Raw genomic sequence first — 69533 nt, forward strand, 5'->3', positions numbered from 1 at the left:
CCTCACTCTCCTGCCCTCCATGTGATTGTGCAGGGCACAGCATGCGGTGACCACTGCAGGGACGTTTGGGAGGCTGACACCCAGCCTGGTGAGGAGGCTGCGAAACCTCCCCTTCAGCCTCCCAAACGCCCATTCTCCTGTTCCCCTGGCATGGTTGAGGTGGCCATTGAAGGTGTCCTGGGCAGGGGTGGTGTGTTCAGTATATGGCCGCATGAGCCACGGTTGCAGCCGGTATGCAGTGTCAGCCACGATGCCAGGGTCGTTGTGATGTCCCTGAGTGGGAGCTCCCCTTGCCCCCCCACCAGGGGCCCCTGTCCCCTTGCCCAGTAGCCCCCTCCCCAGGCTGGGTCCGTGGTGTGGGCCAGGCTTAACTCTACCAGCGCTGCTCCAATGGTGGCCTTGCTGACTCCAAATTGGAGGCCAATGGAGCAGTGGCTGTTGGGGATGGCCAGCCTCCACAGTACGATGGCCACCCTCTTCTGCACTGGGAGCGCTGGCCGCAGCCGGGTGTCCCAGTGCTGGAGGACTGAGGCGAGCCAGTGGCAGAGGTCCTCGAATGTCTGCTGGGGCGTGCGAAAATTCCTCAGCCCCTGCTTGTCCTTTCAGTCTCCCAGCACCAGCCGGTCCCACCACTCGGTGCTGGTGGCAAAGGCCCACTGGCGCCGGATCAGGGGAGCCCGGGGGAGGGGCAGCAGGGCCCTGGCCAGGGCCTGGAGGATGGTACCCGCGTGGGCAACCCGGGCATGCTGCTGGAGCAGTACGGCCAGCTGCATGGCCAGCAGGCTGACCAAGGTACTGAGGAGGTCCTCCTTGGGGAGCATCTAGCCAGGCATGGTGTGCAGCTCTTCTCCCTGCCGTCTGCAGGCTGGAAGCCTTGAGCACCTGCAGGGTGGGGGTGTCAGGAGGGGCCCTTTAAGGGTTGGCAGGCTGTGAGCCCAGAAGGGCTTTTCGGCCATGTGACCCCTGCCTGCATCGTACCCTGCCCCCTTACTTCGAAGTAGGGGCTATTGGTGTGTAGACACTTCACTTCGAAGTAGAAGGACCCTACTTGGAAGTAAGGGAGGGCTGCTTTCTGTGTTTAGACACTTTACTGCGAAGTTGCTTACTCTCAAGCTGTACGTTGAAATTATCTTGTAGTGTAGACGTAGCCAAAGTGCCTGCAGGAGGATACGCAAAAGTGGGGAATGGATGAGGAACGGTAGCTATGGCAGATGTTTTCAGTAATGGAGTGGGAGGGAGATAAAGGATAATTGTTGGGACAGATGGGTTCAAAGACAGCTGCCTGTCTCCGTCTGTGGGATGAAATCTTAACAGAGAGCAGATTGGAATTCCTCCTCGCTTACTGATCATGTAACCTGGAGAAACCAGCAAAGAAATTCTCTAAGTAAGAGGACATGTCATGCAATTAATCATGGGAAAGTATTTTCTCTTCCCAGTGGGATTTCTTTGCATCACCCCCTGTAAAAAGGCAGAGATCTATGGTCTGAAGAAGTGGGTCTGTCCCACGAAAGCTCACCTAATAAACTATTTTGCTAGTCTTTAAAGTGCTACTTGACTGCTTTTTGTTTTGATAGAGATTTAGGGAATTAGCGTGGGGAGTACGAACTGCCAGCAACCCACCGGTTATGGAGAAGAGCAACCCAGAGGCCAGCTCTTTGCCATACACCGAAGCTGGTAGCATACCCATTCTTCCTCTGTTCTGCATAGTTCTGTCTCTCATTTTGAATTACTGAGCCCTGGGTCCCTTTGCCCACACACCCGCTGTTGGTAGGCCAACTACAACGAGCAGAGGGACACCAAGGTTTGAATTAACAGGGAGACTTATTTCTCCCCTGACCCACGGACACAGGAGTTTCTCCAGCACAGGGTGCTGTAGACTGAGTTCTTTCAGACACCCAAGAGATGGGGGGGTTGCTCTGCAACAGCAGGATTCACAGCTTCTGGTAGAAAAAAGCAGAGAGGGGATGCGCAGGTTTGAATGACACAGGAGATGAAATAGTCCTTGGGCTCTTGAAGATGCTAGCCTGGCCCTGCGCTCTGCATTGGGGTCCAACAATTGGAGAAAAGAAGAACCTGCAAGAACGGTCTCCTCACTGAAGGGCGTAGGAAGCATACGGAGGACGGCTGCATAGGTAGCCAGTGTTGTGTCAGTGTTAAACCAAATCTCTTCCTCTGTAAATAACACGAGCAAGATTAACGAAAACCCCAGAAACATTTTATTTGTGTAGGAAGGTCGATACCGTTTAAAAATCCCTCATTGCGAAACTTGACGTTTCTCTGGAAGCCATACAATGTGTGCATCTCTGGCGGTTCAGGGCTCCTCAATGACACGAGAGAAAGGTTAGCAGTTTCACAGTATACGGGAGGTGACTTTACACCAACTGGAGGACCACGTCTGGTGGCCTCAAAGACACGATCTCTCCAAAAGCAAGTCTTCTCTTCAGCCATGTTGGATTGTGTTCGGGCCAAGCCTATCAATCAGGACTCAAAATCAACCGCAAAACAGAGGGAGAGAACACAGGAAGCCTCTAGCCCCATCAACATGGGTGGAACAACACAGTTTAGGTTGTGGCCACCTCAGTTCTACCGTAGTTTGACCACTCCGTGGGGAACCCCAGCTATTACACTTGACTCCTTTGACCAAGTCACTTAACCCTTCTGCCTCCATTTCCATGTCTGTGAAATGGGAACAGCAACATCTACCACCCACCAATCCCAAAGGACTAAGGTGAGATTTAATTCATTTGTGGATATTTGTCTAAGCCCTGGGTGACAAAAAGCGCTATGCAAGCCCAATCTTGCGAGTTGCTCAGCACCCTGGTTGGACTAAACCATGATGATCTTACCCTGGTGTCAAGGGAGTAAGGCCTGAAAAGGACTAAGAAATCTCTCTCTCTCGAGCTGTGTAGGAGTTTGCCCCTCACTGTGGTATCTCTTTGGTATGTGATGTCTGTAGGACACTGGGGCTTTTGCTGGGGTTTGATTATAGCAGGGAAAGCTGTTGTGACCTGCACTCTGCCCCTTATCTGCCCAGCCAGCGAGGCTGCTCTCTGGTGTTCCTGTGGGGCGTGGGGGTCTTTTCGCTTTGATTCTGTACATGCTAAGGCTGAGGCGGTGTTTTGGCACCGGCTGCCTGTGGGCCTGGCTCCAGTCAAAGAGGCTCCTTTGTTCAGCTCTGTTACTGTCCCGGGGGCATTGTCCGTGAAGTTTCTCAACAAGGCGGATTTGTGCTGTTTGCCCATCTGGGCCAGATCTACAATAGGAGACACTGTGCCAAGGCCTGGCCCCCTTTTGGGAGCCTGGTGCTTGGCCCCAGGCAGGCAGAGATTTAAAGGGGTGCCCACTGCTCACTCTGCTGGGGCTCGCACTTGCCTTTAAGGTGCTTCTAGACAAGTGCTTCTCCTGACAGACTTGTCCCTGTTCACCTGGGAAACACCGGCTTCTCCTCCCGCCCCCCGGGCTGTCCAGCCGCAGTGCCAGAGGACAGGAACCCTGCTTTGGGTACTCTGGGCTAGTTATGTGAGGAGAGCCTAAATGACAGAGAGGGAGAATAACAGCACAACCATTGTTGACGTGGGACCTATATAATGATGCCCGTTGCTTTTCTGTCTTGGGGGAAAGCAGTGGATTTTGAAAGCCATTTCAAGTCGGTTTCCCCCCAGATGATTAGCATCCTGAAGATTTAGGTCTAAGTTACATGCCAAAATCACCCTGATAATTCCCCTGACTTAAACAGCGTTACAGCACAGTGAATTTGATCCAGCATAAAATTACCCAGATAGCCTTGTGGTATTGGAAAGGGAAAGCAGGTGGGAAATGGCAGGAGATAGGTGTGAGTTGGTATTTCTTCCTCCTGCCCCTCTGATGGTTGAAACATGTTCACCACCCTGTCCTGTCCCAGCAGGATTTCAGCCTGCGCTCACCATGGCTGGAGGCAGCTCCACCGGAGAGCTCCACGGTGCTGACCCAGGACCCTTGCCATCCTCACCCAGTATCCTCTGGAATCTGACAAGAAGGCCCTTCCACCTTTCTGGAGCCAATAGCACCTCAGAGAACCTGGCTGCCCAACAAATCCTTTCAAGAGATCAACTTTGATCTTGCCAGTTACTAAGCAAATTCTCTTTGGCTCCGAGCACCATTAAGTTCCAGTTTAACCAGCAGGATCTATGGGTGCTCCCCACCCACAGGACCGGGCCTTATTTACTCTGATTTTTTTTTTAAACTTTTCCTTTTCGCTCCCCCCTGGAAACCTACACTGGAGCTCTGCGTCATGTGCAGCCTCAAGGGCTCTGTTCACTTCAGCGGGGGAAGAGCAGGGGAGTGGACTGGCTGGACTGTGAAGAGAACGGGGAATGTTTCTTCACAGAGTAAGTCTAGGACACAGATGCGCCCTGTAGACAGACCTTGGAAGCCCGGTCAGCAGATCAGCTCCAGAGCTGGCTCCAGGGCTCTCTGCATTGCTGCCCTTTTCACGCCAAGAGGATGAGAGGCGCCTGATGCTTGACTTCGACATACTCACCCCAAGGGGTCCCCCAGCAGCACCTCTGCCCCGTGGCCATAAAGCATCAAGGATCAGAGCGAGGATGAGGACGTGAGTACCAGAGGACAAGTTGATTACCTGGGGTGTGGTGTTCATTGCAGCCCGGTCTGGTTGGCTGAGCTGGGTGGGCTTTGCCAGTGTGCCCAGAAGAGCTCAAGATCTCACTAGAAACATGAGCAGCAGCACAGCGGCCCCCTCCCTCCCCGTGCTAGGCGGTGGGAAGACAGGATGGCACACAGCACTCCCAGCAGCACGGGGCAGCCGCGCGTCGGGCTGGGGCTGTGGAGGGAGCGTTGGTTTGGTGACTCTTCAATCCAACCAGACCATAGAGCGACTGGCCCACAAGTCCACGGAGGAGGACCACACCCCAGTAGCTTGGCATTGCCCTGGTGGGGCGTTGTAGCTGGGTCAGGGAGGACACCACTTCCAGTGGCTAATGCTCTAGCTGTGCGCTGGAGGGTGCTGGGAAGATGGGGGCCAGCTTTGGCAGGACAGCATCCCCCATTGCCCTGCTGATCCTGTATCGGCAGCGGGAACACGTACGGGGTTTGAAGGCGGCATAGCATCCTCTAGCGCTCTAGGGGGGAGCAGCTGCAGTGCAGCCCTCCCTCCCCCCAACTCTGTGCTGGGAGGTGGAGCCACACGCAGCACGGCGGCCCTCTAACGCCATGCTGGGGTCGAGCGGGCGGCGTGTGGTCGGGTTCTCATGGACAGCCTAGCGCCCCCTAACACCATGCAGACTGGGCCCAGGTTTCTCAGCTGGTACTAGAAGACAAGGTCCTGGCAAAGCTACTAGTGTCCTGGCTGGTGCTGGTCCAGCCGCTTCAGCAGTGCGCACCCGAGCCCGGGAAGAGGGGGTGGCTCCCCGCCTGGCGCCGTGTCCCATGTTGCATCAGGGTGCCTGGGGGATGTCCTCAGACCGCAGCACTTTGTAGATCACCCAGTAGAAAACGTTAAACACCAGGAAGGTGAAAGGGAAGACGGCTCGGGAGATAGTGTCGATCCGCTTGGCTCTGTCGACGGCGTGCCTGAGGATCGCCTCCCCCTCCCTCAGGAAGGGGGCTGGTGGAGGAGGGTTGTAGATCCTGGGGTCCTCCGTGGCTCCGCCATCCTTCACGCGCAGGCAGTGGCCTAGGCCGTAGCCACGGAAGTAGAAGCGGCTCTCGCGGACAACCTCTTCCTCCTGGAGAGATGCAGGTGAGAAGGGAAGGGAAGAGCGCATGAGTGGCACTGGCTATACAGGGATTAGGCATCTGCCTGGCTTGTGTTGATCATTTCCACTGCTATAAGGTGTGCAGCAGAACCCCGAGATACATGTATGCAGGTTGCGCTAATCTTGGGTTAATGCCACTCTGAGTGGCGGGGAGCTGGTGCCTGGCTCCGGGCTGCCTGCCACTTAGATAAGCCAGGAAATTGACCAGTGGAGCAGCCCTGGTCAGTGTCCCAGCTCTTGTGAGTTGGGAGAGCCAGGTATCAGCTTTCTGCCACTCACAAGAGCGGGGAAATGACCAGGGCAGCAGCCTTAGTCCGCTTCCCTGCTCCTGTCAGTGGCGGCAGCCAGAGCCTGACTCTTGGCTGCTGCCCTGACAGGAGCGGCAGCCTGAGTATTGCCCCCTGACAGGAGTAGGGAAGCTGCACCACTGACAGAAATGGGGAAACTGACCAGCTCAGCAGACCTGATCAGTTTCCCTGCTCCTGTGAGTGGCAGGGTGCTGCCACCTGGTTCCCAGCTCCAGTTCCTGGTTCCCTCCAGTAAGACAAAAAATGACTTACGTGGGGTTGTGCAGGAACGCAACCTCCACGTATGTTGGGGGTCTACTCTATCTGCATTCTGTACGGAGAGGGGGGTGCAATCCTGCATACACGTTTTACTAGCACCGGGGTGTATAGGCTTTAGTAATGCCAAACACCGTCACACACATTTATAAGCCTGGATCGTGCAGGTGGAACGGTCAGGCTAGCAGCCACTAAGGTGGTGCCTAGGGCCAGGGCTCTCATCCCTGCCCGCCTTTGCTGGGCTGGGCCAGGCCTGTGCTCTGCCTGCATAGGCAGCATTGTACATATGCGAGTTGCTAAGACAATGGTTCTCAACGCGCTGGCCTCTTGCAGCCCGGTCAGCGCACCACTGCAGCCCATGTGGTAGCCTCAGGGCCATGGAGGCAGTATACATGTTGTGTGGCTGGATGCGGACCACGTAAGCAGCACGTGTGGCCCACCATGGTAAACAGATGGCAGCTAAAATAATCCATCTCCACATGGTCCACCTGCCCCAAAGACCTGGAGTGGGAATCAGATGTGTGTGGATACCAGGGAGAGCCCAGAAAAGCCAGCAGGTCCCAGTGAAATGACTCCTCAGCCCTGGTAACCTCCTGTGGACTGTCTCCCCTGCCACATTCCCACCTCGGCCTCCGCGCACACAGCCTGCCCCAAGCACCAGGGAATGGCTCTTCTGATCGGCTCAGGAAGTTGAGGGAACGTACTGGATGGGATGGGACGGGACGGCCTGTGTGGCGGCAGGTTGCCGGGGGGCAGGTGTATTTCAGGGCATTGCAGCGAGGGGCTGGAGGTTGATGGGAAGAACGGCACGGTGTGTTGGCAGGCAGTAGGGGGCGTGAGGTGGAGGCAGGCTGGCTTTTAGCAATAGCTGCCTGGGGGAAGGATGGACGTGGACTGGACAGAGGACGCCAGCATGCTGGCTGGTACATGGGCAACATGAGCGCTGAGCCCATCGCACCTCTCTCACCCCAGGCCTTCACCGTGTTGTGTCCACACAGCCCAGCTCACCACCTTCCTCACCTGCCCCCCATGTTCCTCCTGCGTAGCCCCTCCCTGCCCTCTGGGACTCCCCCATGCTGCAGCTGTGTGAGGGGCAAGTGAAGCGAGAGGGGTCACCAGAGGCAGAATGGGGAAGAGGGTTGTGCTGGGGGGAGTGCGGGAAGCCACATGTCCCTGCCCAGACCTTATCCTCAGCAGAGCTGCCAGCCCAGGACTTGCTGCGGTCCCTGGAGGGCCAATAGGGACTGTAATACAGAAGAACACCCCTCACACTGGGTGACTACCAGGCCCCCCACATTGGTCACAGATGGTCTAAAGATCCAACCAGCCTCCACGTGGGGAGGGGTGTAATACTGCTGTTCACTGCGAGGGCCGTAGTGACCCACACCCATTGTTGAGTGGCTGCAGAACAGGCCTTATGGACATAAGCTGCTGTAATGTACTGGGACTCCAGCCCATGCTCAGGGCCCCAGAATTTGTGCCCAGGCTGCTGGGGCAGGGTAGAACCCCAGGGCTGGAAGGGACCTCAGGAGGTCATCAAGCCCAGCTCCCTGCCCAAAGCAGGACCAACCCGACCAAATCATCCCAGCCATGGCTGTGTCAAGCCGGGACTTAAAAACCTCCAGGGATGGAGAGGCCACCACCTCCCTAGGTAACACATTCCAGTGCTTCACCACCCTGAGCTGATGTGTCGAACGCTGACTGCTTATATTGCATTATCATCCCACACAGCCCTGCTGTGTCTGGGTCGCTCCATGCGGGGGGGGCGGGGTGTTAGCGTGCTGACCGCCGCGGGGTACTTACTGCAACACAGCGTGACCCAGAGCAGGCGGTGCCTTTGCACCGCGTCATGGGGGTCACCTTACCTCGCTACCCCCAGCATCCTGAAACACCTGCACGTTCAGCCAACAGGGTCATAACTTGAATGGCCCAGCGGGTTCCTCTGGCCCGGGTGTCTTTGTCAATATCATTGATTGAGAGCCCAGAAGGAGATGTAAAAGTGGGTCCCTGATCCTGGCGTCATTTTTCACCTGGGGGAGGGGCAATATTAACCTTTGCGTCTTTGGCAGCTGGGGGAACAGCCACTGTGGACCCTGCGGCAAGGTGGGAGGGGGGCCTGGAAGGAGCTGGGCCTAGGGCAGTCAGCCCTTAATGCCCCTCAAACCGCGGTGCTTGGCCCCTCCCCACAGAGCCGCCTTCAAGCCTGGTCCTGGGCACATTCCAGTCTGGCTAGTGCTGCTCAGCTTCACCGTCTCGCCGCCTAGTGTTGCTGGGTGCTGTTTAACTGCGGCTGTTTGCCCCCAGAAGTGGCTGCATTTCGGTAACGGGTGAAATGAGCCCTGGGCACCTCAACGAGGAGTTGCCAGGCCGAAAGATTTAGTGTGCCACATTCCGTGCAGGCATCCACAGGGTGCAGCTGCCCTTCAGGGGAGCAGCTCCCAACTAATTTGGAAAGATGTATATAAGCTTGAAGTTAAGCCCCCGGACGGGAGCTCATGAGACTTGGGATCAACATATGGTTCCACCACCGACCTCGGGGAAGTGATTTTGCTCCCTGTGCCTCACTCCCCAGGCTTCTGTTTGTACGTAGTCACCTTTCTCCCAGCCACGGCCTTGTCTATTTCGGTTGTAAGCTCGCCCGGGCCAGGCCTGTCCCTTTCTGAGTAGAATGGCTGATACGATGAGGCTCTGCTTCCAGGTGGGGGCTCTGGATGCTACTGTCTTCCAGACAATCATGGAAGTAGTGTAAGGGCCTCGCTGAGCTCCAGATGGAAGGGGCTACAAACATGGAAAGTGTCGGTATTCATCGTTATTACAGTGCCGAGTTCCCACTTCCGCAACGGTCCTCAGCACAGATCTGCTCAGTGCATGAACGAGCAGGGGCCAAATGCCTTCCCCTCCCCGCCGTTAACTTCTGGGGTGGAGATTGGCCAGCTCGAGGGGCTCTCATGCAGAGAGCAGAGTTGGTGCTTTGTTTAACAGGGTAAGCTGCCTGCTAAGCAAGTCCCTGCCCCAGGGGAGAAGCGGGAGCTGGTAAATTATTGAGATTAGTTTTCTTTTGTTGCTGAGATTTATTTATCCCTTGCCTTAGAGTTATGGCGAGCTGCAAAACGCAGGGAAGCAGAGAGCACGCTGAGGAATGGCTCACACGGCAGGGTTGCTAAAGGTGAGCTGTGAAGCCAGACAGAGGGTTGTACCCTTCACAGCTCCTTTAGGACCTGCAATGATGACCTCAGCTTTTCCTTACGCTGTTGGGGGGGGGGGCGGGGAGGAGAGGAAATCTGCTCTTTGCACCCCAGGGGCTGCCAGAAAGCCACAGGAGCGGCACTGATACCAACTGGGCCTGAAGCTGAACTCTGTGTGTGCCTTGTACTGGTGCAGCTATGCTGGGTGCTCAGATCAAGGCAAAGCTTTAGATCAGGCTCCGCTGCTGGACCAGAGAGTGTGTTCTGGGCGGCAGGAGGCTTAGATGGAGATAAGTCACCCTCCATTCAGCATGAAATTCCCTGCCCGGCTGAAATCCTGCTTTGTCAGTGCGTTCTGCAGCAAAGTCCTGCTGTTCTGGGACGTGCTGGTGTAGCCAAGCAGAGCTTTGGTGGCAGGTCCAGGTGTAATATAGAGTGAGGTTTGGATTCACCTAGACATGACTAGTCCAATCACTGGAGAATCCTCTGTTAAACTGCTCTGACCTTCTATTTGTTCTAGGCTGCCCTCAAACTGTAACCATCCAAGGTGCTGCAGAACTGGGGAAGGCAGCTGCGTAACAAGCCGGCAGCAGGCAGCGAGTCAGGCCTGCTTTCTGGGATCCTGACTCTAGCTGGGTGTTAAAACAATCAGCAGCGGAATTATGTTGTCACTGAAATTTGCATGGATTTTAAAGTGAACCCTCCCTCCAGAGGAATGGGGCAGTCTCCGTCTTGGAGAAGACTTTTACAGAACGAGAACAATGGGATTCCCTTCACGCAGGGGGCAGGGGAGGCATCAAGAGGTTTCCTCCATCTTTTGTCTTCAGCCTGCCTTGGATACTGCCTGTCACCCCCCAAGAAACACAGCTGACAAAGCGGCTTTTTGCCCACCAAAGCTCATGCTCCAAAATACTTTCAGTTTACGAGGTGCCACAGGACTTCTTGTTGTTCTTAAGAAACACAGAGAACTGTACTGCAGACCCAGGTCAATGTAAGATCATTCCCGCCCTGAAGACGTCACCGGTTATAAAGGCAGGTGCGCGGGGTAAGAACTCACAAGAAAAGGATTAGCCGTTGCGGTTTGCTCTTTTGTTTGATTTGCTAACTCATTCGGATCTGCCCGTTTGCCTGGCAGCACTTCAATCCGACTGTTTTGCTTAATAAATACTGTTTGGTTTATAATCGATCTCAGTGTAAACTGGTCTGACCTACCACTGGGCACCTCGCCCTTTCATTAACAAAGGGGCTTTCCCTAATGAGCCCGCCTGTCAGTCTCCTTCACAGAGGTGGATTTATTTGGGGTTTTGGTCCCTTCTGGGGGTTCATTTCCTGGGTGTTGTGCCCTAGAACTGCATCCACCCAGAGCTGTGGTTAACCAGGGTCCACGTTGCTCTGCAGGGGGCAGTAACCCCAACTCTGGGAGAACCCAAAGGTGCTGGCTCAGCAGGACGGTGTGGTGGGAAGGCCCAGAGCGCAAAAAGGTCGCTGGCGTGACCTGCATCCCGGGGAGCACCCCGAGGGGTCTCCTGTCACCACACTCTGTCAGAACGAGGCTTCCTGTGTAAAACGACACCCCAGTGCCACTTTTTGTGCCACTCCCCACTCCCGGACTGCACCGGTGGTTGCCTCTGGCTGGAGGGCTGTGCAGAAAGCAAGCCTCTCTTCCTGGGCTCGGCAGGGGTTGCACTCGAACAAGGGACTCTGTGGAGCAAGGCACTGTAGGGTTCTCAGTCTGGTACAACCCCCGGGCCAGCCAGACTGTGCCCTGTTACACCGGGGCAGCCCCACACAGCAGCGCCTGCACCAGTAAAAGTCAGCAAATGCACACGGCAGTGGCTCCATCAGCCGTGCTGGCTCTCGTGCAGTCCAGGGGCTGAGGTCTGCTAAGCAAGAAGCTGTCAGTTTTGCACAGGCACTTTTCAGAATGGAGCTGTGCTTGAAACAGCTTCACCAGACACCACCGTGTCAGGGGACCAGTGCCGGTACTGCAATGCTGCCAGTTGCGTGCACAGATGGACCCCTCTGTTGTAAACACCTTGGAGTAGGCAGCCGGGCTCTATTCTACTCTGTGCAAGGCGGGTGTTACTCTCCGGAGTCAGTGGGGCTGCCCCAGATTTACAGTGGAGAATGTCGCCTTTTGCCTTCCAGGGGAAGGACTGCACTGCTCAGACGGCACAAGCTATGCCGGCGCGTGTTTATGCAGGCGGAAAACCAGGAGCAGCCAAATCTCACGTGGTTTCCGTCGCCCCTTTGGAATTACGGAGCTGGGATTCAGAGGGGAGGTGGTAAGAAGCTGGGAGATGAGCGGGGCTGAGGCAGCGCCGAGGTGAGTGGGGGACAGCCCGGCCTGTGGCGGGATGCAAAGAGGGGCCGGGCAAGAGGGTAGAGGCAGAGCTGCGGGGGGCGGGAGGCATGCAGGGCTTTGGCCTCAGTAGCAAACATGGGCACGTTTGTGTGTGTGATGGCACAGAGCTTTTGCAGCATATCAGGAATTCCAAGAGCAGCACTCACAAAAGTACAGGCAGGCGCTCTGCCCTGCCCTGAGTGTGACAGCCCTGATTGCACACCCACGTACACCCTCACCGCTCTGACCTGCCCTGAGTGTGACAGCCCTGATTGCACACCTACATACACCCTCACCGCTCTGACCTGCCCTGTGTGTGACAGTCCTGATTGCACACCCAGGTACACCTTCACCGTGTTGACCTGCCTTGAGTGTGACAGCCCTGATTGCACACCCACGTACACCTTCACCGCTCCAACCTGCCCCAAGTGTGACAGCCCTGATTGCACACCTACGTACACCTTCACCGCTCCGACCAGCCCTGAGTGTGACAGCCTTGATTGCATACCCACATACACCTTCACCGCGCCGACCTGCCCTGAGTGTGACAGCCCTGATTGCACACCCACGTACACCTTCACCACGCCGACCTGCCCCAAGTGTGACAGCCCTGATTGCACACCCACGTACACCTTCACCACGCCGACCTGCCCCAAGTGTGACAGCCCTGATTGCACACCCATGTACACGCTCACCGCTCTGACCTGCCCCAAGTGTGACAGCCCTGATTGCACACCCACGTACACGCTCACCGCTCTGACCTGCCCCAAGTGTGACAGCCCTGCTTGCACACCCACGTACACCTTCACCGCTCTGACCTGCCCCGAGTTTGACAGCCCTGATTGCACACCCACATACACCCTCACCGCTCTGACCTGCCCTGAGTGTGACAGTCCTGATTGCACACCCACGCACACCTTCACCGCTCTGACCTGCCCTGAGTGTGACAGCCCTGATTGCACACCCACGTACAACCTCACCGCTCCGACCTGCCCTGAGTGTGACAGCCCTGATTGCACACCCACGTACAACCTCACCGCTCCGACCTGCCCTGAGTGTGACAGCCCTGAATGCACACCCACGTACACCTTCACCGCTCCGACCTGCCCCGAGTGTGACAGCCCTGATTGCACACCCACGTACACCCTCACCGCTCTGACCTGCCCCGAGTGTGACAGCCCTGATTGCACACCCACGTACAGCCTCACCGCTCTGACCTGCCCTGAGTGTGACAGCCCTGATTGTACATCCTAACTCCCTAGTCCTGGCCTGAGTATAGCTGGCCTGAGTGCCCCCCCACCCTCCCCTATGTGCTGTGACCTGCCTGAGCGTGACAGTCCTGTTTTCACACCCCGGTACTCCCTCACCTCTTGGCCTTGCCTGCGGTTACTATACATATGTCTCCCGCACCCCTTCCCACCCCTCTGACCTGTGCCAGTCAATCCCGGGCTCCTGGGATTTGGCATTCCAGGTCGAGCGTAGCTGACTTTCCCTCCCCCTCCTGCCTTTGCTGGTTGCTCTCTGCTGGACCCTCCGGGGGCTGGATGTTGTTTTTATGATCAGACTGGCTCTGCCCAGGGGTTCCCCAAGGTCGCCATTCACCAGCACCCTCTCAGCACCGGGCTGCCCAGCTGCAGTCCCTCTCCTTGGACTGCTGCCCGCTCCTGGGAGAGCATTTGGAAGCCTTTCCCAGGATCTCTGGTAAGAATGCTCAGCGTGGACAAACTTCCATGGCCCCCCGAGAGCTGCTTTGTCTGCCTGTGGGAAATCTGCAGGAAGTGGCGACTGGCTCACGGGACACAGAATTGCCCTTCTGAGGAGAGAAGCAGAGTAGAAGCCTCAAAAGGGAGAGAGGGAAGTGGCTGGACACGGGGTGGGAGTTGGGGTGCCTGGGTTTTATACCCAGCTCTGCCATTTTTCGCTGTGGGGCTTCGGGCAAGACCCTTCAGCCGTGTCTACACGTGCATGCTACTTCAAAGTAGCGGGACTAACTTCGGAATAGCGCCCGTCGCGGCTACACGCATCGGGCGCTATTTCGATGTTAACATCGACGTTAGGTGGCGAGATGTCGAAGCCGCTAACCCCATGAGGGGATGGGAATAGTGCCCTACTTCAACGTTCAACGTCGAAGTAGGGACCGTGTAGACGATCCGCGTCCCACAACTTCGAAATAGCGGGGTCCTCCATGGCGGCCATCAGCTGAGGGGTTGAGAGACGCTCTCTCTCCAGCCCCTGTGGGGCTCTATGGTCACCGTGGGCAGCAGCCCTTAGCCCAGGGCTTCTGGCTGCTGCTGCGGCAGCTGGGGATCCAAGCTGCATGCACAGGGTCTGCAACCAGTTGTCAGCTCTGTGTACCTTGTGTTGTTTAGTGCAACTGTGTCTGGGAGGGGCCCTTTAAGGGAGCAGCTTGCTGTTGAGTCCGCCCTGTGACCCTGTCTGCAGCTGTGCCTGGCACCCTTATTTCGATGTGTGCTACTTTGGCGTGTAGACGTTCCCTCGCAGCGCCTATTTCGATGTGGTGCTGCGCAACGTCGATGTTGAACATCGACGTTGCCAGCCCTGGAGGACGTGTAGACGTTATTCATCGAAATAGTCTATTTCGATGTCGCCACATCGAAATAGGCTACTTCGATGTAGGCTTCATGTGTAGACGTAGCCTTCATGTCTTAGTCCCTCCAAGGGATTGTTGTGAAATGCTCTGAAGGAATATGACGCAATATTGCTGCATGGCTCTCGTGCTCAGCAATGCATCAGTCAGCCCCTGGCCGGTACTTATCATTGCTCCCATTTTACAGAGGGGAAAACTGAGGCACAGAATGGCCACATGCTTTGCCCCATGTCACATGGGGTCAGAACCCAGAAATTCCTGCTGTGGCCTAGTTACTGTGCACCCCTGCCCTAGCCAGTGACACACCCCAACCTCCACACACACATCCCCCACATACTTTTGTGGCTTTCATCATCCTAGTCTTTGTTTCTACCTGAGGGATGACCGTAGCTGCCTCAGAGGCCTGGCATGACAGAGCAGCTATCCCCAGGGATAAAACTACCCCGTTCTGCTGCAGGGAGTGAGGGGGTTAACATTAGAGGGGGTGGGGCAGGGTTGCTTTTACCCGGGAGCTGGAGAACCCGGAAAGCGTTCCGCAGGTCGGCTCGCGGCTGCGCAGGCCAGTCAGCTGCTCCAAGGACTCGAGGCTTGGCATCTGGCTGGGCAGGCCCTTTGGGAATCCAGTAGCACAGACCAAACAAAAACAAGACAGCGGGTGATTGGTGGCGCGGCCAGCCAGCAGGCGAGCGCCAGGGAAAAGGAGGGCTCACGGGATGGGCGCTCAGCCGGTGGTGCCATGCTGGGGAGAGGGGAGCTGGAAGCGGAGGCGAGGGAGGGAGGTAGCTCTGGTGAGGTGGGACACCAGCGCCGTGTCCACGTCCTATCTGTAAGGGCCAGGCCCATGTCCAGGCTGAGGGGCTGATCCTGACAGGTGCTGAGCACCCAGTTCTGGCATTAACAGCGCCAGGAGCTGCAGACACACAGCCGGATGGAATGAGAGTGTGGCCCTGGCGGCGGTCCCGCCCAGGGGGCCCGATTCTGCCCTGCAGGTTGGCGTTGTGGGTTCACACCTGGCTGTCACGTGCGACCCTTCCGGTGAGAGGCAGGAGAGAATCAGGTCCCTTGTGCAGCAGGCTACACGGGCCCAGTCCCACTGAGTAATGGGGATCTGCAGTGGTTAAGTTCTCCACCGGAGGGCGGCCGCGCAGCCCCTGCCAACGCAAGCCGCACAACTTCATTACCAACTGCGGAAGTCTGCAAAGTGGCAGCCCTGGAGCCCGGCTGTGGCCTGCCAGTCACACGGAAACGAGGCCTGGCCTGATGGCTGCTCTGCTCCTTCGAGGGGCAGCCTCAGCCCCTTTTATTTCGAGCTGCCTTTTGCTCCCGGCGGGCGGGGAGCTGGCCAAGGTCAGGCTGCGGCACGGCTGCCTCTGGGCGGCTCTGCCCAACCCCAGCTCAGCGGCCACAGCCCACGGGCACTTGGTGCAGAGACTTGGGGAAGTCGGTTTTCTGCTGCGGTCGAGGTCGCTGGCCGGTCGTGAGCGGCAGCATATGGGCACGCCCCAGCCTCTGGGGCTAGCAGGCAGGGACCCTTCACTTCAGATCAGAGCTCCGCTATTCTCCAGCACCAGCTATCCGGGCTCCGTCACTAGGCAACCAAAGCGCAGCTCAGTGATGCTGCTTTTGGTTAGTCAGAGCCTATCTGATGCCTGGACCGTGGAGCAGCAGCAGCTCCGATGTCGCCATGACGACATACCGATAAGCCGGTCCAGGGCTGGGGGATGAGGGCTCCCCTCCCACACCAAAACACCCTCCCCTTAAAGCACAGGGAGCAGCTGGCCTGGGCCCCCCTGGGCAGCAGCTGACCTGGGACTGGGCTGGGGACCACCCACGTGCTCCTCTCTCCTGTTGCAATGGGGACTCCCAGTGGCAGTTCTAGGATCCTGAGGAGGTCTTACCAGCTCTCCTGTCTCCACCCACTGAGGCTGGGCCATGGGACTGCGCTACCAGCTGGTGGCACTGCAGCATCTGCCTCATCATCACGGGCCTGATGTGGCCCCAGCCCCATCCACGGTAAAACTCTCCCTTGCTTGAACGAGGGCAGGATCGGGCCCCAGGAGGCTCATCCTGAGGGCGACAGGAGGTTTAGGGGCGATTTTGCAGGAGTGCCGGGGCTGCAGGTTTCCAGAGCTGGCTCTGCTCAAGGCAGCTCCTGGATAGCAGAACTCTCCAGCCAGGCCTGGGCCCACGGGCAGGCCGCTGCCTCCCTCGGCGTGAAGTGCAGCCCTGTAGGGAGGTTCTGCCTGCCCCGAGCGCCTGCTGTAGCCCTGCGGTGGCTGGGACCGAGCTGACCAGGCCAGGTGGCTATTCCCAGCCGGGCCTAGCTGGGCAGCAGGATCACAGAGCAGCGCATCTCGTAACACGCACCCCCTGATCGCCCAGGGGCTGCTGCTTCCCACAGCGCAAAACTGCAGGCTCCCTGGAGCAGAACCCCTGGGACACGACCAAGTGAGGCCAGCTGAACGCCCCGCACCGGGCTCTCCAATTGCTCAGGGCCGCGGGGGCGGAGGGCCCGGTGGGGACCTCTCACGGGGAGCACGCGGGGGGAGCTGGCGGGCGCGGGGGGGACTCACCATTCTGTGGCGCCGCTGCCTCCTGCGCAGGCGCACGAGCTCCTCGTGCTGACGCGAGACGAAGTTGACGGCGGCGTATTCCAGCAGGGCGGCGAAGACGAAGAGCAGGCACACGGCCATCCAGATGTCAATGGCTTTCACGTAGGAGACCTGCCAAGCGGCGTGGGCCGGGGAGGAACGGCTCTGGTCAGAGAGCACAAGCCCTGGGCTGCTGCGGCCTGCAGGGACGTGGCGCCAGGCCTCCCGTACCCCTCTGCTAAAGAGCCTCTCGCCACCTCTACTGGCCTGGCCAGCCCCCTTCACCTCCCCGTCTCCAGCCACGTTCCCCCCAGCACACGCCTCTCCCTCCCTGGCTCTGCCCTCCCTCCTTCCACTGGCCCCTTGCTCCAGAGATGATTGTGCTGAGGCAGTCAGGAGAGCGGCCTGTGGCCATCCTCTCCTGGACCGGCTGGGTGGGGCTGGTGAGGGAGCCAGTGGGCTGTCAGACAAGGGGAAGAAGCGGCTTCATTATGCAGCACCTGGTGCATTTCCCACCGGTCTGCCTCCTCCCGGCTCCTGGTTTTATGAAAGCAAAGCAGCTGTCGCCTCCTGCTCTCGCTGTGGGTGCTTTGCCGAGCCCCTGGCAGAACAGCCCCGGGGCTCTGGTGGCTTGGCCAGCAGCCCTGCACAGCACAGGGCTCCTTCTGAGAGCTGCACAAGAAGGGGCCCTGCTCCCCTCTGCGCTGGCTGACCGTAGGGCAGGCCCGTCCTAGGCTGCCTTCGTGGCCCTGCCCCAGGGCTGGTTGAGTGGGAGCCCCTTGACCAACTTCACAGTAGACCCTGCCAGGCCCAGGCTCAGCTCACAGCCGGGAGCATCAGCGGGGCTGAGCTAATGGATGTGGGAGGTGATCAAACTCAGACGCTTGCGGATCTGTCAGGGCGCTGGGGGTAAGGTGGCTCTGTCCTGGGCTGGAAGTCCCAGCCTCCTTGCCAGCCGGCCCCACTCAGCTGTGCCATCGCTCCTCCCCCTGACCAGCAGCCCCGGCTCTCCCAGCCTTCACTCTCCCCTGCCAGTCGGGCAGGTTTCCGACCACTCAATGGGCAGCAGGACAGAGCCTCCCGAATCACTGTACTTGCTGTCTAAACCAGACACCCGGGGAGCGTGGTGCTGAAAAGCTGGAGTTCTGAGGCAAGGCCCCACGCGTTTGTGCTCTGGGGCAGGGACTGTCTGTAGCAGCTCCGCTGCCCCGGTGCAGGAGAGGCAATCAGACAAGGGGGCTGTGGGGCTGCAGGGGGAACCCAGTGGGGCGCAGGCTGTTGCGGCCCACTGAGGTGTAGGAGGGCCACTCATGAGGCTCGCCCATCACTCCTGCTTTAAAAGCTGGTGATTTTTTCTGGGGTCCGGCCGGACAGGGCCACCCCTCTCGTCTTAGCTCGTCAAGGCCAGATTCACCCTGGCAGCACCCCAGCCTGCGTCTCCATCCCTTACTCCCCCTCACAGAGCCCCAGTGCTGCAGCTGGGATTCCTCTAGCTTCCGCAGGTCCAGGGACACCAACCACCGTCTAGGCAGGGACTCTTGGAGAATGCGCTTACAGGCTAACGACACCATTTGCGGGCCTGGGCTTAGCGGGGGAAAACCCAGCATCCTTCTCGAGGTGTGCTGGGAACCAGGAAGAAACGTTTTGCTTAGGAAGCTACATATAGGTCTGGCGAGCCGGTGGGCTGAACGTGCTGGCCTGGCCAAAAGGGATCTACTCCGGGAGCACGGTGTACCTCGGCCAGTGTACCTCAGCCCTCCCCTGCAGAGCCTGCTGCTGTTCCAGGCCTGGCCTCCCCACCCAGCTCTGCCAAAGCCCCCCCAGGCCAAACCAGCACCCTCTGCCGTTCCAGGCCTGGCTCCTCCGTTCCATTCGCGACTGTAGCTACGGCGCCCTTCTGCTTTCCCGCCCTTGGGATTGCTACTAAATTCACAGCATTGGGAAGCTGACGCCGTGCCTGAGAGCGACCCAGCTTGCTGCAGCACAGGGGAGGAAGCAGAGCTCCAGCCAGGCCCAGAGGGACTCTTCCCCACAGTGCACGCTCCTGCAGGTTTAGCAAGGAACAGGGCAAGCTCCTCAGCTGGTGGGAATGGGCCTTGCTCTGTTGACTTCAGTCGTGCTACATCATTCTACTACAGCAGAGGATCTGGCTCTTGGTTACTGGTACCCGCACGGGGTTCTGTCCCACCCAGGATTTGAGACCTCTTATATATGGGGCCTGGCACGGAGTCACCATCCAGTAAGGGGCATGGGGTGAACATGGGGTACAAGGCCTTTTCTCAGGAGGCTCCCCTGGGCCAGCTTTGCTCCAGATCTCCCTGCACGACAGCGGGTGGAAGCCCATGGAGCGGTAAGAGCAGTGCTGCCCCACCATGGACTAGAGGATACGAAGGCATAGGCCCCCTTGCACTGACCTTTGGCAGAGAGGCCCGGGAGCCCGCACTCTGGGTGGTCATGGTCAGTACCGTGGTGATCCCCAGCCCGACGCGGGCGGGTGCAGCGTCCATATTAATCCAAAAGGAGACCCAGGAGAGGATGACGATCAGCAGGCTGGGGATGTACATCTGGATCAGGTAATAGCCCATTTGTCTCTCTAGGTGGAACTTCACCTCGATGCAGGTGAACTTCCCTGCAAGGGGAGAGACACCAGCCGGGTCAGCACCGCGGCTGGTCACAAGATCTGGGCAGCCCTAGGAGAGCTTGTGGTGACCTGGTCTCCGGTCAGAGCCCTCTAGCACATGGCTCTTGGGCTGGTGTTCGGGGAGACACAAAACCCAGGCACTGGCCAGGCGTGGTCATTGGAGGCCTCTTTGTGCGAGTCAGGGCATTAGCCCTGCTGCTGTGGCAAGTGATAAACCAGGGAGATAATCCCCCTGCTTTTCCACTGGCGACGATCTCCAGCCACACTTCCAGTCCTAAACATAGACTCATGGAACACTAGAACCAGAAGGCACCTCAGGAGGTCACCGAGTTCAGTCTCCTGCCCTCATGGCAGGGCCAAGTACTGTCTAGCATCTCCAGACCATTGCTGAGAGGGCCTCTGGCTAACACATCTGGCACATTGAGCAGCACCATGTTCCTGGAGCGAGGGGGATCAGGACCACCCTCCTGATCACTTGCAGAAGCCCCAGAGTGGAGTTCGGTGTGGGCCTGGGGGTGCTCTACCTGTGCGGTGATGCTGTGGGGGCAGACTCTGACCGGAAAGAGGAGGAACCTGCCTACCTGTGTTGTAGTACTTGGTACAATATCCCAGATCCTTTTCATCCCTCAGAATAAATTGCGGGAGCGTCAAACCCTCTGCCACTTGGACGGCTTCTTGCTCTTCCAGCCACTCGAAGATCAGGTCATTCATGGTGTAGCCAACTGGCGAAGAGCGGTGAGAGAAGGAGGGAGGACGGATGGAGCGAGACAAGGAGGAGGGAGCGAGGGCCCAGCGTGTTCCCACTGGCGTTACCCTGATGGCCCTGGATAGCGCTGAAGGTTTTGGCCCAGTGGAGAATTTGCCCTGGAGGAACCCTGCCCTGTCCGGTGAGCCCCTTGCTTTGGGGGTGGGATCTGCCCTGCAGGGCTGGCTGTGTTGGAAGCTGCCTGCAGCGTGCCAGGTGAGCCCCTGCATCCAGGCCACAGGAGAGCGGGGGAAGGCCTTGGAAGTGCTCCCCTTTGGAAGGTCAGAGGCATCCACGTGTAGGCTAACGCCGTGCGAGAGGTGCACGTGCAACGCACCACGGATGTGCACGCACTAAGCATCTCACGTGCGACAGCAGACCCCAACGCACCCACATCAGGCCATGTGGGAGAGACCCGTCTCCGCAGGAACTCACACTCACGCAACCCTGCAGCGGCGCAGCCGTGCGACACACGCCGAGCGCTCGCACAATCTCACACCGACACTTGACTCATCCCCCACCCCAGCACCGCCTCAGGAGCACACTCGCTCTCAGGCACACTCCTGGGGCTCCAGCATGGAGGGCGAGTCCCTCAGCTGTGCCCTCGAATCCTCGCTTGGCTCGTTTTCACTGCTGCCACCAACTGCCCCTCCTTCCCCCCCCCTCCATTGCACCCCCATTTCCTCCTCTCCCACTTACCCAGCAGCCCCCTCACTTCCAAGCTGCAGGAGGGGCTGCAGGTGCGTGTGCGGGGGCCCAGGCCAAAGGGGACGTGGGGTTACATGCAGCCAGCTCGGGCCGGGGCCAGCCCAGGAGTCATGACAGCTGCTGGCCACATCCTGCTGAGCCCTGTTCCTCTAGCGCTGCGGCAGGCACCCCCCCCTGGAAACAGGGACCAGCCTGGAGCCAGGGTGGGACGTGGCCCTCAATCTCACCTCCATCCGTATCCCCGCCCCATACTCCCAGGGACACTCACAGCTCTCCAGCTGCATGGTGCACGTCTGGATGTCCATGGGGAAGTTCTTGAGATCCATGGGGCAGGAGAGGATCAGCGTCAGCCTGTGGGGGGGACAGAAGGAGTGGAGCAGGTTTGTCTGAGCTGGCCGTATTTGGTAGCCCGGCCTGGCCTTTGTCTGCCCAAGCAGCCCGGGGACTTGAGCTCAGAGAGCTATGCTTACGAGCAGGTTCCACCTGGCTCCTCCACCATGGGCCTTGAACCGGGAAACTTCAGCGCTGCAAGGATGGACTTGTATTCCTGCAGTTAGGGGAGTAACTCCCTGGGCTGGTAACAGCAATAGGCTATTGGCCACTGGGAGGGATGAGTGGCCAGTCAGAGGAACGCACATGAGGTGTGATGGGTTGGAGCCCTCACCCAGGTAATGGAAGGGTTAATGAGAACAGCTGGAGGATGCATCTGGTGTCAGGAAAGATGAGGCCCATCTGAGGAAGGGCAGTGGGGGGAGGCTATACAGAGAAGAGGCTGCAGACAAACAGCTTTGCGGTTACCCTCTGGAAGATGCAGGATGGGAGCTGGTTCCTGCAGCTGGTCCTGACACCACAGCAGGACCTGGGCCTCTGGGGAGAAGCCCTCCGAGTTGCTGCTTGTTATCAAGAGCCAAGGAAGGGCTGTAGGAAAGGCCTGAGGAAAGGCTAAAGAAAGGAGCTCAGCATGACAACCGCAAGGCAGCAGACAGAGAAGACCTTGGCTGCTCATCCAAGGAGCCCTGGAGTAGAGTCCGGTGCAGAGGATACATCTGGGTTCCCCTATCAGCCACGGGGAAGGTGGCGTGAACACCCAGCTGCACGAGGATAAAGATGAACAAATTAATAGTAACAAGTCCCCGGGACCACATGGCATTCAGCTGAGAGTTCTGAAAGACCTCAAACGTGACATTACGGAACTATTAACTGAGGTTTATAATTTAGCCTTTAAATCAGTTTCTGTACCTAATGACTGGAAGACAGCTAATGTGATGCCAATATTTAAAAAAGGGCTCTAGCAGTGATCCTGGCAATTACAGACTGGTAAACGACTCCCTCTAGGGCATCTGGCATTGGAAGACAGGATACTGGGCTAGATGAACCTTTGATGTGACTCAGTACAGCCATTCTTATGTTGCTATGATGATGATGTCAAGTCCTGAAAGAAGTTAGATAATGCCTTGAGAGCTGGCGGCCTGAGGCAAAGGTACTGCATTACCTGTGAGCCTTTGTCATGTTGGAAGGGGTAGAATTAAAACGTGACTCTCAGGGAGTGGAGTAAGAAGAGGCATCACCAGGCCCACTGCTGGGGGCTGCAAAGTGGGCAGTTGCCCCGGGCCTGGCATTTCGACGGGGCTCGGAGCTCTAACTGCTGCCAAAGTAGCAGTGATGGTGCCCAGAGCTCCGGGCTGCTTTGAAACGCCACGGCAGCACTGTGCCACTGTTCCATGCACGGCTCTGAGGGAGACGGGGCAGGGCTGACTGCCCTAAGCTCCGCCCCTTCTGTCTCTGGCCCCACCCCTCCCCTCGCTCCCAGGCCCATGGTGGCTGTGGGCACCACCGGAGGACCAGAGCGACCTGTGGCAGTGGGTGCTTAGAGAGGGAAAGGAGACAACGTGTCTGGCCGTGCCGGGGGAGCAGGGCGGAGGATGTGCTTGTGGTGGTGGTACCTTCCGTGCGAGTCAAAGGATCCAGGGTTGAGGGGAATGTGGTCCAGATGAAATCGCTGTACGGCGGGTGAGGACTGTTCATAAAAATGTACCGGCACTCGTGACCAATGGCCGGCTGCTGTCCAGCTGGGACAGCATATCCGGATGGGTCCCCCCAGACCTGCCAAGAGGTGGGGGCAAATGGGGCCACTGCCCCCCCGGTTTCTTTGACTTGCTGCAGCTGTAAGGCGGGGGCAGTGCCACACTCCAGGTGGCGCTGAAGGCTGACTGCCATAGGCCCCGCCCCGTTTGAAGCCACAGAACCAGACCCCATCGACTTTGTCCCCAGGGCCCATATCGACTGTCAGCCCCACCAGGTTCCCCAGAGGTACAGCCTGGGTTTGGCACTATTCAGTATGTTCGACAAGGACATGGGTGATGGAGTTGGCAGTATGCAAATAAAGTCTGTGGCCGACACCAAGCGGGGAGGGTAGGAAGCCCTTTGAGAAATGGAAGAGCTGAGCTGAAATCTACACGAAGAATTTCAGTGAGGACAAGTGCAAAATAGATAAGAAAAAGGCAAAAGCAGAGCCACACAGTGGGGGGATTACTGGCCAGGCGGTGGTTTTGTCGTAAAGGAGCTGGAGTTCAGAGTGGATCACAAACTGAATACGAGCTACCAATGTGCTGCAGGTAGGAAAAGGCACATGTTGTCCTGCAGTGTATTAACAGGAGTGTCGTAGCAAAGACAGCGGAGAGGTCTAAGCTGCAGTAGCGTGTCCGGTTTTGGGCACCTCACAACGTGGACAAAGGTGCAGAGAGTCCAGAGGACAGCCACAAAAGTGGTCTGAGACTGACAAAATGTGACCTGCAAGGAAAGGTGGAAAGAACTGACCATTTTTCAGCTGGGGAAGAGACGACCTGAGAACTCTTCAGATATGTTAAGTGCTGGTATGAAGAAGCTGGTGATCCACTGTTCTTCGCATTCCCTGAAGGTAGGAGAACAAGCAGGCTGGCTGCCGGAGAGAACCTTTCTAACTACAGGGGGAGCTGGGCACCGCAGCAGGTCACCTGGGGAGGTTGTGGATTCCCTGTCACTGGAGGTTTTGCAGAACAGATTCCCAGGCAAACTTCTGTCTGGGATGGTCCAGGTGCATTTGGACCTGCCTGAGGACAGGGGATGGACTAGTCAGATGGCCTCGAGATCCCTTCCAGCCCCATGTGTCTATCATCCTAAGATTCGTCTTGACCCCATTTTCCCGGATGTTGCCCCCGTCTTCTCCTCCTTCCCCTCCCACGGGCGCTGTCCCGGTTGCTCCCTGCCCCGTGGGTACCTGATGCTGTAGAGCACGTTGCCGTTCTTGAAGATGCGCAGCAGCTTGTTGTCGGTGGTGACCTCGTGGAAGTTGGCCCCCTTCTCGTTGGCAAAGAACAAATCCGGCTTCCAGATGGAGTCCAGCATGGAGGGGTCCAGGTCTAGTGAGTCATCTGGGTACTCCCGGTAGGCCAGGCGGGGGTCATTCCACTGCTGGCGCAGGAAGACGTTCACCCGGTAATCCTAAGGGGGAGAGGTGCACAGGTCACAACCAGCTGGGGAAGGGGATATTCCCTCCCATCAGGCAGCCCCCCCCGCGCCTTGAGGGGCTCAGCTCCAGTACGGCGAGTGGGGAGCTGGAGAAAGAGGACCAGATGTGGGAGGGAAGAGCAGTCCATCTGAGCTGAGTTCTCCTTCCTCCACCAAAGGGCCAAGAGGCATTGCTGGGAAGTGGGGCGAAAGGGGGCGGCCAGGTGTCACGGTGTCCTGGGATAGTCGGACATTGGAAATACTCTGGAAATCTCGATGCTCTGGAAATGCTCAAGAACTGGGGGTCACCAAATGAAACGAACTGGCAGCAGGTTTAAAACAAACAATAGGGAATATTTTTTCACTCCACGCACAGTTAACCTGGGGAACTCCTTGCTGGAGGATGTTGTGAAGCCCAAGACTATAGCAGAGTTCTAAAAAGAGCTAGATAACTTCATGGGGGTTAGGTCCATCAATGGCTATTAGCCAGGATGGGCGTGGACGGAGTCCCAAGCCTCTGTTTGCAAGAGGCTGGAAATGGGCGACAGTGAATTGATCACTTGAAGATCACCTGTTCTGTTCATTCCCTCTGGGGCACCTGGCATTGGCCACTGTCGGAAGACAGGAGACTGGGCTTGATGGGCCTACGGCCTGACCCAGTGTGGCTGTTCTTATGTTCTAAGGTTCTCAATGGCGTGTCAGTGACTGTGTTCCTGGCTCCATGGAGGATGTCAATGGAGGTGACTCATGCAAGCCTCCAACTAGGGAACCCTATGCAGGTGACGAGTCCTTGTAGCTGGGAAGAGGCCCTGGCAGACAAGGCACTTGGGACCAGGGAGGGACGGTCCTGATCCCAGGAGGTGGGCAGGGTCTCACCTTCAGGCCACGAACGGGCAAGGGTCTATGACCAGAGCCAGCCCCAGTGAGAGCGTTTGGGGTTGTTTCAACCTCCCAGGGTCTCCTGTGGAAGAGTGGTGGCCACCTAGTGAGCCTGGCCGGGCACAGACTGTCTGATGTCGTACAGACCCGTGGCGGAAGTGCCTCGTCCCTCGGTTGGTGCTGCCTCTCACGGCTGTCGACACCAACCGTAAACTCACCGCTGTCCTAGACACCCTCGGGCTGGCAGCAAACAAGTTGCGGTTCCTGTGCCAACCGCACCTCTCAACCCACCTCCTCCCCGTCTCTGCGAGGGCCCCGTACCCAGACTGCAGGCCTCCAGCCAGCGGGTGGGGTGAGCCACTCCACCAGCCGGGCTTAGCCAGGGGCCTGGGCTACCTCGTTTTTCAATCTCTGCAGCACTGACTACAGCGGAGGCTGGAATAATTTTTGGAGTGGGGTTGCTGGGAACCCTTGAACCAAATGGTAAATCTTGCATATAATGGAAAACCCTCCAAGGCAGGGGGTGCTGCATCCCCCCACTCCAAATTCCAGCACCTCCGGACTACAGCTCAGCCCGGGCAGCCCTCATCTTTCTGGTCACACGCCAGGCCCAGTCAGCCCCCTGATGCAAAGCTCGGTTTGCTCTGCCCGGCAGCAGGGCTTCCGCCACCATGCCTGCTGCTCCTCACGCACCTCCGCCCCCCTTTGGTTGCTGCACGCTCCACCCTGCGCCCGGGTGTGGGGAGAGAGGACAGGGTAACCGGCCGCACGCGCGGCGGTGCGGACAGGGAGCTCGGTGAAGAACGGACCCAACCAGGAGGAGGGCTTTTTAGTCTCATGATTTTGGGGGTGGCAGACGGTGGTAGGACCGGGGCGGTTGGCCCTGGAAGGTTCATCTCCTCTCCTGGCAGAAGGTGTCCCAGGGCCCTCAAGGGGCCTTTCAGCTCAGCCTCGTCTAAAAGCCGGGCAGCGGGGCTGGCCGCAGGATTGGCTTGGCGAGTCTCAAGGAAGTGGTGAGCCTCCGGGGCCTGCTCCAGCTGAGGAAGGCAGCGTGTACTTGACTGGATGCTGACGCTCCCCACAGGCGAGCTGAGTCAGGCAGCCCGGCCCACCAGCTCCGAGTGACCTCCCAGACCCCCCGAAGGCTCCAGCTTCTCACAAGGTTCCTGCCGTCCACCTCTCCTCGCCGCAGTGTGGTTCCTAGTCCATTCTCACCCTCTTCCCTGCCAAGCCCCCACCGGCTAGCCCCTTGTCCCACCACTTCTCCATACGTCTCCGGGCACCATGGGCAACAGGGCTCCAGGGTGAGCTCTGGAGAGGTCTGACCTCAGATCTCCTCACGCTGGCCCACTCCAGGAGCCTGGTGCCAGCACAGCAAAGAGGCCAAGTTCCCAGGCCGTGAAGGGAAGCACCGTGCCCAGATGTCCCCTCCGGAAAAGAGGGAGGGGGCAGAGAAGGAGGATGGGCCGGCTGGCCGAGTCTTACCATGGTGGTTTCCGTGACAGAGCCGAAGCTGTTGATGAAGATGTTGCACGTCACGTTGACAGGAGGGCCTGAGAAACAACCAGACAAGGTGAGTCCTCCTGAGAGCGGCTGGTCCGAGGGGAAGAGAAGATGTGAACTGGGCTATTGCTTCCCCCTCTCGGCCCCAGCAAACACCCCTGCACAGACCCACATGCTCTCGCCTGGACAGAGTCACACACTCACAGATACAACCCCCCCCTCCGCCCCGCCATGTGCAAGCACAAATGCTCTTTATTCACGTGTCAATTTAAGGGGATGGGGGATTCCAGCCCCCAGCCCTGTGGGTTCATTTCCCTTATAAGCTCTGTACCTGCGGGTGTCTCCAGGGGATGGAGAAATGGCCCTGGGGGCAAAAATCTGGCTTGTGCTTCCAAACTTCAGTGAGGGCCTTGGGCTGGGAGTCAGGAGCCCTCAGCTCTGTGGCTCTGCCGCTGCCCTCCCATACGACCTTGGCCACTTTCCTCTTTGGCCTGAGCTACCACTCCCTCACTGTCTATCCTACCTGTTACACTGGGAGCTCTGTGGGGCAGCGGCTGCCTCTGGCGGTGCACGTGTACAGCCCCAAGCACAGCAGGGATCCAGGCAACACTCTGATCCTAACAATGCAAAGTAGCATTGGAAGGAGGCCTGGACTGCAGGAGTGGCTGCAGGGCAGGTTGGAGGGGTTATGGCAGAGCAGTGGCTGGGGGAACCCCCAGGCTGGACTGGCAGGGTGAGGGAGGTCAGGATGAAGGGATGACATCAGGTTCCCTGGAGTAGAAAATCATGGGGCAGCAGATGAGGGGCAGGACGTAGGCAGGCTCCCTGCACTGTTGTCCCCGGCTCCAGTCTTTGAGCCGCTGGGTTTCTCACCGATGGGGTTTCAGGCCTTGTTTGTCCCCGTTTCCCACCTTTGAAGTTTGGGCGAATCCGGGCGTCATACCCTGACGTTTTCCCCATGAGCTTGTCCAGGAAATCTGAGGGTGACATAGACTGGCCCGAGCCTCTGGAAGTGGATTTAATCTCCTCTTTCCCTGAAACCAGCCTAAGGAGAGAAAGGATGGAAGTTACCAGGCTGAAGTCCTCCCTGATGGGCCATGAGCGCCTCACTGCTGGACAGAGGGCTGGGAAGCAAGAATCTTCACGGCATGGCCAGGCTGGTGCTCCCGGAGCCAGAGGCCTGCCTGGCACAGACCCGATTAAAGAAGCTCGCTGTGATTCTGGCTCGTATTGCCAAGGCACTGCTTTGAGGAAGCTCACAACCCGCTGGCATGGGGGTTGCCAATGGCAGGAGTATTGTAACTGTCAAGGAACCGGACCAGCAGCTGGGCCCCCTTAGCTCTGCTGTGCAGCGTGCTGGAAATACAGGACAGTCATCTGCAGCTGGGAATTGTTCCGCCAGCGGCAGAGAGGCATTCACTCTGAGCTGGCGCTGCTTCTTATCTACCTCCTGGGCCTCCCTTCGAATGTCTGACCTGGGCAGAAGGCTGCTGCAGCAGGAACAGAATAACCTGTGGGACTCTGCACTGCTGGACTTCACAGAGAACAGGCGCCTTCCCCGCTGCAGCAGCTGCCTTACCTATGCCTGGGGCCAGGCTCCTGCTGCGGCTCTGTGCTAATGGGCCAGTGACCATCTTGCGCCTGGCTGGCTGCTCCGACGCTCGTGTCAGTAGCTGGAGTTGACCCTCGGCCTGAGATCTTTAGCCCTGTCTGTATGTCGCTGTGTGGAGCCTCAGGCAACTCCTGTCAACACGCCGGCCTGACTGCAAGCCGAGCCTCTAGAGTTCTGCTAGCTCTGACGTGCGCTCGCTGAGCTTTGGCGGACCCTTCAGGCTCTGGTACGCACCATGCCAGTCACACAGGGCCATTGGCCTGGCTGCGTGCAGCTAGTTGGCTCGAATAATAAATATGTCTTCAGATTAACGGGGCTCATTTGCTAGAGCAGTAGCCCCTATAACGGTGGCTGCTTCAGAACGGGTTGGACACCCCAGCTTTAAGGTCTGAAATTAACCGAACGAAAATCTATACATGGCCGGCCCTCGGGAAGGAAAAGCCGAATGCTCGGCTCCAAGCTGGGACATAACTGGCCCAGGCGTGTCCTGGTGGAATGGATCTGGAGATTGCAGAGGATCATAAACAGAGTCAACAGCCCAGTGCTGTTAGGAAAGCGGCAGGTGTCATTTTGGGGTGCCGCACAGGTAAAGCCACAGCTGGAGTACCGGGTCCAGTTCTGGGGACTCTGCGCCAGGAAAGATGTGGCCAAACTGGAGAGCCACAAAAATGACAACAGGTTGAGGAAACCCGGCCTAGGATGAACGGACCTGAAAACGGGACGAGTTTTGTTTTCAGAAAAGCCTTCAGATGCATTGAGGGCTGTTCGGGGGAGGCTGTCGATCCTTCTTCCTGTCCCCAGAAAGTGGGACCCAAACTCATCGGTCAGTCTGCAGCAAGGGACGTGTTCATTGTATTCTAGGCCAAGTCTCAGCAACCCGCAGCACAGCTGCCAAGAGGGGCACATGAGCCAATTTCCATCAGCACACGAGGTGGGAGCTCAACCCCCTTCCTCCCCCATGCAGCCAGCAGCTTGCGCAAAGCCAGGCCGCCTGCGGATTAACAAAAGACCAGCTCATGCTACCAGCCACCACCACCACGGTAAAGCTCTGCAACTTCACTGACTTAGTAATGAACCCATTGTAGGACTATTTAGTGACTTGCAAAGGTACCACCGGCACTCGGCCCGTACACAGAGGTCAAAAGATCACATTTCAGCCTCAGACAGGCTGCTGCCCCCTGCTGTAGGGTCTCCCCTTTCCCTGAGCGAAATCCAGCCTCCAGGAGAGCCAGCAGCCAAACTCCCATTGACTTCAACGATCCAGAGTGTCGCTCTACGTCTCTGCTGTCCCGCTTGTACGTCTCCAGTACCTCTGCCATGCTGACCTGCCTCCCAGGGCACCAGGCTGGCCCGGCTGCCAATACATTAAGCTCTAGCAAAGCTGTCTACCCAGGCCGTGCAGTCAGACACACAACCAGGACCCGGTTCTGTCACACTGGCTCTGCTGGACTCCCGGGCTGTGGGTCCTTTCACCCGCAGGGCTGTGAACTGCCTCCTAGCCCTGCCGATGGCAGCAAAGTGGTTCAGTGTGGGCGCTCTGCTGGTTCTGGCTGGGCCTGCAGCAGAGCGGGGAGAGGCGGTTAGGACCCGAGTTTCCCCCAGGGCACAGATCAATCATGCGAGGGGGGCAGCACAGGGTAGGGGCTGAAAGTGACGAGGGGCTGAGGAGACAAGAGAGCGATGGATTAAGCCTAGATCTGGGTCCAGCAGGCGTCAGCTGGAAAACACACTAGTTAGCCAAAGAGACGGGCTCTGTTGCCGCTGCTCCTGTGTCGGCCCTGCAAAGGAGGGAGGATACCACGAGCCTAGCGCCTGACAGCTGGCGGAGCTGTGCCAGTGGTGGGCTGCGGGTAGCTGGATGGGTGCGAATAGAAGGATGAAAATGTTTCACCTGCACACAAATACACTGGGGACGGCAGAGAGGAGGTTGCGGCCTTCCCCCTTACCTAATTTTTGTCCCTTATGAAATACCAGCACTTCCCCGCTCGGGGGGGCGGCCAACATCCAGGGTTAAACCTTCGCTGGGATTCTGCATCCATCCACCTGCCCCTCCAGGTGGCTTTGAAAGATCCTGCCGCACACCCACCCCTGGGCCCTCCCCTCCCTGACGCACAGCTCGTCAAGGACCAGCCAGGTCACTTGCCCACAGTTCAGTTGGCCAGTGGTAGCTTAGTTTGGTTTTGAGTTCTACAAAACAGAGACCCATGAGAACCAGAAACTGGCTTCTGACCCCTGGCCCTGGGAACTCCCTGCCTGCTTGGAGCAGCTGGACAGCTGTGAGTGTGATCTGAGGGAGGGGTGGCCCCCCGGGGGGACATGACATTTCCTAAAGGGGGTGCAGCATCTTCAGCTGCTGGGTCTCAGGCTTGTCCATCTCCTTAACAGTACTGAGCTCTGTGACGGTTCTTGTGGCTGTGTATACACACTTTCACTCCCACCACCACTGCTTCAACGTGCCACGGGCTTGTTTTCTTACATCGGCCAAAAGGGCTTTTTTTCACTATCTCAGCAGAACTGAAATGCCCGTCGGTTTGGACGATGTTAGACAGGTGGGGGCGGGGCTGTGCTAATTGCAGCGACGAAAACTGAGGCCCCACGAAAAAGTTCGCTCTCCCCCTCTCCCCCCCGACCTGAGGAACTCTGGAACTAGGCTGCTTGGGAGGGAAGGGTGAGATTCAGTGCTCGAGCTGTGCCGGGGGGTGAGCTCCGGCCCGCTGGGCCTGGCAGCTCATAGTCCTGCTGCCTCGGAGCCTGCCAGGTCCATAGGGAAAGTAAAAAATTGGCTTGACCCGTGGCATCTCTTCCATTACAAATCAAGCACTTCCCGGGCACGTGCTCGTGTAGCTGGAGAGGCCCAGTGTGGCTAGCTGCAGAGCTGTGCCGCGTACACTGTGTCAGTATCAGGGCTCTTCGGAACTCCTGATCCAGCTGCAACCGCAGTGATCACGTAGGTGTGTGGTTGAAAGAGATGTGCCTACGTGGAGGATGCTCTGTAATTCCTGAATGCTTCTCCCAGCGAGAACACCAAGAAGTCCCGTGGCCCTTTAGAGACTAACAGATATTTTGGAGCATCACCTTCCGTGGGCAAAGACCTGCTTCGTCAGCTGCAGCTTATGCTCCAAAATATCTGTTAGTCTCTAAGGTGCCACAGGATTTCTTGTTGTTCTTGAAGATACAGACTCACACAGCTCCCTCTCTGATACTTCTCCCAGCTCCTGGGCACCCTGCTATTAGTGGAATTGGGATTGTGGTCATGCTTTGCGGTTTATAACTGATTGCCGGGCAGGGGTGGGGTGTAAGACAAGGCCGGGTTTAAGCCTCAGGTAGGTGCAAAAACCATTGATAGAATCTGAGCACCTTGCGGCCGATTTGTGTTTACCCCCAGGGAGGAGGGCGCCTGGATCTTGGGAGATGGCCCCCAGTTGGGAACATCGACCTTACCCAGCGCCCCCAGAGGCCCAGCAACTGTTGAGCCAACCCAGAGAACCATGCAACCTCAGAGCCTTTAGAAGAATACACCGTTGAAAAGAAAACTCTTTGCTGTGCTAACTGCAGCAAAGCAGCTGCTCTGCTATAATGCTGCGTAAAATGAATCATGAGCCACTGCATCGCTAATCCGAATCGCCAGCGCAGGGTAAGCCGGAGCAGGGGACACAGGGAGGCTGGAAGTGGTTCCGCACAGCCAGGTGCAACCCTGGAAGTTCAAAGGGGGCTGTAGCGGCCCATTCATCTCAATGAAATGTGCCCAGCAGCCTGAGATGGGCAGAGCCTGAGACAGGGCTCCTGAGCAGATTGGAGCAGCCAGCCTATGTTTCACCGCTTGATTTGTGCCAAGGGTATAGTCAATACGCCGGTGCAACACAGGCTCAATGAGCCACTCAGCTCGGCTGAGGACATCCAGACTCACCTGTCTGCACATGTGCAGAACCCAGGACCTCATGGCTTCCACGTGTCAGGGCTGGGCCTAGCTGAAGAGTAATTCCTGGAGGCAGGGTGGGGACCAAGCCCCCGGGGGGTCCGAGAGCACCGAGGCCACGATCAGAGACAGGGGTTGACCTCCCCGCCCCAGCTGTGCTCCGAAATGGAGGTGGAATCAGCCACGCGGAAGCTCTGCCTGTCCTTCTGAGGCCTGTATCTCAGGAACCTTTCTCCAACGAGGCCAAAGCGGAATCGTGAACCCACCCCCTGCCCCCGTGAGGCGCAGCAAAGGTCAAGGTGAAGGAAGCCTGGGGATTTCGCAGCACATGGAGGAGCTGCCCCTAAGAGAAAGCACTCCTCTATGGTAATTCATCCCTGATGCTCTGTTGTCGGCCAGGAACGGGGATCGATCTCCATCAGTGCTCTCCAGGGTACTTCCACTTGGGGTTGGACAGCGGTCTCCCACCGGATGCTTGCTGATAAAAGGGCCTGATGGGATTATTACTCCAAATGCCCTGCTCTTTGCAGGGCTTCAGATCTGCTATTTGGGTATGTGCTGTACATGGCTCTGGGGGTTCACAGCTGGTTGGGACTGAAATGTTGGCAGGGCGCCGGAGGGGGCTGCAGAAGGGAAACAGCACAGGGCTGAGCCTTTCCCCTGGCACTGACACCCTCGCAGGAGCTGACAGGCAACGTTTCCCAACCTGCCTCCCGGGACGATGGGCACTTATTGGCCCTGACTTCGGCGGGTACAGTTTGATGATTCTACATTTGCCTGTCAGTTTCTCTCCGGCCATCAGTCTGCAACGATCATGTGAGAGAACAAAAGGCACCAGCCAAACGCGTCGCCGGGCAGGCTGTAATACACCAGTAGGAGCTTTCAAACACGAGAGCGCCGGCGCTAACCTGGCGATGCTACATCCTCGCTCCTGCTCACGCCAGGTCTATGCACGTGTGGTAACGCCCCACCCCCACCCCGCTTCCACTCCTAAGAGCAGCCCAATGCTGCATGCTGGGTGTCTTGGCAGATAAATCAATGGATTTACCGCTCAGCCCCACCCAAGGCAAGCATGACCCCGGCTGGGCTGTACAGGCATCCCTCCCTATCAGAGCACACTTGGTTCCCAACTTTCTGCTCATTGGTGAAAACTCGTAAGAGGGGCACTAAATTCCCATTGAAACACATGTAAAAGTCTCTGATTCCTTCCAAAGGCTCATAATTCAGCAAAGGAGTGGCAGCAGGCAGGGCTAATTTTGAAAGGTAAGTGAACCTGGGGTTGGGGGGTTGGGGAGGGTTAAAGGCTGGGGCCAGTTTGGGGCCATGAACAGCACGGAGGGTTAAAACCTGGTGGCAGGCGGGGTCCATGGGGCAGGCAGGGGGTCAGGCAGTGGTGGGTTGGGTCCGTGGGGCAGGCAGGGGGGTCAGGCAGTGGCGGGTTGGGTCCGTGGGGTGGTCAGGGGGGTCAGGCAGTGGTGGGTTGGGTCCGTGGGGTGGTCAGGGGGGTCAGGCAGTGGCAGGTTGGGTCTGTGGGGCAGGTGGGGGGGCAGGCAGCGGCGGGTTGGGTCCATGGGGCAGGCAGACGGGTCAGGCAGCGGAGGGTTGGGTCCGTGGGGCGGGTCTGGGGGCAGACAGCAGTGGGTTGGCTCTGCAGGGAGCAGGGTGAGGCCTGTATTAGCAGGGGGAGTTCACCTGTCTGGTGAACAGAGGTAAGTATATGTGCCCCTCGCTGAAGCAGTACTGGTGAGTAAAGTGCCCGTTAACAAGGGCCGAGCGTCGGCACACGCAGCTGAGCTCGTCGCCCGGAAAAGCCCTGCCTGGAGAGTTGGATGCATCTCTCCTGCGGATTCGCATGCTGTTGCGTGAGCTGCTTGGGTGAGACCAAGGGCTGGGAGAGCAGCTGGGAGGAGTGGGCCGGCCAGTGCCAGGAAATCCCGAAAGCAGGCAGGCAAAGAGGAAAGCGGCCTTTGCCCGACCCCCCGGGGACCTGAGCCCTCACTTTCCAGGGGGCTCGGGGAAGCCAGCAACATGCCTGTCCAACAGACACCGCTCAGCACCGCCTGCTGTCCTGGAGATGAACGTCCACCTTGCAGGCAGACAAGAAGCGCCGCTCTGTTCTAAGCCCTAGTGCTGGGCGTTCACCTCCCGGACCAGGCCCCGGCGGCGATGTGCCTGAGGCTGAGTCCTGAGCCCTGCTGGCTTTGGGCTGACCCGAGCATCAGGCCCAGGTTACCAGCTGCCTCCGAGTTTCTCTCAGTGCATCCGCTGCAGAAGAGGGAAAAGGGGACCAAAGTTTGCTGCAACTCCCGCTGCCCCCAGAGCCCTGGCGTCCCGCCCCCAACGTTGGGCGCATATAAACAACCTCACCCTGCCCCTCCGCTTTGCCTCCTTGGGATGGGCGGGGATCCCACTGCCACCCCCCTTCTCCTGCCTGTCCCTGCCAGGCAGAGCTACCGGGTCCCGCCCCCCGCCCCTGCCCCTGGGGCTGGGAGCCATTAAACCCAACTGCAACTCTGGAGGTGATGGAAACCAGTCCCACCCCCGGTTCCTCCAGCCTCTGCATCACCTGGGTCCGGCCCCCGGGCGGAGGACGGGGCCTACCGAGGGCTGCAGGGCGCAGTCCCAGGCTGTAGGTGGGGCACGGGGCGGGCGGCCGCTGGTGGCTGCACCACCTGGCTGCGGCCCCAGCTCGCCTCGGTCCCCGGCGGAGGTGGGGAGCGGCGGGCGCGGAGAGCACAGGGGGCTGGGCTGGGCTGGGCTGGGCTGGGCTGCAGCAGCCGCGTCCCGAGCCGGCCAGGACTCCCCGGCCCCGGGAAGGCTGCGCCGGCCGGGAAACCGCCTCCTGGCTCCGGGCAAGCTCCGGCCCCACGCCAGGTGGCGGGGCGTCCCGCCGAGCCGAGCCGAGCCGAGCCCTCCTCTGGGCCGGGGCCGGGGCCGTCCCGCTGCCCGCGGACTGACTCGCCCCGCGCCTCCCCGGCACTGTGCGGCCGCGTTCCCCCGCGGGGTCCTGGGCGGCGCCCGGGCACCGCTCCGCCGCCCCGGCCCCGATCCCGGGCACCGCTCCCCCGCCCCGGGCCCGATCCCGGGCTCTGCTCTCCCGCCCCGGCCCCGATCCCGATCCCGGACACCGCTCCCCGGCCCCGATCCCTGCCCGGCCGTAGGGGCAGCAGGCGCTGGGGGGGTCGCAGGTGAGCCCCCCCCCCCGCTCCTCACCTGGGCGGGCCGCGCTCTTGCAAGAGGCACAAGACGAAGAAGGAGACGGCGCCTGGGGCGAGAGTTCTCATCCCGCGGCCGGGCCGAGCGCAGCTGCGAGGGGACGCGGGGAGCCGGAGCGGAGCGCCCCCCCCCGCCTCATCGCAGACATCTCCTCCCCCCCATCTCCTCCCCGCCCCCCCTCGCGATCTCCTCCCCCCCATCTCCTCCCCGCCCCCCGCCGGAGTCTCCCCCCTCCCGATCTCCTCCCCACCCCCCCGCGATCTCCTCCCCCCCGCGATCTCCTGCCCACCCCCCGGAATCTCCCCCCCGCCGGAGTCTCCCCCCCCCGCGATCTCCTCCCGCCCCCCGCCGGAGTCTCCCCCCCCGCCGGTGTCTCCCCGCAGCGGCGCGCCTGGGGGCGGGGTCCGATCCCCGCGGAGTTCCGCGCCCAGCGCCTCTGGCTGCACCGAGCCCGGCCGGGGCCAGGGCGCCCAGCGGCGCAGTCCGGGAGCACGTGGTCGCCGCGGCCGGATCCCCCCCGGCGCGGGCAGCCGCTGGCCGCCAGCCATAGCCCCCAGGGCCCGAGCGGAGCCGCGGGCTCCCCTGCCCCGAGCCGGGGGGAGACACCCGGCCCCTTCCCGCTCTCCGTGACCCCCGCAGCCCCCGGCTCATTGCGGGCCCAGCTGGGCCGCCCCGGGTCTCGGCGGTTCTCCGGGCAGGTTGGTTCAGGGCACGGTGTGGGGCGGACTCTGCAGGCCGGGAGGTGTTTAAATCCGGGCTTGGCAAAGCCCTGGCTGGGATGATTTAGCTCGGGTGGGCCCCAGGGGCGGGACTCGATGACCCCCTGAGGTCCCTTCCCTCCCTGGGATGCCATGAATTCAAGATTGCAGGGAGCCAGGCTGAACCCCCCCTCCGGGCCCAGCGAAGTGAACCCCCCCACAGCCAGAGCTCCCTGAACTCAAGGGACAGGTGCCCAGCGTCCCCAATGGGCTTTGCTGGCTGCTGCCCTCCCAGGGTCACTGATCTCAAAAGGGCCTCCAGTCTGCAGGGGCTTCTTAAAACAGCCACGCTCGGGATTTTGGGTTGGGTGACGGTTACAGGGAAGAGTTAGCGATACAGAAAACTACAGCTCAGAACAACATGCCGGCAGCCCGGCAGCCATCAGCACCTTCTCAACAAGCACTTGAAGGGGAGGAGACTCTCCATTACATCGTAGCAATATAAGGCCTATGCCCCTGTGGATTTTTTCCAATAAAAAGGGAAGAGGTGTAGCTCATTGGTCAAGGTCATCTCATTGGGAGCCGCACGCCCCCCCCCCCCCGTGCTCTGTGCTGTGCAAACAGTAAAAAACAGTTCCTGCCCCAGAAAGTTAGCAATCCGTATACACATGGCAGACAACGAGTGGGGGGAACCATGGAGTGTTATCCCCATTATACAGAGGGGAAAACTGAGGCATAACACCTAATATGATTTGTCCACGGTCGGCCTGGAAACCTGGGACAGCAACAAGCTTTGCACCCAGGTCTGTGCTAGTGGCAGACAGCAAGGGCCTGGCCCAGCCAGGGTCCTGCCTTTCTTTCTTCCTGCACTCCCAGGCCCACATGGGGTGGAAGGAAGCCATGCTCTGGTCCCCAGGAAGGGAGAAGGGTTGTTACTACCCCAGCACCCACAGCAGCCAGTGCTCTAAAAGCATCCCTGACCCCCAGTGGGCTCTTATGCAGAATGGGTTCCAGCCTTAGGCTGTGCAAAGAGGCCCCCCCACCACAATCAGGGACACAGCACTCCCCTGGGCAAGGACGCAGAACAAGCCCCTCCAATAGCCATCTGTTTTATACTCCTGCGCAGACCCAGCCCTGCAGTTTTCAACAGAGCTGTGCCCATGCAATCTGCCTGAGGAGCTGCCCCCCTTCGCTGGCCTAGAAAACAATTGGCTTCCCCCTTTTAAAAAGAGCATCGCTTTTTAATGCAGGCAGGTAAAGGCACCAGGCGCGCAGCTAAAGTGGCTGAGTGGTGAAACGCAGGAAAAACAAGGTTTCTGGAGGAAAACTTGGCAGGCTCTTAAACTGCACAGCTGCAGGCCCTGTGCTGCCCAGGCAATGTGGTGGTGGAGATACCACTGCAAGGTGGAGGCTGATCTCAACAACTGGCCGCAAATAGTTCTGGAGAACCCTCCCCTTAGCCCTGCTGGGTGGGGCCAGGCTGCAGGGGACAGAGCTGGTCAGCGGGATTTAAACAGAGGGGCTCGTTTTCTATGCAAGCGAGGGAGCACTGCCCCTCGGTGCTGACTGTGTGTTGATCTGAGCTGGGGAGAAAGGGAAGGAAGTTTAGCGCAGTGCAGTTACTGGAGGTGCTGGCAGGGAGGGCGAAGCCTCTGGCGTGTCTCTGACTAGCAGGATCTCCCTGGGCTGCATTCAGGGCATTCTTGGCAGGGGATTTTCTCTGCTCAAGGTGGTGTCTCCTCTTCCTTGCCAGAAGCCCACTGCCTCCCAGCAGCCTGAGCTGTGGATTACGATGGGAGACCGCTGCTCTAGAAACGAGGACGGCTGAGCCTGAGCTGGGGAGCTGCTGTGGCAGAGAACTGCACTAGAGCATTTAGAGCAGTGGGACCCACCAAAGGATTTCCACGCTTGAGGGTTAAAGCACTCAGCTCCCTGCAGAAGCCACTGACCTGCTGGCTGGAGTGGCCCTCTCCAGAGCACTGAGGGGCTCCCCCTCCAGAGCGGGGGAGCACTCAAGCCTCCCTGGACATCCCCCAGTGGGTTTCAAAGTGGCCATTCTGCTGCAGAAAAGCATTTGACCACAAGGTTACAGCGGGGGGCAGCTGAGTCGCATTCATTTGCAAATTTGACACCTTTACCCTTGACCCGCATAGATCTTAACTATCTTAGGCACTCCCGGGGTCAGTTCCCCAGCTTTGCTAGTCCCAGAGATAAGACGCACCCGGCATCATTTCCTTGGCCAATGGGTCCGACCAGTGACAGGTAATGCTTTTTCCTCCCCGCTTGCCCAGGCATATAAACCCTGGGGTCTGGTTCTCCTCTCCAGTTTCCATCTGAGGAAGAGGGTTTTCCCCGCGAAAGCTCAGGACCTAATCATTTGTTAGTCTTTAAGGTGCCATGGGCCTGCCTGTTACGTGTCTGGCCAGGCGAGCTCTCTGATACGATAGGAGCCGTAGTTCTCCCCTGCCAGCGGAGGGGACGCAGCCGTCCTCGTTTCTAGAGCAGCGGTCTCCCGTCGTAATTCAAGGATTGCCACCCTAGCGCATATCGTCCTTCCAGTGCCTCCCACCTGCTCTAAATCCACCCCTGCCCCCTCCCCCAGAGGGGCAGCCGGAGCCGTGCCACACTGGGGCCCAAGCCACGGTGGCAGGAGGCCGGAGCTGCGTGGGGGCCCGAGCCACGTGGGGGCCCAAGGCAGGAGCTGCTGCCACCACCCTGCACTTGTCCTACCAAGCGGCGGGGGCACTCACACGTGCGGATCTCAGGAGCCGCCTTTCACGGCGCCAAGACCAGGATCCCGTTCGCCCCATGTGGCGCATGGCGAACATGTTGGACACGGCAGTTCTAGAGCTAGATCTCGCCTGCCTGCACGCCAGGCTTCGGGAGAACAGTGGGGCTTTCGCAGGCCGAGCCTCGGGAGAGCTTTCGTGGCCATCATCCTCTGCAAAGGCACCTCACCTCCCACTCCAGCCCCGGGCATCCAACCCCCCGAGGTGGCTGCACTTCAGAGAGAGGGCTGGCTCCAGTTTTGACGCCGATAAACCGCCTTAGAGGCAGGTGGATTCCAAAGAGCCAGCTGATTGCATGAGCTGTGGTCCAATCCCCCACCCCTCAGGAAGGCCGAACCCCCAAGGGCTGCACTGGACAGAGGAAAAGTCAGGCACGTTTTCACAGTCTGCTGCATGTCTCTGATCTAATCTTTCCTCCAGTGGGGCCAGTTACATCAGGGTCACACCAGTCAGGAACCGAGGCAGAGCTGACGGGAGTGGCTCCTGGGCAGTGAGGCACTAAAGAGATAGAGACCTGGGCTCCAGGCCAGCTCCACCACAGGGGCTTGTTGGGTGCATTTCTTGCTCTGTTCAGAGTCTGCTGCTGCTAGCCATGTTTCCACGCTGCCTGTGAGCAGCATGCCCGGGAGACGGGGATCGTGTGAATTTCAGCTGGGCAGGACACCGCATGGGAGCATTTTGTTTCTCACCTGACTTGAATTCTGATCAGCCATCCTTGCTATCTGCAGATTGTAAATTGCTTTTGATATCTAGCACTCAGAGCAAGTCCTAGACTGCCTCAAAGGAACCAATGGGTAGATGTCACTATCACCCTTTTCCTGGTGGAATGGGAATGGCTCAGCCGTGTGTCATAGGCCCTATACTGCTACTAACCAGTAAAGATTCTCCTGCAGTTCAAGTGCTTCTCGAGAAGGGCGTGCTGATGGCTGTGCCTGGGGGGATGACGGTCTGAGTGTGCAGAAGAGAGACAACCATGAAGTCCTAACTGATCCCAGATTTGTTATGGGTTTTTAACAAGCTGTCCAAGTGATAAGGGTTTGTCCCAAACAGAGGGGGGCCAGAAGTCCAGAGCCAGATCGCAGCTCGTGCACACACTTTGGGTAATGGTGGGGCTTCAACCCTCCCCCTATTTATACTGGAATCCCTCCTCCTTCCCCCCTGGACTTTGGGGATTCCAAATGCACATTTACACCTCCGGCCTCATTTCTGAACTAAACGGGGTTGACGTGCCAGGCCAGGGCAGCCCCAGCGTGAAGCTCCATCCACCACTGAAGTGCAGCCAGCTCTGAGCCGTGGCTGCGCGGGTCTGGCTTCAAAGAGGTGCCTTGAGACTTGCAGGGCCTGACAGCAGCGCGCAGTGAGAATTTCAAATGGCTTCAATTAGACTGTTCCCAGCCTGAGGGAATCGGGTTGGGGAGGGAGCGAACGAGCAATTCGCGAGGCAGCTCGGTCAGATGGTGCAGGCGGTGGAGAAAGTTCACCGAGACCCTTATTCTAGGTCACACGGCACCAGCTTGCATTTGGAATGGCCCCGGAGAGGGAAGAACAAGCAGGCCCGCCACGGACAGGAGAATGGTCGGGCTGTTAATCAGTGTCAGAGGCAGATGCTCCAGCAGTGGCTGGGTTGATTTTAATGAAATGGCAGAGGCACGGCAGGCATAGGGCAAGTTCCTTCGGCAGGCCGGCCTCCTTGGGTGAAACATTCCCCTCTAACATCCCCTCCCAGCTCTCTTCTCTGCACCCTCCCAGTGCCCCCCCCTTTTAGGGGATCACGCCGAGGGGCTGAACCCATTGCCTACCAGGCAGGAACATTCTCCTGCCGCTTGGAACCTGGGCGGTGAGAACCCCGGAGGAGTCTGGTGACCCCTTGTTGGCAGGATGCTGAAGGGTGGAAGAGGTCGCCTCTGGAACAGAAGTTAGCCTCTATGCCGAATAACTCAGAGGCCTTCCTGGGGTCACAGGCAGCTGCACGCATACTGCATTGGCCAAAGGTCGCTACCCATGTGATCTAGCTGGTCCTGATGAGCCCCTGGTCTGGGTTTGCAGAATCTCTATTCACGACTTGCCTCACAGACAACGGAAATTGACAGGGACTTTCCTGGACTTCAATGGATTCTGCACCAAGCCCTAGTGAGAGAAATGCTCCAGCCAGGTTCAAATTTACCCTATAGACAGGCCAGAACCAAACTCTTGGGCCTGAACTTGGTGCGTCCCAAATCCAGACTCAAATCCTGGTGATGCAGCAGGAGCCTGCCTTTAATTAGGGCTCCTGGATGCAATTGCTGAAAAGATTGGGGTTCTGGGCCCCCTGGGAGGCAAATCCCCCTGCAGCTATTCTTGCAGATGTAACGCCCCCTTAAAAAGCACTGGAACATTGGTAACCGATCGCCACTGCTAAGGGGTGGGTGGTTAAGGACATAGTTTGCTTTTTTGCCAGGTATAAAGGAGGCTCAACAGAGCTCGTTTTGGAAGGGCTGTCTCTCAGGTTAGAAGCACGGTCTCTTTCTTGCCCATAGTATGTCTATGGCCCCAAGGCAGGTGAGCAACTCTCGTTAAGAGATTTACGGAGACCACACGGTGGTGGGATCAGGAAGAGGCATAACTCCCATTTTATAGCAGGGGAACTGCAGCTCAGAGAGACCAAAAAACTTACCTGGGCAGAGCAGAGAGCTGCACCTGGGTTACTCATCATCTTGTGCCTTAGTCACAGTTCTCCCTGCTCTGTCTGACTGGGAAACTGAGACTCTGCCACCAGGAACAGAAGCTGGGACCTTGCATCCCTCAGAGGGGGAAGGATCCCAAGGCAGAGTGTTTCAAGGGCTGCATTGAGTGGATTTGGTTTATTATTAAACCCAAACTCCTCGTGAACCCTTGGGAGGAAAGAACCCATCCTGCCCCTGGAGAGGAAAAGCTCCCTCTGCCATTTCATAGCCTGCCTGGGAGGCCTTCTCCAAAAGCAGCGAAAAGCGATTTGATATTATGCATGAGGAAGATCCACAGATCTACATCCCAGAGGAGGAAAGATGGGGCGATTTAACAGCAGGCTTCAACTATCTGATGCAGGGCTCTAAAGAGGATGGTGAGAGGCTGTTCTCAGTGGTGACGGATGGCAGAACACGAGTAATGGTCTCAAGTTACAGCGGGAGAGGTACAGGTTGGATATTAGGAGAACTATTTCCCCAGGAGGGAGGTGAAGCACTGGAATGCGTTACCGAGAGAGGTGATGGAATCTCCATCCCTAGAGGTCTGTAAGTCCCGGCTTGACAAAGCCCTGCCGGGGCTGATTTAGCTGGGGTTGGTCCTGCTTTCAGCAGGGGGTTGGACTTCATGACCTCCTGAGGTCTCTTCCAACCCTGGGATTCAAAGAAAAGGGGAAACAGGTCCCCAGTAATTTCCCTTCCTGCATCATTCATGGCAGGGTGGTGGGCTTCAGCCGTTTAGTTTCTGGGGAGTATCTTTAACTGCCTAGCTCTGCCCCTGCCTCGCTGACAGTCACTAATGAATCCTGGCCTTATTTTAAAAAGGAAAGAGGAAAAATGGGTTTGTGTCAAGAAGTCTCAGGCCGTCCATCATGCTGCCATGGATACGACGACCTCATTCCAACACTGGGCCAGGATGCTGCTCAGATTTGTGTGGGTTTACACCTGCGTTACCCCACTGACCTGATTTACACCACAGGAGGAGCAGAACGGGCCCAGGTCTGTTTTGAGCTATCAGTCCTGGCCTAAGAGCCAGTGGCAAAGCAGGGCTTTATTCTTACTGTGTTGCTGGGTTGTGGTTATCCTTCAGGTCTGCTGTGTTGTGATGTGAAACAGCCTCGATGCCCTGTGTCTCTGTCAGATTCCAGCGTGAGAAGACCAGCAAACCTTTGCCTTTCTCTACGGCCTTTCCGCAGACCACCTTGTGCACTTTACAGGCATTCGTAAGTCTCACAACATTTCCAGCCTCTCCCCATAGGGACGGAGGATATTTTTAGCTTAATTTTACGGATGGGGAAACTGAGGCAGGGAGGCCTGGTGACACTCCAAGGTCACAAGGTACGTGGCTGAGTCTGCAGTAGACTCTAGTGATCCGATTTGCCATCGCTTTGCCTCTTGCGATCGCTCACTGACATGTGCCCTTCTGTGGGCAGCGAAGGGACATCACTGTGGGAACATTTTACCCCCTCACTACATTTGCTCCGCTCAAGTATGAATGCACAATACAAAGTGCACATGAGGGGCAACTCGAGTGCGGTGTCTGCCCGGTGTTCTCACACCCTTAAGCACTGAGCCATTTGCTGTCTTTTCTCACCCCGTGTGAGGGAATCCCTGGGTTAGGTAATAGAAACCGACTTCCCAGTAAGCACGCAGTTGAGCTAGCCAATCGGGTGTAAAATTAATGGTGCAGCAAAGGAAGTCCCGGAGGCTGGTTGTGGGTTTGTTTATTTGTTTCTCTTTCCCTCTGCATGCGCTGCTCTGAGGTGGTTATTTTTAATTTATTTTCCTGGTTTCTCCGAATTGTGCTGATCTCTGTGTTTCTCCAGCCTGGGTAATAATAAATAATCTCCGTGTAACATACTGGTGAGTAAGCGCTTGCAGTTGCTACTTTGGCTTCCTGGAGAATCTGAGGACTTGCAGTGCTTTGCACGCGTCCATTAACAAACAGAGCCCGGCAATGTTACAACAAAGCTGGTCTCAGCCCCCATCTTACAGCTGGGGAAACTGAGGCACGGCGCAATTCAGTGACTTTGTGCAGGGTCACACCAATGGCGGAAGAGCCAGAAGTAGAAGGCAAGAGTCCTGGCTCTGAATCTGATCCATCTAGCACCACGCCATCTCTCCTGGGGAAGGGAAGGCCCGTCGCCTGTTACTGAACATGTGTGCAACGCCGTTATATAATCTCAGCTATCCCTCACTTTTAAGCTGAGAAATTCCTCGTTCGGTGCATTGCTTATCACCCTCTCCCACCCCCATAACAGCTCCTTTGCAACACTGAGCTGTCAGAGATGGGGGGCGAAGCCTTGAACTTTCTCCCAGGTAGAAGGGGAGAAACCATCAGCTAAAAAGGCAAAGGCTCCAATTATTGTAGATTCCCCCATCCAGTTATTTTTAGCCAGGAGCCAGGTACGTGATGTGAAATTCAGCAGCCTTGCTGCACCGTTAGCCTAATAATGCTATTCACCAAGAGCAGCTCTCCTGGGTCCTCAGCCCCGGTTCAGCCACCAATGTGTTTCCAATGTGGCTCATTCTACCAGCCCCACTGGACTCGGTGCTGAAGGTGGCATTCATTCCCTGTGTTAATTCACTCTGGCCTGTGGCCCTCCTTTCCATCCTCTCGTTCCGCCTGGGGTCCAGATCCTGATTATTTCTCCTCTGTATTACAGTAGGATTCAGAGGCCAGAGTCAAGTTCAGGGTATCCGTGCTGGTTTCTGTGCTCCCAAGTGGCTGGTGATTTTGGATGCTCACCTGGAGGTACCTTGCTAGGATCTAGTTTTCAGAGGGATGATACCGCAATGGGGTGTCCTCCCCACACGAGGCCTTCAGGGGCTAATTAATTGCCAAGGCTGTGCTTGGGGGAGGGAGCCAGAGAGCAGGGATTTAATTAGAAGAGGCTCAGCAGGGCAGGAGCCTGCAGGGCCTGTATAAACTAGAGAGCTAGCAGCAGAGGTCGGGAATCTGGAGTCATGCCCTGGGAGGAAGGAGGGACGGCTGTGGGTAGAGGCAGAGAGCAGGTTACTCCCTGCAACGGGGGCGTTTGGTCTGACACACCCAGAGAAGGGAGAGAGCCAGAGGGGGCATGAGGGGAAATCCAGCAAGGACTGGAGTAGGTCAGACCTGGGCTGCCAGTGAGAGGGGCTCCAAGCTGGGACCCGGGACCAGCCACTGGAAGGGTGGCATGGTCGGAGGCTGCCCTTTGGTGTGGAGACGCTTGGCTACATCCCCTGGAGGAAGCAATGAGGGGGCCTCCGTGTAGTGCCAAATGGTAAAGAGGAAGCCCGGAGACTGGGAAGAAAGCTGCTGGAGGAGGGCACGGCCCCTTGCCAGAGCTGGTCCCCCAGGTGGCTGGAGGGAGGAGCCACTGATGGGGTGGGGGGGGTACACGCCCCGCTGAGAACTTTCTGAAGGACGGTCCCCTTCCAGTGTGTCAGTCAATGGGCCGACCACAGGGGAGACCTAGGACGGTCACAAGAGCCCAGAGACATCTGTGGCGCCTTCAGGCCAGTTGCAGGGAGAGGTTAGGAGAGGTTGTGGTAGCCCCTTCCCAGACTGAGCCAGGGGCAGGGGATTTCAGCTGCCCCATTAGTGTACCTAGCTATGATTTGTCCTGAGACGGCCCCACAGCGGCTGCGTCTCCACCATTGCTTTGCTCCAGGTGGGGAAGTGTTTCAATAGGCAACGCGGCCCTAGCAGGGAAAGCCGTGTCCGGACGGGGTCCCTGGGACACTAAACACAGATGAGAGGAAATAAAATGAACACCTGCCTGAGCACAAACAAGTGGTAAGTAGAAAGTTCTGTGGACATGGGGGATTTACCAGGCTCTGAGTGCCAGGGCAAGGCAGCCTGCCTCTTTATTACTTATGCAAGGAATGTGCCAGCAGGAACTCAATGCTGCTGAAGGCTGTCTCCCAGAGCTCATTTGCATGAGAATGCAAAGGTGTGCATATGTGATACCTTGCAAACAAAGCCTGATGGGTAGCCAGGAAGCAACGAATTTTGTCTGTTGTAAACACATTGTTGTAAAATCACAATTTACGCTAACACTCAGTATAATAATCGTGAAATCTCACCAATGCTCCAAGTCATTGTGGGGGACAGGGCAGTCGTCATAACTGCATAAGACATGGATTACACAGGGCTGCCTGGTTTAAAGCATTGTAAAGCAGAAGCGGGAGGGGGTGTGGGTTGGGTCAGTTAGTTGAGTGCCCTGGCCCTGCTTAGGCCTTGGCTGTATAGCTATAAGCCTGGTTTGACTAGACCTTCCTACTTATTAAAGGGTGGAGTTGGTTGCTAGTGGTTTTTATGAGAGTTCAGTTTGGTAGGTATTAAAAGCTGAAATCACAGAGTGGCAGCTGAGGCTACTAAGAGCTGAAATCGCAGGCTTTTGCCAAACCTGCAGGTGGCTGGTAGGAGGTGCAGCGGGTGGCATGGCTGGTTGGGAGGAGGAGCAGGGGCTGGACGGTGAGCAGTGGACAGCCGGTAGGAGGTGCAGTGGGTGGTGTGACTGGTGGATGGACGGTGTGACCGGTGGGTGGCAGGTAGGAGCAAGCAGAAGGCTGGACTGGCACAAAGGTGGCATTGTCTCGGGTTCCATGAGGGAATGCATCAGCGTCAGGTGTCAGTGCCTGCATGGACTGGACCAAGTTGTAAGTGGGGCATTTGAATTGGGGGTGCGGAGAAAGTTGGGTGTGTGGATTGGCTGCTTCCTGTATTGGACAGGTGAGTCTGAGAGGCCAAGGACACTGCTCAATGCATTTGAGCTGGGACAGTTACTTGAGGACTGGTTATGAACTCTGGGCGTGGTGTTTTCCCAAGTTTATGCTAATTGACCTTTCTGTCTCTTTTATTACATGTTCTTTTCTACACTCAGACTCTGTGCTGGCGAGTGGGGAAGCATTGCCTCTCCGAGGCACCCAGGGGTGTGTGATGTTCCCAGGCTACTGGGTGGGGGCTTGAGACGGCTCTGTGTGAGATGGATGAAGAAGAACCCCTAGGTGTTGAACCTGGCCCTGGGTGCTGCCGACTCCTTCCAGCAGGAGAGTTACGCTTACAATGGCTTAGCTGTGTGTCATGAGCCCTATACAGCTAGTAGCTGCTAGCGATCACTCCTGGGCAAGCAGGTGCGGCTGAGAGGCGGCACTGTCTGTTGGCGACAGCCCAGGACTGGCACTCAGGATGTCAGGATCCTTTCCTGGCTCTTCCACTGTCTTTAGGTGCGACTTTGGCAACTTGCTTCACTTCTCTGTGCCTCTATAACAGGTGGCGATAAAGCTACTGCCCTGCCCGGCAGAAAGGTGGGAGATTGAATTCACCACTGTGACGGTGCCTTGAGATCCGCCAGTGGGAGGGGATCTTCCATAGACTGTGTGTCCATGTGTAGGGGTAGCTGCGTGCATGAACAGGTGGGGAGGAAGGCAGCAGGCCGAGGTCTGGGGACAGGCGTAGGCCTAGGTAAGCTTGTGCGTGTGTGTATCTGAATTCACAGGTGGGTGGCCAACCCCACCGGCTGCAAAGCCCCTTGGGCAGCTCTTTTCTTTAGACCTGTGCCTCCCTCTGGGAACCCGAGGTCTGTCTCCTGGCTGCCAGAGCCACCTGGCCTGGGATCCGAGGGCTGCCCACGGGGACTCCAGGTCTTGAGTTGCAGCAGAAGCTACTGCCTGGAGAGCTTTGCTAGCAGGCAGCCCACGCTGGTGCGACATGTGTCAGTCCCTCCCCCATGGGGTGTGTTAAACCCCAGCAATCCCAGGCCCCACTTCCCACTGCTTTTCGTATCTGCCTGGCAGAGGGGGCCCTAGCTGCCAGCCCGGCTGGGCTCTCCCTGGCGCTTGCAGGGGGTCTGGGAGCCTCCGCCCTGCCCCTCGCACACTGGGACATCAGGTCAGCCGGAGAGGCGCTGGCAAGGGGAAAGGAGACTTTGGCCAAAGCTGCATTAAATGTCTCCCACCAAGTCGGTGGCTCTTCTCCAGGGCTAAAAATATCCTGCTGTTGGTATGGGAGCAAGGCGTGAGCGGCGTGCGGGCTCGGGGAGCAGAGCGGCTCATACCAGCTTGTTGCCCCGCTTGGGGAGGGAGCTGAACCCAGGCAGGAGCCAAACAAGAGGGCAGCACTTGCTCAGGTCTTGGACGTCCCCCATGTGCTACAGTCGGGACGTGGGTCTTTGCTGCTGAGCGGGCCCCGCTCTGCCTGGCTGCCTCTGTCCTGCAGCTTCCCTGGGGTCCCAGGAGTTCCTGGTGGTCCCTGACACGCTGTCTCCCATCCGGGTGAGGCCCCCCCAGCTCCCTGCAGTGCTGTGACTGAGCCTGGATCCAGGGCTGTTTCAGCTGTTACTGACAAGCCTGCTGCTGTGGGTGGCGTTCCAGGTGCCCCGTACCTCCAGGAGCAAGGGGTGATGGTTACTGCTCATACTCCAGAATGGGATGGTAGCAGCATGTTGGTGCCTGGGTGTAGCTGGAGTCTGTGTAGGGAACTGAGGCCTCTCTCCCATTTCTCGCAGCTTTGGGACACCTCCCAGATCCCACCTCCTCCCCGCACCTGAAGTCTCCCCGTGCCATTGTCCTAACTCTCCACACAAGCAAGTGCCGCTTCTAGACACGTCCCCTGTTCCACCCGCTCTGGTTCGATGGGCCTGGATACCCCGGGAGCAGCCACGGCAGAGGAGCCTGCGGGCGTGTCGGGCGGGTACCAGAACCATGCTGACCTGGGCGCATCTTCTCTCCGCCTTGCCCAGGGGCTGATGACTCCACCAGCTATGAGACAAAGGAGAACCAGCGCTCCTAGGCCTTCTGGGGGTGGGCTGCTCCCTGTGCCAGCCCAGTGGCTTGGTCCTGTGCCACACCCCCCTTCCCTTCCAGGGTAAGGCCAGTCACCCTGTGCTGGTAATGAGAGCGGTTTGTCATGGCGAGGCAGCGGGATGAATAATTCAGCGCCGGAAGCTCAGGCAATGTTCTTCTTTAGCAGAACGTCCCCAGACTGTGGGGATAAGCCGCGAACAACCGCATCTCATCGGGGAGAGAGGGGACAGCGTGCGCATGGTAGCGCACCAGCAGCATTCCAAGGGAGCTTCGAAAGCCCCTGCTGTCGGACTCCCCAGCCGCCACCTTTGCTGGTGCGAATCCCCAGTAGTCCTTCACCCAGTGCTCTGTCCAGCAAGGAGCTCTTCTCGCTGGTGCCTTCTAGTCTCAATGACGCTCTTTGATTGGCTGCTTGCTGCAGGATGTTCACTTTTGGCCGGGGCCTTTTAAAAGAATACAAGCACTGGGAGGGGAAAGAGCAGAGAGGGCACCAGGGGCTCACTTCTGGCACCTCTTACTGGAGTAACTGAATGCCAGGGATGACACAGCCAACCCCCTTGTGAAACGATTCTCCTGGTTTGCGCAGTGCATGGCCCTACCCCTGCTGCGCCTGAGCACCAGGTTTTACTCCAAGAGGTGCTACCCTGCTGGAGAAAACTCCCAGCTAGAGATAGATCTTACGTGATGGTTCCCAACTGTCCTTGCAAGGCATCCCAAACAGGCACCTCCAGATGCATCACTAGCTTGACTGCTGTTCTAACCGGTATGTGACAACTTGCTAAGTGCCAAAGCTCTCCAGACCTTGGCCTGGCCTGGCCGGCACACCCGGAGCTCACGCTGAACCTAGTTCAGGCTTTGGTGGTAGAGGAAGAATGCAAGTTTAGCCTCTGGTAGACTTCCTCCTGCTGTCTCTCCATGCCAAACGCAAACCCCAGTGCTAGCGACGGCAGAGATGCCCCCGAGGATCTGCAATGCTCGTGGCCAAGGGAGACCAGACTAGTGGGAATCAGGCTGCGTGGACAGGCCTAGATTTACAGAGCCTGGGATCTCGCTTGTGGAGTGAGCTCACTGATTAAGGTGGCGGGGGAAAGAGAGACTGATGGAGGAGGAGGGCTCCCTTCCTCAAAGAATCAACCTGCTGCGCTCCACCTCAGACTCTTACACCCCACAGGAACAGGCTGTCTCAGCACCGAGAGTGAGAGAGGAAAAATCAGACCGTGGGCCTTGGTGGGCTCCTAACGGACAGTGATAGGGTTGCTCGGATCAAGAATTTACACCTGCCTCTGCTCTCACTGGTGTGGGAATTGTTGAGCGGCCATACCCAGCACTTTCCTGCATTGCTTGTGCCTAACAATGGGTGTTTACGTTCCCCTCCCTGGCGGTACCCGGACCAGGCCGGGGAAGTTCGTGATCCAACCAGCTGCCCAAATCCTGTGCTGAATCCTGGACTCACTGCTGAGGGAGCGCACGCTGCAGCCCTTCCTTGCCTGGCTTAACTGAGATGCTCCCTCGCATCAAGTGTTTGAGTCAACTCCCTCTCAGGGTGGAATCCTGACCCCAGACTGTGGGATAAATCCTGACATCAGAATCGGAACTCTTCTGGGAACGGAACTCGCCCCAGATAGCTCAGGTAGCCGTCACCCCGCAGAGAGGCCCCACCCCAGCCCTGTGTGAAGGATCTAACTTAGGCCACAGGAGACCAGCGGTCAGTTATCTGCTCTGCCACTGGCTTCCTGTGTGATCTTGTATCAGAGAGGTGGCCGAGTTAGTCTGTATCTTCAAAAACAACAAGAAGTCCTGTGGCACCTTATAGACTAACATATTTTGGAGCATAAGCTTATGTGGGCAAAGACCCGCTTCGTCAGATGCATGAGTGGGGGTTCCAGATGAGGGTGTAAATTTATAGGCTCCTGTAAAGGCGGGAGTCCCAGTGAAGGGCAGGGCCAGAGTTCACAAGGTCTGTTCAGTCATGGAAGATGTGGCCCCTTATCAGTAGCTAATGTGGAACTGTGAACATCAAGAGAAGAGAAACCAGGTCAGTTCAGTCAGGGAGGGTGTGGCCATTATCAGTAGCTAATGTGGAGACCTTGGACAAGTCACTTAATCTCTCTGCACCTGGACTCCCCATCTGTGCACTGGGAATCCTAGCAAGGCTGTAGCTCACAGGTGCGTTGGGAGGATGAAGATGGTAGGACTGTGAGGGGCTCAGAGACATTAGTGGCGGGGGCCATCAAAGTTACTTAGATAGGCAGAGTGCCACTGAGGTTTAAGACCAGCTGCTGCTACCTGCACTGCCCTTGCTGCCATCAATGACAATTGCCCACACGTCTAGGGGAAGGACATTCCATCCCGTGCTGAGCACAGTGAGCACTTTGTGTTTATGAAGTTGAACTGGATTCTCCCTAGGGGATGATTTTCCTTGTGTTCCATTGCAGGGTTAGCTGTTTCACCCCACTTCTGCAGGCCGAAAACTGCAGTGGCGTCAACATCTCTTTGATTAACAGTCACCCAGACTGCGCTGTCTTAGCCCAGAATTGAATGAATTTGGAGGCTAAATTCTCCCCCTCCCGCGGGCTAGAGTGCATTTCTGGAGCACGGGCAAGTTCAGGACACAGTGAACTGAGACTGAATCCCCCTGTTTCCTGCTGAAGGGGACCTGTTCAGGCTTGCGTTGAGCTGCTGTGGGGGGCTAGAACAGAGAGCTTCTCTAGAGTACAGCTGCCTGTAGCCTAGGTGTGCAGAAATATCCCTGTGTGTTCAAACCCTTCATCACAGCCACTGTGGTCAGCAGTGGTGGAATCTCCTTTCTCTTTGGAACTGCCTGAGTCGTCTGTTCCCTCTCTTGCCTGTCTGAGCTTGTACCACGAAAGAAAGGGCAGAAACTGCTCTCAAACTGTGGCAGAGTGCAGGCTCCGTCTGCACAGTGCAGTGGGAAGAGAGAAGGGGAGCAGCCTGTCCTTGCCCACTTTCGCTGCCACTTCAACGCTGTGCGGATAACAACTCAACTGAGAGCTGGGGGGGGTCATCTCCAGCCTCTTGGTTGCCATGGCAATTAGCAGGCCCAGGGAGAGTTCAGGTGCTGGGAGCAGGAGGGTTCTGTGAGTTGGTTTTGATGAGTTCTCTTTGTTTCCCTTCCCGCACCCCAAACCCCGATGGGCTCCGAGCACTAAGGCAGAAGGAGATTACGAGCCACGAAATACGCTGGAGCACAGGCTGCATTAAATACAAGCAGCCCTGCTGCAGCTAACTGGAATGTGCTTTTCTTTCAGCTACGGTCCTGGGCGGGGCAGCGTGGGGCAGGAGACGTTCCCTGCTCGTGGCGTCGGGTCGTAAGAGGAGAATGAAGGAATTAAAAATTGGACCCCGACTCCTTAACATCCCCCTTCCCATGTCTCTCACCCTCCGCTTCCCCTGCCTCGCCGGACCAGGGAGGAGATGAAGGATTAGTTTAATTAGCTGGCAAACACTCCCCCATGAATACGACGCAGCGGCCTCGTGGAAGTCAGACCTCCCCTCGTGCCATCTTTGGGAGTAAACACCCCGGGTGTTTATTATCTTTGTCTTTGGTCCACCCCTTCTGGGGCACCTGGCACTGGCTGCTGTCGGCAGGCAGGCTGCTGAGCTGGATGGACCTTTGGTCTGACCCAGTATAGCCGTTCTTGTGTCAGCCTGATAGCAGCAGTGTGGAGGGGTAGCTTGGTTTGAGCATTGGCCTGCTAAACCCCAGGCTGTGAGCTCCATCCCTGAGGGGGCCATTTAGGGATCTGGGGTAAATAGATTAAGAAAGGGAGGGTGCTTAGTCCTGCAAAGGGCAGGGGACTGGACTCAGTGACTTCCCCAGGTCCCTTCCAGCTCTATGAGATGTGTCCCTCCATTTGTTGTTGTTATTTATTGCACAGCTGACGTACCCAGGTGTCGTACAAGCCAGTTTGGCTGCTCCCACCTTTCTCTGGGGTTAGATCTCACTTCGGGCCATGCCGCAGGAACCAATGGCAGTCGGAGACTGAAGCAGCCTAACCTAAGGCTTAACCCGACAACAGCGTGTTCCCCCATTTCCTCCTGGGTTGAGTCAGGAAGGGGCCGAGCTCCCCTCATCTCCAGCAGCCATTTCATCAAGGGTGTGTTTCCGTTCGTGCAGTTAGCTCTGATGAGGAAGTGTGTGTATATTTAGGGAAGTCTCCGGCCCTTCATAGGGGCTTGTCTAGTTACATCGTAAGTGCTCTGGGGCAAGGATTGTCGCTGTGTCTGTTCACCACCCCGTCCGATAGGGCTCCGGTTTCAGCTGGGGACCTATGGCCAGTACAGGAATCACAGAGGTGTATAATTGGAAGAAACCTCCGTAGGTTGAGCAGTCCAGTCCCCCGCTCTTAAGGCAGGGCTATGCGATAGCTAACAGTAATAAGCAATGACGCTAATAAATGAAATGAATCAATTCCCAATGCTTCACCCACAACAATTACTAGGAGAAGGGGAAGACAAATAGTTCAGCAGTTGTACGGCTCTAATCAGTTTTAAGAAATACAATTATTTTAATGGGATCAACTCTACCTTGAGGGTAATATATTTCCCCCCGAGTATGTAAGACGTATTCAAATAAAAAATAACAAGGAGATTTTTTGGACTATGGGCAAAATGGTCTATTTTAGACATAGCCCCTTCTTCTAGTAGGTTTTATTTAATTAATTTTATTTGCTGAATGGATGGATGTGGAACCCTGCTGGTCAGATCATACACCTTTACTTGGGGAAAGGGCCATGCTTCCCTCACTAACACCACTCTGCTCCTAGCCTATATCACTCCTCTATCCCGCCAGCATCCACTGAGGCCTTGTGTAAAACGGGATGAAATTTCCTCTCTGAAGAACCAGGCAACTTCCTGTGAGATGGAAAACTACTTCCTGAGCATGAGCATCAGCCGTGGTGGCTTTGAGAAGCCCTGGAAGTCTAACCCATGATGAACAACATGGATGGAAATGACCCAAAACATTCCAGTCTTTACGCCACCTCCTCCCGCACACACGTACCGGTGCGTGTTTGTAATACTTGGGACAATTAGCACATTCTTTGCTAAGTTTGGAGGCACCAAAATTCATCGGCCCTTATTAAAAATAAATTCTATCGGCTGCCTCCATTTCTGGCGTGACTTCATTGCAGTCAGTGGAGTTAAGCCTGCAATGTTCCCAACCTTGGGCACACGGGATTCACTCTGAAATATAAACAGGCCCAGTCTATGGCATATTTGCTTTGTTCCGATACTAGTGACAGAATCACGCTCGTCTTTTCGTTTCAGGGTTTTCTAAAGGATATCTGAGAGTCAAGAAAATTAGGAGTTTGAAAATCTGACCTAATAAATAGAGGGATACAAATGAATGAACACAAGACTTGTGTTGAAGCACAAGACTTCTTTGTGTTTAGGCGGCTAACATTCAGCTTTATTGAATTCAATAAGGCAACAGATGAGTCAAACTGGACACTAGTAAAACCAGGTCCAGCAAGGCTGCGTGATGCAGCTAACTCTAGTATTTTATACCCTTCCACAAACAAGCCCAGTGTCAGAGACAATTAGAGAATGTAAATCACTTTCCAAAGAGGAACCATTATTGGCAAGGAAAAACAGGTACAAGGGAGATGGATCCCCAACTCCAAACAGTTCATTAACACATTCCATAGAGCTCATCCTCCCAGCCATTCCCAAACAGGTCAAGGAAAGGATAGGCTTTTGTGTGTGTGCAGAAGTAAGGGATGCGAAATGGCTTCTATACAAGATGGCTTCCACAGTAGATGCCCTCAGTAGGATGCGTCTATTTATCCACTTTCGTGAGGGAAGAACAATAGGATAGTCAAGGAAAATGAAAGGCAGCTCATTGAAAGCTCATAAAAGAACATACTTTTGTACCGTACCCCGAAGTACCTTGTGGAGCTCACTGCCACAAGATTATACTGGGGCTCAAATGCTTATTAGGGTTGGGAACTTTTCTTGTAAGGACTGGTGAGACAACTATGGTTATAATAGACAGCAAAAAATTAAAATAAAAAGACAGCTAGGAATTGAACTCTTGTGTTTTAGGGCAGAAAGCAACCTGAAACTGACAAGACTAAGGAAGAAATTCTTCCTGTGGACTGTTCCTTTCTAGTCCTGGTTCCTGTCAGAATGGATTCTGGATTAGATGGATCCCTGATCAGGTGTAACAGGTCCCTGCGTACAGGTTACTCAGCCAGGAGCTGCAGAATGCAAAGAAGCTTGGTCATCTAAGAAGACGCCGATGCACCAATAATAATTATGGCTTGTGTTTTGATGGCACCTGTCCCTGGCAAGTCCTTCACAAACTCCATATGCACAGCAACCTGAAATGCAGCTTCTGCTGGGACGGAGGGTGGCAGCTCACACACTGCATGCTGCCTAGAAGGCGAAATCCTGGCCAAGGACAATGGACCAAACTCCCTGCTCTTACACAACATTCAGTGGAATCATCCGTATCTATACAGACAACGCAGGGCACTTCTATATTTTTCAAAGCATTCTGTAAACAGGGAGGTTGAGCTGTCCCTGCTAAGAGTCAAACCTGCAGTTCCTGAGTCTGACCCCTTCTGCGGGCTAACACAACAGATGGCTGGAAAGAGCAGATTAGGGAAGTAAATATGAACCACCAAACCCCTGCACATTTCTAGACCTGAGCTGAAGCCATGAGAATTCTGCAATGTTCAGGTTACTATTTTGTCCGTATTCATTTTCATTTTTCTCCTGCGCTGCTTCTGGCATGGGAACGCCTAGTCTCCAGGCATCCCAGGAAGGGCTGTTCCTTAATTGGATCCCATTTCCCTGCTCAGCCCAGACCAGCCCAAAGCATGGGCATGTGTCCAAACCCAGCCTGGTGAGAGTCACCCATCGCAGGTTGTTAGTCGTCTCCAGGTCTGTGAGTAGGAGGGTCCCCTAGAAGCAAGTGCCAGCAGAGGTTTTCTCGCAGGGTGAATGTGCCAGAAGATGAGTGGATTGAGCACACAGGTGCTTTGGCTGAGCTCTGCTGCTTCCCAGATGCACCCAGGAAAGCCGCACAGAGAGCTGTTTGGTTCAGCGCGTTGTCCCAGCTCTATGCAGTAAATAACTGGCTGTGCGGCAGATGAAATGAGTAGCCAGCGTCTTCGGGGCCAATTCACCCTCCGGCGGTGCTGCTGTTATCGATCCATCAGAGGGGCCTTTGCTTTTGGTTCCATCAGCGACTCGGTCTCACCATTCCCGTCCACTGGAGGCTGAACATTGAACAGCTGTGCCGCGATGCCTGTCCTCCGCCGGTTCTCCCATCCGCAGGGTTGTTTAATATGCAGGAGAGGGATGCGGGGGCGAGTGCCTGGCTGGCGTGGGGAACTTTATCCTGGCCTGGCAGGGCTTTTCCTCATCACCCTGCCTGCCCTCAGTATTCCTTGGAAAGGGCAGAAGGTGTCATCCAAGAGGAAGCAGGTGCATGTATTAAATATCCGGTGCCACCCATGCAAGCAAATGGCGTTCCTCCTGCTCCCTGACTTCAGCTGTGCTGAACAGCGACAGAGCGAGAGCCCTGGAGATAGCAGGTCCCTGGATCAGCAGAGCAGGCAGGGATGGTCCAAACGTTCTCTGCTCTCTTCTGCCACTTTGCTACAGTCCATGGTCTGCGGGAGGACAAGGTTATGTTTGCTCACCACCCAACCTCTGTGGTCTCCCGGCTGAGCTGGCCAGGGCCAATTTCCAGGCTTAACGTTAAATATGGGCCTATGCGTGTTGCTGGATCAGGGCCCAGGTGCTAGACTAACACACGCAAACAGCCAGCACATGGTGATGTCTCTATTGGTTCATGAGCCTGTTCAGGTGTGTTTGCAGGGTTTGGCAGCGAAGCGTTCCTATAGTTTAAAGAGCCACCTAGTTCCAAGCGGTCAGGGACTTGGGAAGGGGGTAAGCAGAGGGGCTGGGGGTGTTGGGAAGAGGCCTCGCCTCCCTCACGTATAATACTGAGGAGCGCATACCCTGCCCCTCAGTGCTAGAGTGACCCTGGAGGCATGTGTCATGTACGCTGCGGAGGATGGGGATCTGCAGCACAGCCCTGTGGTCAGTGTAGCAGAGCTGGCAGCAGGAGCTGGCTTGTTGAAGAAGTTACTCTGTTCTAAACCCCAGTGTAATAATAATGCTGTGTGCTGTGAAACAGCTGCCGGCTTTTAGCTCTGCAGAGCCAATGCAGCTTTTATCGGGGAAGCTGGATTCCGTTCAGCCCCCTGCATCTTCGCGTGTGGGCCACAGGGGCTTTATTACTGGGGGTAGTGAAGGAAGAGGCGAGAACACAGCTTGAGGTTGAGGTCCCAGGTGCCGGCTGCAGCGCTGGCTTTAGAAAAATCCTCCTTTGACTTCTAAACGGAGCCTATCTGGACGGGAATTGCTGAGCGGGAAGGAAGGGGAAACCCCCCGAGCTTACTGAGTCACTGGCTGAGTAAAACTGCTTCTGGAAAATCAGGCGCTTCTGAGCGACCCGATCTGCCTGAGCCTTTCTCCTCAGTGGGAAGTACAGGACGAACGTCAGTCTGGCTGTTTGTCCCTCCCTCCCTGGCAGGAGCAATCATGTGCTGTGTTAGTCCTGGAACAAACCAGCCGAGTTCACCTTGAATGGGCAGACCTTGAAGCTGTGACTGTAATAATCTGCTGCGGAAGGGGAAAAGGCCCAAGCACACCATCTAGGCCAGCAGTGTCCAACCTGCTGACCATTAGCCCAGGTGTGGGGAACCTTGTGTGGGTCGGGGGCCCTGACCCACAGAAAAGTCAGTCGGGGGGGGTGCATAAAAGTGAACAAACCCCACACACCGCTCATTGGTGTGGCCCCTGACTGAGACACCTCCCTCCCGTCATGCTCCAGCACCAGGGGCAGGAGAGTAGAGTGGGGGGACTGGGATTCAGGGCTCCACCCAAACCTCTTCTGGAGGCCGGGGTGGGGGGCGGTGAAAATAGGGAGTCCAGGGTTCAATGTGTGGGAGGGGCTGCTGGGGAGCAGGTGGGGGTGCAGGAGTGGGGTGGGGTGTCTGGGCAGGAGGAGCAGGTGGGGGCAGGCTGGGACGGGGCATTTCCCTCCACAGGTTGTTCCCTCCCCTGGCTGGGATAGGAGAAAAGCCAAGAACCCCACCCCCACTGCTCTGATTGGCTGGAGTTTTGGCCAATCAGAGCTGCAGGGGCTGCCTCTCTGCTGGCAGTGCCATGCCGCTGTTCCCCCAGCTGGGGCAGGGGACGTCGGAGCAGTCGGCGGAGCTGCTCCCTGCCTCCTCCCCATGCACCCCATCAGCGCCTGCGGGCTGCAGCCAGCCCCAGCCCGTGAGGCTCAGGACTTCCCCCCACCCCACTGCAGGCCCTAAGCCTCAGGGTCCACATCCAGGCAAGTCACGGCCCAGATCTCGGCTGTGGCCTGGGGGATCCCCACCCCTGCACTAGCCACGTGTCCGTTTGCCCAGTTAAGTGGGGTCAGGTGGCTTGAACAATAACTAGATTGTCAGAATAACGTGTGGGGCGCTGGAGCAGTAGCTGCCATAGTGGCTTCTGCATCGGACCTGGCTGGACGCTGCAGCTCCGGGTATGGGCCCACGTACGGGGCTGCAGGCTGGGAGCTACTCGTGGGCTGCCAGCTCAGCTTCCCAGCTACGTGGGCAGAGGCGGCCGTTAATGCGGATGCCCCGGAGCCTGGCTCGGGAAGGGAGAAGGTGCAGCCCCATTACACCGCTCGCAGCAGCAGCCCCCTCGTGCGGTGTTCAGGCTGCCTGCCCGCTGCTCAGCTCTGGCGTGTCCGCGGTGTCTCGTGACGCTCATGCGGAATGAGAAATAACATTTGCATGCCCGAGGCGGGGCTGGCCGACGTCTCCCTTTCCCTTTTCCCAGCCTCGCTTTCTCGGAGCTTCCGTCTCCGAAGGCAGCACAGGGGATATACGTTCCAGCTGGACCCACTCCCGCTGCCCGAGTCGGTGCCCTGCAGCACCCTCCATGCCCTGGGCTCCTGCTGGTGCTCCCTGTAAACTGGGCACTAGTGCGGCTGCTCAGGAGATAGTCCAGTGCTGCCCAGCAGATTAGCAGAGCAGCTAGGTTGTGTTCTCCCAGGTGGTGCACGTCACACCTGCCTTGGTGCATGAAGAAAAATTTATTCTGCACCAGGATGGAAACAAAGCCACACCTGCAAGGGAAAGAGTAGCAGGACCAGGGGCTTCACGCAGTGCCACCACTTGGTTCCCCTGGACCTTTACTTCTAGGGCTGGCTGCTTTCCACTACTGGCCTAGAAGCTGGGTGCTTCTGCCAGGGTATACAGCAGCAGCAGCCAGTGTAAACCCAGGCTGAATGGCCCGATTACAGTGTGTCTGCAGGGCCTGTCTCCCTCCATTGTCTTCAGTATCTTTTCTGCTCCAGGCTCCTTCTCCCCCGCCCCCCCCCCCACCGCAACATAGCTGAGATGGAAATGGAACTGCTGAGCCGGGAGAGACCTCAGAGAAGAGGGCTCCAGGGATCGTAGGGCTCCAGAGGGGCTTAGGGGGGAGTCAGTGGCCTGCGGGGCTAACAGCCCCCTCTCTGCTGCCCTCTCCGCTCCAGGGCATCCTCCTTACACACACCTGGGAGCACAGGCCTCTCCACAGAGGAAGCTGCAGGTGATGGGTGGGCGGGCGGGGGGGGTGTACTGCTTGGTACCATTTATGGAGCAGCAGCTATGATCAGCCAATACCATGACCTAGTTCCCTGCACCAATCTCCGCTCCCAAACCACAGCCTGTGCCTTTGCTGGTGGAGGCGGCAGAGTGGTGAGGCAGGAGCTGCAGCCAGCCACTGACCCGCCCGGGGGGGCGAAGTGGGGATCCCTGGGAGTGCCTGTTGCTTTACAAGTGATGTGAGAAATTTTTGCCAGAGGAAGAGAGGGCAAACCCAGGGACTTTGCAACTCTTTTGCTGGCGGCTTCACCGGGGTATGGGGCCTGCTCTGTACGAGGTGAGGGATGTATAGCTTAGTGGTTAGCACCTTGGCTGTGTAAATGCAGGGTTGGGGGTTCAGCCTTTTAGGGATCTGGGGCAGGTGAGAATTAAATAAAACTCAAGCTGTCAGGGCAGGGGTGGCAGCAGGGACTGGCCTGGGTTGACCTCTCAGGTCCCTTCCAGCTCTGTGAGATAGGCAGGTCTCCCTGGTTCCAAAAGCTAATTAAATGGCTTCATGTCACTGACGCATGTGGGGGCGGGGGCAGACCTGACCGTGTACCCCCAGCACAGTGCTCAGGAGTTGCTGCCCGGGCAAAGTGGGTAGGAGGAGAAGGGGGTTTCTGGTTTCCCTTTCCCCAAGCCCCACAGTTCACAAGCCCTACGTCGTCCCCCCAGCCCCAGACGTTGTGGTCCCAGAATCGTAAGGTTAAGAAACTCTGGTTTGGGGGCTGCGTTTGACTTGTTGAGCCCCCACCTCCTCCTGGCCCCCCGGGTGCATGGTGGGGCTGCCCACCCTCCCAGCTGCACAGGCCCTTACTCTGGGCCCTGCTGCTGCGTGTCTACCTGCTGGCCCCCCGGGTGCATGGTGGGGCTGCCCACCCTCCCAGCTGCACAGGCCCTTACTCTGGGCCCTGCTGCTGCGTGTCTACCTGCTGGCCCCCCGGGTGCATGGTGGGGCTGCCCACCCTCCCAGCTGCACAGGCCCTTACTCTGGGCCCTGCTGCTGCGTGTCTACCTGCTGTCTAGTGACGTGCAGCGTTCAGCTTCTCCCCCCACAACTTCGCATTCATTAATTTGGTGCCCCCCAGCCTGGCAAATCATTATGCAACCCCCCCCCGTCACAGAATGGGGGGGGGCCCCAGGCCCTGCGACCCCCCCCTACAGTCAGACTGAGGCAGGGAGACCGGGAGGGTTACCAGGCGACAGGGACACAGCCGACCAGAAGCTGTCAGTACCACCCATCTTGGGAAGAGGCGCCCAGAGGCGGGTCTCTGAGCCGGGGCCCTGGTCCTTCTTCCCCCGTCTCCAGCCAGTGGAGACTGCCCCACTCAACTGCGCTGTCCCAGTTCAAACCTCCTTTGTCTTGTTTCTAGGGGAAGAAAGGGCTCACCTGGTTGCCTGGGTTACAAATGGCTCTGGAGGCCCATTGGCTATGATGCTGTGCTTAGGGAAACTGAGGCACCGGCCGCGGGTTATTACGGGACAGTAGGAAACACATGCAGCCTCTCCAGGAAGTAAAATACTCACCTCCCCCCACTTCGTCACCCCCATCAGTGTCCCTCACCCAGCCCAGAGCTGCTCTTCTGTGGCCGTCAGCCACAAGTTGCTATGGGGCCATCTATTCAAAACCAGCCGATCGCTGGGCACCTTCCTTGGCAGCCTCTGACTGTGGTGGGCAAACGGTCACAAGTCAGAGGAGATGGTGGGTTCTGCCCGGCCCCACTCGAGAGGTGGCCCCAGAGGCAGCCACTATGACTGGTTCTCAGCCAAGGGGGTGAGTGTGGATGGGCGTCCGAGCTCAGGGCCCAGGCGGCTTTCGCTGTGATGGCTCCCAGGTTTCCCGGCTGCCCGTCGAAACGCTGAGCAACACGTCCACTTTCCCCCAGGGAGGCTACAAACGAGAAGGCAACGGACACGCACAGCTCGGACGGCTGGAAAATCAGGCTCAGCACTTCCAAAGCTCTGAGTCAGCCTGGGGCTGCTGCAGTCTGTTGCAGGCAAAGAGGGCGGTTTGGTAGCACAGAAGCTAATTTCTCTCTGGGAAAGAGGTTGCTTGTGTCCCAGTCTGGGCTCCACCCCCACAGGCCAGCCAGGCAGGGCAGTGGTTTTGCTTCCCGGGTGGGGAGTTTGCTTCTATGGCCTGATGGAATTTTCTTCGCTTTGGTCTGAGTCAGGTGTTGTTTTCCCATGCAGGTCGAGCCAGAGAAAGCTGCCAGCATCTAACCCTGGCCTGTTGCTTTGTATCTGAGCCTCCCCCCGGTCTCACCCACCCTTTCCCAGCTTCACCCTGGCCTCAGAGCTGTCCACAGGTTCTGAACTGAGCAGCGTGAGAACACTTAGCACCTTGCACCCTCGTTTTGCTCCCGGGCGATTGTTAATGATTTCTCCTACAGAAGGGCCAGGAGGTGCTGGCAGAGATGGGGGTCTCCCTAGGCCAGGCGCTGTACACAAATAGTGTGAGGGGTCTCCTAGCCAGGCTGTGATGGAGTGGGGGCTACCTGCGTGTATATGAGTGGCTCACAGAGGGTGTGGGCCTCCTGCTGAGGGTAACCTTGATTACCAGCAACGAAGGGTCCTGTGGCACCTTATAGACTAACAGAAAAGTTCTGAGCGTGAGCTTTCGTGAGCACAGACCCACTTCTTCAGATAACACCTTTGTACTGGAGACAAAGGAGGAGGTGGAGCCTGAGGGGTTTGAATTGGAACTGGGAGTTGGGAAGCAGTGAGTCTGGGCTGAGAGAGAGCAAGCCCAAGGAGGGGGCAAGGCCCCAGCTCCAGGGGCCCCTCGGGGCCGCCTGTCCCCAACATGGATGGGACTGGCTGTCTCTGCCGGCTGCACTGACTCCTCTGTACAATGCTGTGTCCTGTTGGCTAATAAACCCGCTGTTCTCCTGCCGAGCGAGTGTCACTCCTTCCTGCGGACAGATGCAGAGCTTGGGGGACCCCGAACCCCATCACACAGGCCTGCCGCTGTGGGGATCGGATGGGGGCAACAGCCCTGGGATCTGGCGATTCCAAAGGGCCCAGGGGGTCCCAGCCACCAGCACTGCTACTACAGCTCCCGGCCCTTTAAATCGCCACCAGAGCCCCAGGTAGCACACTCCAGGCAGCACTGAAGGGTTGGCGGGGTTGGGGGGTAGACTCAGCCCCACCCCTTCCACCCAAGGCCCCGCCCCTTCCAGGTGCACAGAGGTGCCCCCCGCACACACCTGGCCCAGGGGCTCAGCAATTTCGTTGGCTCCTCTGCTAGCAGCACATGGATTGCCACCACCACCCATTTCACAGATGGGGCAAGCAGGCACAGAGAGCCGTGCGGCTTGCTTTCTTCGTGAAGACCATTGGAGAGGCAGGAACTGACCCTAGCCAGCCTGAGGTCCTAGCCAGACTCCTTCATCACAAGCCAGCCTTCCTCTTCCTTGTGTTACTCCCCCTAATTCTATCTGACATTCCAGCGTAGGCCAGCCAGCTCTTCTGATGCCGTGGCTTGATCAGTATCCGACTGAGGTGGAAGGTTATCTCTGGGACCATATGACATACCCAGGGGAAATATCACCTTCCCACAGACACGGGGCCCAGTCTCCAGCTGGGAACCGTCCCCCTCCAGATGGTCGACCCTTTGGGGCCATCGTGACACCAGGGATTTGCAGACATCGGCGTGGGTAAATGGCATGGCTCACCAGAGCGAGGGAGACCAGAATAATGGTTGCAAGCTGCAAAAGCTCAGGCGAAATCCAGCCTTGCTCTGGAAACATCCGACTAAAAATAGAGGCGAGTTTCTTCAACGCGACAATATTTGCTGGTGCTATTCTTGAGGCGTTATGTATAATGGATAGTTTCTACCCCCTTCCCGATTGCTGCGCATTCCTCCGTCGTGCCCAGCTGGGGCAGAGGAAAGAGATTTATTTCTGATGCACTGGTAATATTTTGCCCTGGGTGCTCATGTGTGGCTCCCATTAGTACAGAAGTGTGTGCTTGCCAGTCAGGATGGACCTTGGCTCTCGCTGTTTCTGCTGCCGCCTTGGTTGTCCCTGGACCCAGCAGTGCTTTCCAGAGATCAGTTTCACTTTAGGGAAAAGCTGAGCCCCTCTGCTTCCAGGGGCAGGTATTTTAAAGCCGTGGTTCTCAACCCAGCTTACATGTAGCCCTGCAGGTACACAGAGCTCTTCCAGTACATTATTTCAGGGTTTCTCACCCTTTTATATGAATAAAAAAATTGGACTTGTTTTATGTGCATCTATTTTTTTCATTTATTCTTTTTGCACAATGGCACGTTTATTGCCGATAGGCAATTTCTTCCAGCCAGCCAGTTACGATTAAGTAGTTTAAACAAAGGTATGGCAATGGTAGAAAAAAAAACAAACGTGCAGGTCTGAAAATTGTGGGTACTGCGGGGGTAAGTAGCATTTCATTTAAAGGGGGGACTTTATAAAAAAAGTTGAGGAACACAATTTTAAAGGGTTCCATGCCTACCGAAGCAGCTAACTGGCCAGGTTTCCGGAAGAGCTCAGCAAGCGAGGAACAGTTTGAAAGCTGTTCCCTTTACAATGCCTAAATGGGAGCTGAAAACGACAACCCCATCAAAGACACCAGCAAGTGGAAAAAAAAAAGCAAATAACCAAAATAACTCGCACCAATTACACTTTTCCTAAGTCATTCAAACAAAGACACAGATGTGGCTTTTTCCTGTGTGTGTCCTTTGCTTCCTTTCTGGGCTTCCCACCCTGGGATTGCAGGCAGGGACCACGTGAAGGTAGCCTGGTCAGTTTCACATTTGTTCACCTCCCTGGTCAGGTCTGAGTACCAGACACTCCCTCCAGCCGCTGGGTTTGAGCTGCTCACACTGCCCAGTGGGGAGACGTGTTTGAAAGGAAATTAAAAAATGATCAGGCAACTAGTTCTGTTAATAATTGATTGGGCCACATCCGGCGTGGCCCTGAGCCCTTGGGCTTGGGCGAGCTCTGGAGACTGCATCCTCCCTCGCAGGACTGAGCAGCTGCTGGGTATCTGTGCCTCCTCCGTGGACATTTCACACACTCAACAGCTCTCGGGATTTGGGTTTGATCACTTTTGCGAACAAGCCCAGGCCCTAACTGGAGCTGACAAGGGCCCCTTTGAGCAGGACCTCGGAGGGCGCAGCACGCCGCAGAACCCAGCAGAATGCTGCTTCTTGGGCAGAGCAGCACATGGCAGGTGCCTGTCCCTTGCTATCAATAAAACAGCCATGACAGGAGCGTGTGTGACAGCTTGTCTGGGCTGATTACCGCCGCGCTGGTTCTGCTGTTGGAGATGTGGAATATGTTACTGCGCGGCGTTTACCCCAAGGATTTGGCCTGGGTCTCATTGGCTCACTGGCCAGCGCGCAGCACCGCCTGATGTTCGTCTTTTAAAAAAAAATTGTGGATGGTTTGATTTTTATGAATTGAAGAGGTGGGGGTGGGGGGAGGACAGGGAGGGGTGATGGGAGCCCAGAGAGCTGCTGAGCACAGGAAAGCAGCCGGCCATGCCCAGGTAACTCAGAGATGCTGCAGCGTGACCCTGGCTCTGCTGGGCTTAGTCAGCATCTCTCTCCTCTCAGGGCTGGACTTGGGTTTGTTTCAGAACTGCTGATGCTAGGGAGGGGAAGTGGGAGGCAGGGGCTGGAGTCTCCTGAAAGCTGCTTTCCTGCATCTCTCGGCACTTGTTTACGCAGGACACCTGGGATGGGAAAGCCTGAGGATTAAACTGCTGCAAGCGAAGCCCACGCCTGAGTGTAAGCGTCTCCATAGGGCTCAATGCGCTTCACTGTCACACCTTTAGCTGGTTCCCCGTAGCTTCCCAGACTGTCCCCGTGTGGATGAACTCTTGGCTTAAATGGCTAATCGCAAGGTGGAGTGAAGGGCCTGGCCCCTAGGCCCGTGGCTTAATGCTCGGCCCTGCTGCAGGACAGCTGTGCCATCTCTGCAGGGGTGAGTTATTCCCATGGAAGGACTTACCGCTTGAGACCTGTTTCTCTCCCTGCCTTCCTCCATGGCCAGCAAAGAGACAGAATCACCCAGTGCTCTGCAAGGCCCCTCCTGGGGGATCTGGGAGGAGGGCTCATATGCCCTGCGAGGAACCTCCTCCAGGCCTTCCTGCGAAGTCCTGGATCGGGTCCTTCCATTGGACGCAATGGCAACTGGCTTGTGCCCTGGCGGAGGGGGCTGCAGCTAAGCTCTCCCTAGCACTAGCCCGCTGAGCAGCCATCACTGGCAGCAGAGTGTGTGCCCTGCCCCGCCTGGGCCAGGCAGCGCCGGAGCAGTTAACGAAGACAGGGGCGAAGGGAAAAGAAAACGAACGGGAGGCGAGGCAGTGAAGGAGCTGCTGTCTGGCCCAGCGCAGTCAAAGGCAGGGAGGCTGCTTTTAAGCCTGCGTGTGAGTGAGGGGTGGGCATCAGCCTTCCTTGTGATCTGAGGGCGGCCACCCAGGAGACACTCAGGTGTCCCCCAGCTGGTTAGCAGGGCGCCCACCTCCAGCAGCGCGTTTGTATTGGTGGTACACCTATATTCCGCCCACAGATGGAGAACATCAGAGGGACCCTGACGGGCACTGCAGAGGAGAGGGAAATGGCATGACCTGAGCTCTAGAAGATGCCACGAGAGGCGAAGATTTGGGGGCAGACCTTTAAGTATGGCGGGGCCGGCTGTGTGTCCAAAGCTCTGGACAGAGGCAGAAGGTCTGTCAAGGCCCCCTGGCCCCAGGCGGAGGGTCCTAAGGGCACAGCTGGGAGTGAGGACCCGTGGAGTGTATCTGCAACAGTCAAAGGAGCAGCTTTGGCCCCGAAGGGTTTTGTGTGTGTTGCAGGGAGGTCAGGACCCCACATTAACAGTGATCCCAGTTGACATCTCATGGAGAGTCGCTGCTGAAGCCTGAGGGGTAACGCTGCTGCTTCTCTCCTTCCCCGCTGCGTGAGATGCTGGCGGTTTGAAGGGTGCCCCTGAAATGACCAACATGGAAAAGTTTGAGGCAAGACTGGTATGAAAAACCATTGCATGTGTGGTGCATCAGAGAGGGGCACTGCCAAAACCGAGGGGAAAGCACCCTGCGTGCGTTTGAAAAGGATGGGGGTGCGGAAAGTCCCTGCCACAGCACGTTTCAGGCATTTTCTGGCATGGGACCTTGTTCCCTGCCATCAGCCCTCCTGGGTCACATGCCCTGGGGACAGGGTCGCTGTCTCTCTAGGGGGGATGGGTCTCAGTCTGTTTGGATCACCTTAACTCACCTTCCCAGATGGGGCACTGGGTCGAGCAGTCTTCAGGGGGGAGTTAAGAGAAGCTGGGGGAGCGACTCAGCAGAGATGTGCAGAAGGCTGCTGAGAGCAGCCCCAGGCCTGTATGAGACCCTGCAATAACATTTGTTTAAGCCAGTGAAACAAGAGCCCAGGGTCAGCTTTGGATTCTTTCCTGGGGCAAGGAGCTGTGGGGAAGCAGCGAGGACATACGAGCATAGGAATGGCCATGCTGGGCCAGACCAAAGGTCCATCCAGCCCAGCATCCTTCCTGCCTTCCAACAGCGGCCAATGCCAGGTGTCCAGAGGGAGAGACAGGAACCGGTAGTCATCAAGTGATCCATCCCCTTTCATCCATTTCTAGCCTCTGAGAGAGACCAGGGGACCATTCCTACCCATCCATTGATGGACCTGGCCCCCAGGAACTTAGCTAGCGCTTTTTAGAAACCTGTTAAAGCCCTCGTCTTCACAGCCTTCTCCGGCCAGGAGCTCCGCAGGCCGACCATGCGCTGCATGGAGAAAAGCTTCATTTTGTTAAGTTTAAACCTGCTGCCCAGTCATTTCATGGGGTGACCCCTCGTTCTTATGTTATGGGACCAAGTAAATCACTTTTCCTTACTCGCTTTCTCCACACCTGTCATGATCTTATAGACCTCTGTCATGGCCACCCCTTAGTCTCCTTTCTTCTCAGCTGAAAGGTCCCAGTCTTTGTAATCTCTCTTCATACGGCAGCCGTTCCAACCCCTCAGCATTTTTGTCACCCTTTTCTGAACCTTGTCCAATACCAGTATATCTTGTTGAGATGAGGCGACCGCATCTGTATGCAGCATTCAGGATGTGGAAGTACCATGGATTTATATAGAGGCAAAAGCATATTCCCTGTCTTATTCTCTATTCCCTTTTTAATACTTCCTAACGTGCTGTTTGTTTTTTGACTGCTGTAGCAAACTGAATGGATATTTTCAGAGAACTAACCACAAGACTCCAAGATCTCGCTCTGGAGTGGTTATAAATAAATTAAAAAAAAAAAAAAAAACAGCAGAAATGCAGCACTCTGAAGACCTAACAAAATGATTTATTCAGTGATGAGCTTTTGTGGGACAGACCCACTTCATCAGATCAATCAGATCTAATTGATCTGATGAGTGGGTCTGTCCCATGAAAGCTCAGCACCAAATAAATCATTTTGTTAGTCTTCCGAGCGCTACATTCCTGCTGTTTTGTTTTGTGGGAGTGCAGACTAACACAACTGCCTCTCTGTTACTGGATAACTAAATTAGTCCCCATCATTTTGTATGTGTAGTTGGGGTTATTTTTTTCCAGTGTGCTTTACTTATACTTATCAACATTAAATTTCATTTGCCATTTTGTTGCCCAGTCGCCTAGTTTTGTGAGGTCTTTTTCAAGCGCTTCACAGTCTGCTTTGGTCTTAACTATCTTGAGCGGTTTAGTATCATCTGCAAATTTGGCCACCTCACAGTTCATCCCTTTCTCCAGATCTTTTATAGACAGGTTGAATAGGATTGGTCCCTGTACAGACCCTTGGGGTACACCACTATTTACCTCTCTCCATTCTGAAAACTAACCATTTATTCCCACCCTTTATTTCCAGTCTTTTAACCAGTTATCAATCCATGAGACGACCTTTCCTCTTATCCCGTAACAACTTACTTTACTCAAGAGCCTTTGGTGAGGGACCCTGTCAAAGGCTTTCTGGAAATCTATGTACTTCATAACCACTGGAGCCACCTTATCCACATGCTTATTCATCCCCTCAAAGAACGCTAGTGGATTAGTACAGCATGATTTCCTTTCACAAAAAACATGTTGACTTTTCCCTAATAAATGATGTTCATCTATGTGTCTGACAATTTTATTCTTTACTGTAGTTTCAACTAATTTGCCCGGTACTGATGTTAGACTTGCCATTCTGTAATTGCCAGGATCATCTCTACAGTGCTTTTTTAAATACTGGTGTCACATTACCTATCTTCCAGTCATTAGGTATAGAGGCTGATTTAAAGGATAATATACAAACCACGGTTAATAATTCTTCAATTTCACATTTTAGTTCTTTCAAAACTCTTGGGGAATGCTGTCAATCTAGGCCCAGTGGCTCGTTAAGTTAACCAATTTGTTCCAAAATCTCCACTAACGACACCTCAGTCTGGGACAATTCCTCAGATTTGTCACCTAAAAAGAATGGCTCAGGTTTGGGAGTCTCCCTAACCTCCCACGTGAAACTCCATTGGCTGCCCCTGGTAGCTCAGCTCCCTTATTAGTGGGCTTTATATGGCCCTGGCCTTCCTGCTAGTCCTGTCCCCGGTTAAGGCTTATCCAAAGAACAGAGGGTTATAGATTTCAAATCCTCTTTAAGAAGCTCACAACTTCTGACTGCCAGCCTCAGCACACACAGCTCAGCGCATGGGTCTCCAAACAAACAGACCAACACAAGCTCAGCACACAGTATCTTTAAGGCAACCAGGGAGTAACCCCCAGCACACAGACCACAGATGGCCACTTACCTCAAGGGTCCAACAATCGTTCCTCTTTCCCCTGGAGAACTCCCACACAGAACTCCCTGTGGGCTGCTCCTGTTCGCAAGGCAAGTCTTCAGGTAGGAGGAACTGGGCTCAGCGGTGGGCAGGGCGGAGGACCATTTCTTGGAGCTTATTTTTTGGACTTGGAATGTGTGGACTTAAGTAGAGGGCAAGTTAGTGCAGCTGAGAAGGGGAAACAGAGGCCAGGATTCTGCTGAGGCCGGGGGGTGCTCTGGAGAGGGTGACCCTGTTACAATTCCATAGTCCTGGGGTAGCTGTGGAGAATATTCTGGCAATCCTCGTTCTTGTACCCTACAGGTCTTCCTGTTTTGTCCTTACTGAGGACGCG

General features: G+C 56.8%; 1 protein-coding gene across 3 annotated transcripts; it reads right to left on the reverse strand.

Moving 5' to 3' along the window:
• Nucleotides 1-5348: 5348 nt before the first annotated feature.
• LOC142020024 (glycine receptor subunit alpha-4) lies at nt 5349-35818 on the reverse strand. Of its 3 annotated transcripts, XM_075007554.1 has the most exons (9): nt 35748-35818; nt 27918-28051; nt 26989-27056; nt 24395-24618; nt 21407-21489; nt 20267-20407; nt 19459-19673; nt 17027-17176; nt 5349-5723 (listed from the first exon to the last, which is right to left on the reverse strand). In XM_075007554.1, the coding sequence occupies exons 1-9, from the start codon at nt 35816-35818 to the stop codon at nt 5433-5435; spliced, it is 1377 nt and encodes a 458-aa protein (XP_074863655.1). In that variant the 3' UTR covers nt 5349-5432. The 3 variants fall into 3 exon arrangements, with proteins under 3 accessions (XP_074863655.1, XP_074863657.1, XP_074863656.1); XM_075007556.1 differs by lacking the exon at nt 35748-35818 and having other exon boundaries at nt 5349-5714; nt 27918-27996; XM_075007555.1 differs by lacking the exon at nt 35748-35818 and having other exon boundaries at nt 5349-5720; nt 27918-27996.
• Between the last annotated feature and the right edge of the window lie 33715 nt (nt 35819-69533).

Source organism: Carettochelys insculpta, chromosome 13, assembly GCF_033958435.1.
Source record: "Carettochelys insculpta isolate YL-2023 chromosome 13, ASM3395843v1, whole genome shotgun sequence".
Classification (NCBI taxonomy): Eukaryota; Metazoa; Chordata; order Testudines; family Carettochelyidae; genus Carettochelys; species Carettochelys insculpta.

Bases quoted from the DNA above. Each gene is read 5' to 3' on its own strand.
- LOC142020024 (XM_075007554.1), bottom strand. From the start codon at position 35,818: ATGAGAACTCTCGCCCCAGGCGCCGTCTCCTTCTTCGTCTTGTGCCTC. The intron at 28,052-35,747 runs GTGAGGAGCGGG...TTCTCTCCTTAG, and splicing joins CAAGAGCGCGGCCCGCCCAG to GCTGGTTTCAGGGAAAGAGG. The intron at 20,408-21,406 runs GTGAGTGTCCCT...GCTCTTCGCCAG, and splicing joins CACCATGCAGCTGGAGAGCT to TTGGCTACACCATGAATGAC.